The sequence below is a fragment of the Scyliorhinus canicula genome, chromosome 9 (genome assembly GCF_902713615.1).
Source record: "Scyliorhinus canicula chromosome 9, sScyCan1.1, whole genome shotgun sequence".
Lineage (NCBI taxonomy): Eukaryota > Metazoa > Chordata > Chondrichthyes > Carcharhiniformes > Scyliorhinidae > Scyliorhinus > Scyliorhinus canicula.
Window position 1 is genome coordinate 154,081,729 of NC_052154.1, and position 60,948 is coordinate 154,142,676.

A 60,948-nucleotide genomic window follows, 5' to 3' on the forward strand; every position below is an offset into this window, starting at 1 on the left:
TGAGGAGGCACTGGAAGACAAACAAAAATCTGGGGAGCACCATCATTTTCACGGTCTGTACCCTGTCCGCCAGCGACAGCGGGAGCATATCCCATCTTTTAAAGTCCCCCTCCATTTGCTCCACCAGCCGGGTCAGGTTGAGCCTGTGTTAATGCCTCCCATTTCCAAGCCACCTGTATTCCCAGGTAGCGAAAGTTCCTCTCTACCATCCTGAGTGGCAGCTCCTTCAGTCTCCTCTCCTGCCCCCTTGCCTAGATCACGAACAATTCACTTTTTCCCATGTTCAATCTGTACCCTGAGAACCTGCCAAATTCCCCCAAGATCTGCATAACTTCCCCCATCCGCTCCACTGGGTCCAAGATGTACAAGAGCAGATCATCCGCTTACAACATAACCCGGTGCTCCACCCCCTCCCCTGAACCAGCCCCTGCCACTTCCTTGATGCTCTCAGTGCCATGGCCGACGGCTCTATAGCCAGAGTGAACAGCAACGGGGAGAGGGGGCACCCCTGCCTCGTCCCTTAGTGTAGCTTAAAGTACCCCGACCTCAGCCGGTTCGTGCACACACTCGCTACCGGCGCCTGGTACAGCAATCGCACCCAGTCAATAAAGCCCTCACCAAATCCAAACCTTCCCAGTGTCTCCCAAAGATACTCCCACTCCACGCGATCAAAATCCTTCTCCGCGTCCATCGCAACCACCACCTCCGCCTCCACTCATTCTGAGGGCATCATAATTACATTCAAAAGCCTCCGAACATTAGCATTGAGCTGTCTAACCTTAACAAATCTGGTTTCAACCCCCCCTATCACTCCCGGGACACAGTCTTCTATCCTAGTGGCCAAAATCTTAGCCAGCAGCTTGGCATCCACGTTCAAAAGCGAGAATGGCCTATATGACCCACATTGCTCCGGGTCCTTTTCTCGTTTAAGGATGAGCAAAATCGAGGCCTGCAACATCGTTGGGGGGAGGATTCCCCTCTCTTTAGCCTCATTAAAGGTCCTCATCAGCAGTGGGCACAACACCTCTGAGAACTTCTTATAGAATTCTACCGGGTAACCGTCCGGCCCCGGAGCCTTGCCCGACTGCATGCCCTCCAGTCCTTTAACAATTTCCTCTGCCTCAATCAGGGTCCCCAGCCCCTCCACCAGGTCCTCCTCCACCCTCGGGAACCTCAACTGATCTAGGAATCGCCTCATCCCTTCTATACCAGGCGGGGGTTCCGACTCATATAATTTGCTACAAAATTCTTTAAAAACGTCGGTCACCCCACCCTGGGTCCAATACCATGTCGCCCTCTCTACCTTACTCCCCCAATCTCCCCGGCCGCTTCTCTCATCCTGAGCTGGTGCGCCAACATCCTGCTCGGTTTTTCCCCATATTCATAGACCGCCCCCCTTGCCCTCCTCAACTGCTCCACCGCCCTCCCCGTGGTCAACAACTCAAACTCTGCGTGTAGTTTCCGACGCTCCCTCAGGAGCCCAGCATCCGGGGTCTCCGCATATCTCCTATGCACTCGAAGTATCTCCTCCACTAATCTCTCTGCTCATTCCACCTTTTCTCTATGGGACCGAATCGAAATTAGTTCCCCTCTTAAAACTGCCTCCCAAACTACAGCTGCTGATACCTCACCCATATCATTTGTATCCAGGTAATTCTGAATGGACTTATACACCCGCCCGCAGACCGCTTCGTCCGCTAACAACCCCACATCCAGGCTCCACAGCAGGCGCTGTCCTCTCTCCTCACCCAACCGCAAATCCACCCAATGCGGGGCATGATCAGAGACTGCAATCGCCGAATGTTCCGTCCCTGCCACCTTAGGAATTAGCGCCCTTCTTAGAACATAAAAATCAATGCGGAAGTAAACTTTATGGACATGAGAAAAAAACGAAAACTCCTTCACCCTCGGCCGTTCGAATCTCCATGGGTCTACCCCCCCCATCTGCTCCATAAATCCGCTCAACTCCTTCGCTGGCCTTCTTCCAATCCTGGATTTTGACCGGTCCAGATCGGGATCAATGACCATGTTAAATTCCCCCCCATGATCAAGCCATGAGAATCTAGGTCCGGGATCTTGCCTCACACCCGTCTCATAAATCCCACATCGTCCCAGTTCGGAGCGTACTGGGGGTTTAATATTGGCTAGAAACTTAACTGGGCCAGCCATATAAATATAGAGTTAGAAGCTGGGAATTCTGTGGTAATTAACTCAGTTCCCGACTCCCCAAAGCCTGTCCACCATCTGCAATGCACAAGTCAGGAGCATGAAAAAATGCACTCCACTTGCCTGGACCCAGTGCAGCTCCAACAATACTCGAGAAGCTCAACAACATCCAGGCCCGGTTGATTGGCACCTGATCCACCATCATAAAAAATTACTCACTGTACCCCTGTAGCATAAAGGCAGCTGTGTGCACAATTTACAAGACACACTGCAGCAACTCACTAAGGCTCCATCAAGCACACTTTCCAAACCCATGACCTCTACAATCTAGAGGTACAGGGCAGAAGGTGCATAGGAACATCACCACCTGCACGTTCCCCTTCAAGTCACTCAACATCCTGTCTTCGAACTATTGCTGTTCCTTCCCTGTTGCTGGGTGAAATTCTTGGAACTCCTTCCCTAACTGTGGGCACATCTACATCAGATAAACTGTAATGGTTCAAGACGGCAGCTCACCACCACCTTCTCAAGGGCTATTAAGTATATAGGCAACAGTTGCTGGCCCTGCCATGTGACACCCATAAGCCAAAAACAAACTAAAAAACATTTTAAACACCTCCACCTTTCCCCACTCTGTTGACATTCTTCTGAAACACGATTTATTTGACAAAGGCTTTGGCCTGAATATCTCCTTCTTTTGTTCTGTGTCAATTTTTGTATCTGATTGCAGTCCTGCAAAGCACCTTTAGACATTTCACGATCTTAAAGGAGATAGAAATGTGAGTTTTTAAAAATATTATTCAAATTACTAGCAAAAAACAGGCCATCTGCCCTAACTTGTCCATGTTTATGTTCCACAGGAGCCCTCTCACACCCCTCTTCATCTGTCCTTCCACGCCTTTCTCTCTCACGCATTTATCTAGTTTTTAATTTTTTTAAAATAAATTTAGAGTACCCAATTATTTTTTCCAATTAAGGGGCAATTTAGCATGGCCAATCTACCTATCCTCCACGGGTGAGATTCCCCGCAAATGCGGAGAATCGTAAAGGCTGCCGTGGGACAGGCCCTGACCACGGCAGCCTTCACGCCCACTTCCGGGGCCGATTCTCTCCCCCGGGCGGGGCTAGGAGCGCGGCCCCGTGCGTCACGGCGGCGCGTCCTTGACGACGGTCATCAAGGCATGCGCAGTTGGCATCTTTTCCCTCTTTTCCCTCCGCCGCCCCGCAAGACGTGGCGGCTTGATCTTGCAGGGCGGCAGAGGGAAAAGAGTGCGTCCGTTATGGACACACGGCCTGCGATGGTGGGCACCGATTGCAGGCCTATGCCCCCCTTGGCACGGCCGTGGTACTGCCGTGCCAATCGGGCCCCCAGATGCCCCAAACGGCCATCTGGCGCCCGTTTCACGACGGCAGTGAGCAGGTGTGTTTGCTGCCGTGTTGAAATGGGCGTGAAGGCCCGGCCGCTCGGCCTCGGAGAATCGCCGCTCGCCATAAAAAACGGCGAGCGGCGATTCGTGGCATGGGGGGGGGGGGGGGGGGAGAGAATAGCGGGAGGGCGTGAAAAATGTCGGGAGGCCCTCCCACTATTCTCCCACCCGGCGTGGGGGGCGGAGAATTGCGCCCCACATCTTTTGGGTTGTGGGGGGGAAACCCACGCAGACACGGGAAGACTGTGCAAACTCCACACGGACAGTGACCCAGGGCCGGGATTCGAACCCAGGTCCTCAGCACCGTAGGCAGCAATGCTAACCACTAGTTTTTAAATATTAGCCTTCTGATAAAGTACCTAAAGTAAAAAATAAGATGATCCCTTTGCCAATCTTCTTTTAGCCAAGCTCGTTCGATTCCGGCTTGGGTCACTGTCTGTGCGGAGTCTGCACGTTCCCCCATCCCCCCCCGTGTGTGCGTAGGTTTCCTCTGGGTGCACCGGTTTCCTCCCACAGTCCAAAGATGTGCATGTTAGGTGGATTGGCCATGATAAATTGCCCTTAGCGTCCAAACTTGCCCTTAGTGTTGGGTGGGGTTACTGGGTTATAGGGATAGGGTGGAGGTATTGACCTCGGGTAGGGTGCTCTTTCCAAGAGCCGGTGCAGACTCGATGGGCCGAGTGGCCTGCTTCTGCACTGTAAATTCTATGATAATCTATGATTAATCTCGGACAAAGGTTGGGCACAACATCGTGGACCGAAGGGCCTGTTCTGTGCTGTATTTTTTCCATGTTCTATTACCCAGCGAGACAGAGGTTAATTCAACTTTGCATTTCTGACACTGGAATACAAAAGACTTGCGGCTGCAGTGAAAAGTGCACTGCAACAACATTGTGCACCCACAGTGTGTACCCAGTAACTGCAACAACATTGCGTACCCACAGTGTGTACCCAGTAACTGCAACATGTACCCACAGTGTGTACCCAGTAACTGCAACAACATTGTGCATCCACAGTGTGTACCCAGTAACTGCAACAACATTGTGCACCCACAGTGTGTACCCCAGTAACTGAAACAACATTGTGCACCCACAGTGTGTACCCAGTAACTGCAACAACATTGTGCACCCACAGTGTGTACCCAGTAACTGCAACAACATTGTGCACCCACAGTGTGTACCCAGTAACTGCAACAACATTGTGCACCCACACTGTGTACCCAGTAACTGCAACAACATTGTGCATCCACAGTGTGTACCCAGTAACTGCAACAACATTGTGCACCCACAGTGTGTACCCCAGTAACTGAAACAACATTGTGCACCCACAGTGTGTACCCGGTAACTGCAACAACATTGTGCACCCACAGTGTGTACCCAGTAACTGCAACAACATTGTGCACCCACAGTGTGTACCCCAGTAACTGAAACAACATTGTGCACCCACAGTGTGTACCCAGTAACTGCAACAACATTGTGCACCCACAGTGTGTACCCAGTAACTGCAACAACATTGTGCACCCACAGCGTGTACCCAGTAACTGCAACAACATTGTGCACCCACAGTGCGTACCCAGTAACTGCAACAACATTACGCACCCACAGTGTGTACCCAGTAACTGCAACAACATTGTGCACCCACAATGTGTACCCAGTAACTGCAACAACATTGTGCACCCACAGTGTGTACCCAGTAACTGCAACAACATTGTGCACCCATAGTGTGTACCCAGTAACTGGAACAACATTGTGCACCCACAGCGTGTACCCATTAACTGCAACAACATTGTGCACCAACAGTGCGTACCCAGTAACTGCAACAACATTGTGCACCCACAGTGCGTACCCAGTAACTGCAACAACATTATGCACACACAGTGTGTACCCAGTAACTGCAACAACATTGTGCACCCACAGTGTGTACCCATAAACTGCAACAACATTGTGCACCCACAGTGTGTACCCAGTAACTGCAACAACATTACGCACCCACAGTGTGTACCCAGTATCTGCAACAACATTGCGCACCCACAGTATGTACCCAGTAACTGCAACAACGCTGTGCACCCACAGTGTGTACCCAGTAACTGCAACAACATTGTGCACCCACAGTGTGTACCCAGTAACTGCAACATTGTGCACCCACAGTGTACCCAGTAACTGCAACAACGCTGTGCACCCACAGTGTGTACCCAGTAACTGCAACAACATTGTGCACCCACAGTGTGTACCCAGTAACTGCAACAACATTGCGCACCCACAGTATGTACCCAGTAACTGCAACAACGCTGGGCACCCACAGTGTGTACCAGTAACTGCAACAACATTGTGCACCCACAGTGTGTACCCAGTAACTGCAACAACATTGTGCATCCAGTGTGTACCCAGTAACTGCAACAACATTGTGCACCCACAGTGTGTACCCAGTAACTGAAACAACATTACGCACCCACAGCGTGTACCCAGTAACTGCAACAACATTGTGCACCCACAGCGTGTACCCAGTAACTGCAACAACATTGTGCATCCAGTGTGTACCCAGTAACTGCAACAACATTGTACACCCACAGTGTGTACCCAGTAACTGCAACAACATTGTGCATCCAGTGTGTACCCAGTAACTGCAACAACATTGGGCACCCACAGTGTGTACCCAGTAACTGCAACAACATTACGCACCCACAGCGTGTACCCAGTAACTGCAACAACATTGTGCACCCACAGTGTGTTCCCAGTAACTGCAACAACGCTGTGCACCCACTGTGTGTACCCAGTATCTGCAACAACATTGCGCACCCACAGTATGTACCCAGTAACTGCAACAACGCTGTGTACCCACAGTGTGTACCCAGTAACTGCAACAACGCTGTGCACCCAGTGTGTACCCAGTAACTGCAACATTGTGCACCCACAGTGTGTACCCAGTAACTGCAACAGCATTGTGCACCCACAGTGTGTACCCAGTAACTGCAACAACATTGTGCACCCACAGTGTGTACCCAGTAACTGCAACAACATTGTGCACCCACAGTGTGTACCCCAGTAACTGAAACAACATTGTGCACCCACAGTGTGTACCCAGTAACTGCAACAACATTGTGCACCCACAGTGTGTACCCAGTAACTGCAACAACATTGTGCACCCACAGTGTGTACCCAAGTAACTGAAACAACATTGTGCACCCACAGTGTGTACCCAGTAACTGCAACAACATTGTGCACCCACAGTGTGTACCCAGTAACTGCAACATTGTGCATCCACAGCGTGTACCCAGTCACTGCAACAACATTGTGCACCCACAGTGTGTACCCAGTAACTGCAACAACATTACGCACCCACAGTGTGTACCCAGTAACTGGAACAACATTGTGCACCCACAGCGTGTACCCAGTAACTGCAACAACATTGTGCACCCACAGTGCGTACCCAGTAACTGCAACAACATTACGCACCCACAGTGTGTACCCAGTAACTGCAACAACATTGTGCACCCACAATGTGTACCCAGTAACTGCAACAACATTGTGCACCCACAGTGTGTACCCAGTAACTGCAACAACATTGTGCACCCATAGTGTGTACCTAGTAACTGCAACAACATTACGCACCCACAGTGTGTACCCAGTAACTGGAACAACATTGTGCACCCACAGCGTGTACCCAGTAACTGCAACATGTACCCACAGTGTGTACCCAGTAACTGCAACAACATTGTGCACCCACAATGTGTACCCAGTAACTGCAACAACATTGTGCACCCACAGTGTGTACTCAGTATCTGCAGCAACATTGTGCACCCACAGTGTTTACCCAGTATCTGCAACAACATTGCGCACCCACAGTATGTACGCAGTAACTGCAACAACGCTGTGCACCCACAGTGTGTACCCAGTAACTGCAACAACATTGTGCACCCACAGTGTGAACCCAGTAACTGCAACATGTACCCACAGTGTGTACCCAGTAACTGCAACAACATTGTGCACCCACAGTGTGTACCCAGTAACTGCAACAACATTGTGCATCCAGTGTGTACCCAGTAACTGCAACAACATTGTGCACCCACAGTGTGTACCCAGTAACTGCAACAACATTACGCACCCACAGCGTGTACCCAGTAACTGCAACAACATTGTGCACCCACAGTGTGTACCCAGTAACTGCAACAACGCTGTGCACCCAGTGTGTACCCAGTATCTGCAACAACATTGCGCACCCACAGTATGTACCCAGTAACTGCAACAACGCTGTGTACCCACAGTGTGTACCCATTAACTGCAATAACGCTGTGCACCCAGTGTGTACCCAGTAACTGCAACATTGTGCACCCACACTGTGTACCGAGTAACTGCAACAGCATTGTGCACCCACAGTGTGTACCCAGTAACTGCAACAACATTGCGCACTCACAGTGTGTACCCAGTAACTGCAACAACATTGTGCTCCCACAGTGTGTACCCAGTAACTGCAACAACGTTGTGCACCCACAGTGCGTACCCAGTAACTGCAACAACATTGTGCACCCACAGTGTGTACCCAGTAACTGCAACAACATTGTGCACCCACAGTGTGTACCCAGTAACTGCAACAACATTGTGCACCCACAGTGTGTACCCAGTAACTGCAACAACATTATGCATCCACAGTGTGTACTCAGTAACTGCAACAACATTGTGCACCCACAGTATGTACCCAGTAACTGCAACAACGCTGTGCACCCAGTGTGTACCTCAGTAACTGCAACAACATTGTGCACCCACAGTGTGTACCCAGTAACTGCAACAACATTGTGCACCCACAGTATGTACCCAGTAACTGCAACAACATTGTGCACCCATAGTGTGTACCCAGTAACTGCAACAACATTGTGCACCCACAGTGTGTACCCAGTAACTGCAACAACATTGTGCACCCACAGTGCGTACCCAGTAACTGCAACAACATTGTGCACCCACAGTGTGTACCCAGTAACTGCAACAACATTGTGCATCCAGTGTGTACCCAGTAACTGCAACAACATTGTGCACCCACAGTGTGTACCCAGTAACTGCAACAACATTGTGCACCCACAGTGCGTACCCAGTAACTGCAACAACATTGTGCACCCACAGTGTGTACCCAGTAACTGCAACAACATTGTGCACCCACAGTGTGTACTCAGTATCTGCAGCAACATTGTGCACCCACAGTGTTTACCCAGTATCTGCAACAACATTGCGCACCCACAGTATGTACGCAGTAACTGCAACAACGCTGTGCACCCACAGTGTGTACCCAGTAACTGCAACAACATTGTGCACCCACAGTGTGAACCCAGTAACTGCAACATGTACCCACAGTGTGTACCCAGTAACTGCAACAACATTGTGCACCCACAGTGTGTACCCAGTAACTGCAACAACATTGTGCATCCAGTGTGTACCCAGTAACTGCAACAACATTGTGCACCCACAGTGTGTACCCAGTAACTGCAACAACATTACGCACCCACAGTGTGTACCCAGTAACTGCAACAACATTGTGCACCCACAGTGTGTACCCAGTAACTGCAACAACGCTGTGCACCCAGTGTGTACCCAGTATCTGCAACAACATTGCGCACCCACAGTATGTACCCAGTAACTGCAACAACGCTGTGTACCCACAGTGTGTACCCATTAACTGCAATAACGCTGTGCACCCAGTGTGTACCCAGTAACTGCAACATTGTGCACCCACAGTGTGTACCGAGTAACTGCAACAGCATTGTGCACCCACAGTGTGTACCCAGTAACTGCAACAACATTGCGCACTCACAGTGTGTACCCAGTAACTGCAACAACATTGTGCACCCACAGTGTGTACCCAGTAACTGCAACAACGTTGTGCACCCACAGTGCGTACCCAGTAACTGCAACAACATTGTGCACCCACAGTGTGTACCCAGTAACTGCAACAACATTGTGCACCCACAGTGTGTACCCAGTAACTGCAACAACATTGTGCACCCATAGTGTGTACCCAGTAACTGCAACAACATTATGCATCCACAGTGTGTACTCAGTAACTGCAACAACATTGTGCACCCACAGTATGTACCCAGTAACTGCAACAACGCTGTGCACCCAGTGTGTACCTCAGTAACTGCAACAACATTGTGCACCCACAGTGTGTACCCAGTAACTGCAACAACATTGTGCACCCACAGTATGTACCCAGTAATTGCAACAACATTGTGCACCCATAGTGTGTACCCAGTAACTGCAACAACATTGTGCACCCACAGTGTGTACCCAGTAACTGCAACAACATTGTGCACCCACAGTGTGTACCCAGTAACTGCAACAACATTGTGCACCCATAGCGTGTACCCAGTAACTGCAACAATATTGTGCACCCATTGTATGTAACCAGTAACTGCAACAACATTATGCACTCATTGTGTGTTCCCAGTAACTGCAGCATCATGGACCAATACTGTGGACCCAGTAACCACAGAATCATGCACCAATAGTGTGTACCCAGTGTCATGTGAGAGTACCTTTAAGAAATGGGTGTTTAAGAAATGTACCTTTAAGAAATGGGTGTTTATCAGTGATGTCAGAGTGTCGGTGGAGCTGGGCTGTCTGTCAGCTTTTTACTTTCGTTTTAGGCTGTTTGCTGCAGGGTATGTTTTAGTTTTATGCTCAGAGTTGGATAGCTCCAGTCATGGCCAGAAGGGGTATTAGTCTCTCTGTCTGTAATCAAAAAACTGTAAATCAATCCTTTGGTGATTTAAAACTATTAACTGCTCTCAGCAGTGACTTTAACCTGATGTGCTTCTGTTAAAAGTTCTTTATTAAGTCTTATGGATGCTAAAAGGACAGCTTAAGGATTACTTAGTATTGTATTCTTTGGGGGTTGTATTTGAATTAATGGTTGGTAAGATGTTCACTGTATGTTTTAAAAAGGTTAACTTAAGTTCATAGAATAAACATTGTTTTGCTTTAAAAAATACTTTTCCATTTCTGCTGTCCACACTTTTGTAATGGACCATGTGCTCCCCATACCACAATCTATTAAAAGTTGTGGGTCAGGTGAACTACATGATACACGTTGTGGTTCTCTAAACCCTGGCCCATAACAAATTGGGGGCTCGAGGGAGATAAAACTCTATCTATTGGATTGGCTTAGTGAACTTAAAGACAGTGAGGGGGGATTGTGGTTGCATTTCAGGTGTGGTATTTTAGTTTAAGTAGGGAGTGTGTTGTGGACAATGGCTGTTTCAGAGGCTCTGAAATTTTTGGGGGTGGAGACGATCACACGCAGTACCTTACGGACAGAGACTAAAAGCAGACTTTTAGATTTGGCAAAAACATTGCAGTTAATATTACCTGACAAAATGCGTAAAGTTGAGGTAATTATGGTGGTGGCTAAGCATTTAAAGTTGCCTGAGATACAGTCTGACTCATTAGAAATGGCAAAGATCCAGTTGCAGATTAAGCAACCCGAACATGAAAAAGAATTAAAGCAGCTTGAATATGCAATGAGAGAAAAAGAAAAAGGGAGATACAGATCAGGGAAAAAGAAAAGGAGAGAGAAGAAAGAAACAAAGAAAGAGATAGAGAGGAAAAGGAAAGAGATAGAGAGCAAATGAAAAAAAAAGTTTGAACTTCAGAAAATGGCTTTGAAACATGACAATCAGTTAAAATTGGCAGACGTAAAGGGAAACGTGCAGTTGGAGAATAGTGATGAGGATAATAAGAAAGAGCGTCATAGTCGAAGGCTTGGTGGGGATCTATTTAAATATGTCCAAGCATTGCCAAGGTTTGATGAGGAGGTGGAAGCCTTTTTCATTTCATTTGAGAAGGTAGCTAAACAAATTAAATGGCCACAGTACATGTGGGTATTACTGATTCAAACAAAGCTGGTAGGCAGGGTTCATGAAGTGTTTGCATCACTACCGGAGGAGGTATCTGGGATGTACGAGGAGGTGAAAAAATCCATCTTAGCTGCACATGAACTAGTGCCTGTAGCCTACAGACAAAGATTTAGAAATTTAAGGAAAGAATTTGGTCAAACATACATGGAGTTTGAAAGGCTCAAACAGAGTAATTTTGATAGGTGGATAAGGGCTTTGAAAATAGGCCAAATGTATGAAGCTCTTAGAGAAATTATGCTTTTGGAGGAGTTTAAAAATTCAATTCCTGATGTAGTGAGAACTCGTGTGGAAGAGCAGAGGGTTAAAACTGTGAGATTAGCAGCAGAAATGGCAGGTGATTATGAATTAGTTCAGAAATCAAAGCTTAGTTTCCGACATCAGTTTCATCCTGTGAGGGATAGAAACTGGGACATGAGAAATACTCAAGTGGTAACGGTAAAGGTGATCTGATGGGAGATAATAAGGAGGGTGTACCTCAGATTAAACAAGAAATCCAGGAGGGTGGAAGAGAAATTAAAAGTTTCAAATGTTTTCACTGCAATAAACTAGGCCATGTAAAGTCAGTGTTGGTGGTTGAAGAAAAGCACTGGAAAGGCTGATGGGGTAAAACAGGTTCAGACAGTGGGGTTTGTTAAAGTAGTAAAGGAAAGCCCAAGTGGAGCGAAGGAGGTGCAAAAAAGCAGCCTAACCAAGCGGTGATTCATAAAAAGGAGCCAGATCTCTTTAAAGAATTTACTTGTGTGTGTAAAGTTTACTCATGTGTATCAGGAGGAGCAGGTAAAGTAGTCACAATTTTAAGAGATAAGGGAGCTAGTCAACCATTAATGGTAGGAGATGAGGAGTTATGTAGAGTGGGAAGAATATTGGCAGAAAAGGAGGTAATATGTGGAATTCAGGGTGAGAGGAGTAGTGTTCCATTATATAAGGTAAGGTTGGAAAGTCCAGTGAAGAATAGTAAAGTGATCGTAGGAGTAATAGAGAAACTATCTTGCCCAGGAATACAGCTTATCTTAGTTAATGATATAGCTGGGTCACAGGTGAGAGTGATGCCTACTGTGGTGGATAAGCCAGTGGAAAATCAGACAACTGAAGTGTTGAAGGACAAATATCCTGGGATTTTTCCAGATTGTGTAGGAACAAGGTCACAAAGTCACAGGTTAAGACAAGAGGAGAAATCAAAGCGTGAAGATGACGTTGAAGTGCAATTATCAGAAACAATTTTTGATCAGATGATTGAAAAAGAACAAGAACAGGTGGAGGACGACCCGGATATTTTTAGTTCAGGAAAATTGGTGGAGTTACAACAGAGAGATGTAGAAATAAAACGGATGTATCAGAAAGCAGACACGGAAGAGGAATCTGAGTGTATACCAGAGTGTTATTACCGTAAAAGTAATGTCTTGATGAGAAAATGGAGACCTGTACATATGCAGGCGGATGAAAAATGTGCAGAAATTCATCAAGTAGTATTGCCGGTAGGGTATAGAAAGGAGGTCTGGCAAGTTGCACACGAGGTACCAGTGGGAGTTCATTTGGGAATAAGGAAAACTCAAGCTAAAATTCAAAAACATTTTTATTGGCCTGGACTACATAAAGATGTAGTTAAATTTTGTCAATCATATCACACATGTCAAGTGATAGGGAAACCTCAAGCAGTGATAAATCCAGCGCCCTTAATACCCATTCCAGCATTTAAGGAACTTTTCACAAGGGTCTTAATTGATTGCGTAGGACCGCTTCCTAAAACAAAAAGTGGGAATCAATATCTTTTAACGATAATGGATGTGTCTACTAGGTTTCCAGAGGCCATTCCAGTATGTAATATTACAGCTAAAAAGATTGTGGAGGAGTTACTTAAATTCTTTACTCGGTATGGACTACCCACAGAAATACAATCAGATCAAGGATCAAATTTTACCTCAAGGTTATTCAAAGAAGTTATGGATAGCTTAGGAATAAAACAATTTAAATCAACTGTGTACCATCCAGAATCGCAGGGAGCGTTAGAAAGGTGGCATCAGACATTAGACAATCTTGAGGGATTATTGTCAAGATTATCCAAAGGATTGGGATAAAGGAATTCCATTCGTACTGTTTGCAATTAGGGGTGCACCTAATGAGTCAACCAAATTCAGTCCTTTTGAACTAATTTTTGGTCATGAGATAAGAGGACCACTTAAATTGATTAAGGAAAAATTGGTAAGAAATCAGAAATTACATTATTGGATTACTTGTCAAATTTTAGGGAACGATTAAATAGAGTAGGTGAATTGGCTAGACAACATTTAGAAGTTGCACAATGTTCATAGTTTTGCCAGTGGAGATAAAGTTTTAGTATTGTTACCAGTGGTAGGTGAACCTTTAAAGGCAAGGTTTTGTGGACCGTATCAGATTGAAAGGAAATTAAGTGAGGTGAATTATGTGGTACAAACACCAGATAGGAGGAAGACTCACCGAGTGTGTCATGTGAATATGCTTAAAAGGTACTTTAAAAGGAAGGAGAGAAAAAAAAGGTTTTAATGATTCTAACTCAAAGTGACAAACCAAATCCAGATGACTGTGAATTTGACATACCTCAAATTAAATTGGAAAACGAGGATGTTCTTAAAAATTGGGATAATTTTTGAGTTACCTTCCAGAGGAAAAACAAACTGACCTGGAAGAGTTATTGATATCACGTGGGCAAGTTTGTGGAGATAAATTGGGAAGTACTAAAATGGCTATACATGATGTAGATGTGGGAAATGCTGTTCCAATCAAACAACATCCATACAGACTTAACCCTTTAAAATTGGCACAGGTTAACAGAGAGATTGAGAGTATGCTTAAAAATGGCATAATTGAAGTGGGTTGCAGCCAATGGAGCTCACCCATAGTGATGGTACCAAAACCGGACAATACCCAATCGTTGTGTGTGGTCTATAGAAAGGTTAATGCAGTTACAAGAACAGACTCTTATCCTATCCCACGTTTGGAGGATTGCATTGAGAAAGTGGGACAATCAGCTTTTATTTCCAAACTACATTTACTTAAAGCTTACTGGCAGGTACCTTTATCTGAAAGGGTGAAGGAGATTTCAGCTTTTGTGACTTGAGGTGGTATATACCAATTCAAAGTTATGCCATTTGGCATGAAAAACGCCCCAGCCACATTTCAACGGTTAACTAACAAAGTTGTTTCAGGATTACCCAATTGTGCGGTATACATCGACGATATGGTCATTTTCAGCCAGACATGGAAAGAACATTTGAAACATCTGATGGAATTATTCGATCGACTTCAGGTGGCGGGTTTGGTGATAAACCTAGCCAAATGTAAATTTAGAAAAGCCCAAGTCACTTTCCTTGAGGAGTTTCCGATACCCTCAACACGAAGGGAAATAATGTGATTTCTTGGCATGAGTGGATTTGATCGAACATTTGTGAAAACTGTTTGCAGCCTGGTTGCTCCACTGATGGACTTGCTGAAGAAACGCCAAAACTTTCAGTGGACAGTTGACTTTCAACAGACATTTGACTGCCTGAAAGCTGTGATAACGAATGCTCCTGTGTTGGAGAATTACAAGGGACTCTATGATCAGATTGAACTGAAGTATCTGACTTTAAAGAGAAATGCCGAGGCGTAGAGCAATGGATGGATCATGCAAAGACCTTCTTGTTCAAAGAGACTGTCAATCGCAAAGGATTTCAGTCAGAGGAAGAAGAACGAAAAAAAATGGACTATATTATTATACCTGTCTGTATGTATTGTTTGTTTGAAACGAAAAAGTATATTTACTGAGTGCATTTCTTAAAGGATAGTGAAAAAGTGAAAAATGAAACCATCTTAAAGTTGATGGGTTTGTTTTTCTTGGGGGGAGGTGTCATGTGAGAGTACGTTTCGAAATGGGTGTTTAAGAAATGCACCTTTAAGAAATGGGTGTTTATCAGTGATGTCAGACTGTGGGTGAAGCTGGGCTGTCTATCAGCATTTTACTTTCGTTTTAGGCTGTTTGCTGCAGGGTGTGTTTTAGTTTTGGTTTCAGACCTGGATAGCTGCAGTCACAGCCAGAGGGGTATTAGTCTCTCTGTCTGTAATCTAAAAACTGTAAATCAATCCTTTGGTGATTTAAAACTAATAACTGCTCTCGTTAGTGACATTAACCTGATGTGCTTCTGTTAAAAGTTCTTTTTTAAGTCTTATGGTTGTTAAAAGGACAGCTTAAGGATTGCTTGGTGTTGTATTCTTTGGGGGTTGCATTTGAATTAATGGTTGGCAAGATGTTCACTGTATGTTTTTAAAAAGGTTAAGTTGAGTTCATAGAATAAAAATTGTTTTGCTTTTAAAAATACTTTTCCATTTCTGCTGTACCACACCTGTAGAGTGGGCTGTGTGCTCCCCAGACCACAATCTATTAAAAGTTGTGGGTCAGGTGGACTCCATGATACACTTTGAGGTTCTCTAAACCCTGGTCCATAACACCAGTAACTGCAACAACATTGTGCACACATGTGAATCTAGCAACAGCAAATTTGTGCACCAATAATGTGTACCCAGTAACAGCAACAGTGTGCACCAATAGTGTGTACCCAGTAACAGCAACAACAACGTCCACCCATAATGTGTGCCCAATAACTGCGACATTGTGCACTAATAGTGTGTACCCAGTAACTGCACCATTGTGTACCCATAGGGTATACCCAGTAATACTAACAACATTGTGCACCAATAGTATAAGTAACTGCAACAATTTAATGCACCCATAGGATGTACCCAGTAATAGTAACAACATCGGGCACCAATAGAGTGTACCCAGTAACTGCAACAATATCATCCACCCATAGGGTGTACCCAGTAATAGCAACACCTTGCACCCATAGTGTGCACCCAGTAACAACAACTTGCACATAGTGTGCAGCTAGTAACACCTTGCACCTACAATGTGCACCCAGTAACATCTTGCACCCACAGTGTGCACCCAGTAAAACCTTGCATCTATAATGTGCATCCAGTAACACCTTGCACCTTTCATGTGCAGCCAGTTAACACCTTGCACCTCTCATGTGCACCCAGTAACACCTTGCACCTATAATGTGCAGTCAGTAACACCTTGCACCTACAATGTGCACCCAGTAACATCTTTCACCCATAGTGTGCACCCAGTAACACCTTGCACCTATAATGTGCATCCAGTAACACTTTGCACCTTTCATGTGCAGCCAGTAACACCTTGCACCTCTCATGTGCACCCAGTAACACCTTGCACCTATAATGTGCAGCCAGTAACACCTTGCACCTATAATGTGCATAGTAACATGTTGATCCATAATGTGCACATAGTAACATGTTGCACCTATACTGTACACACAATAACACCGTGCCCCTATAGTATGCACGAAGTAACACCTTGCACCTATAGTGTGCACCCAGTGACACCTTGCATCTATATGATGCACCCAGTAACAACTTGCACAAATAGTGTGAACCCAGCAACATCTTGCACAAAGTGTGAGCACCCAATAACAGTAACACCTTGCACCTGTAGTGTGCATTCAGTAAAAACAATTGCAACATCTTGCACAAAGTGTAAGCACCCAATAACAGCAACATCTTGCACAAATAGTGTGCACCCAGTAACAGCAACAACTTGGACAAATAGTGTGCACCCAGTAATTCTCGCACAAATAGTTTGAACCCAGTAACACCTTGCACCTATAATGTGTACCCAGTAACACCTTGCCCCTATAGTATGCACCAAGTAACACTTTGCACCTATAGTGTATACCCAGTCACACCTTGCACCTGTAGTATGCACCCAGTAACAACTTGCACAAATAGTGTGAACCCAGCAACATCTTGCACAAATAGTGAGCACCCAGTAACAGTAACACCTTGCACCTGTCATGTGCACCCAGCAAAAACAATAACTTGCACCTATCGTAACCACTTGGACAAATAGTGTGCACCCAGTAAAAGCAACAACTTGCACAAATAGTGTGCACCCAGTAACATCTTGAACAAATAGTGTGCACTCAGTAACAACAACAACTTGCACCTCGTGTTTCTAGTTTTAACAACAATCGGCAACTATTGGGTGTTCACAGTAACAACAACTTCGAGGGGCCAGCACGGTGGCGCAGTGGTTAACACTGCTGCCTCACGGTGCCGAGGTCCCAGGTTCAATCCCGGCTCTGGTTCACTGTCTGTGTGGAATTTTCACATTCTCCGTGAGCTTGCATGGGTTTTGCCCCCACAACCCAAAGATGTGCAGAATAGGTGGATTGGCCACGCTAAATTGCCCCTTAATTGGAAAAAAATAATTGGGCACTCTAAATTTATAAAAATAAAGAAACAACTTTGTGCTTCTAGATCAGGGGTGGGCAAACTTTTCCATGCAAGGGCCACATTCAGAAATTCACAATTTTAAAGGGCCGCATAGTATATTAAGTAAAATAATTAATATTTTAAATAGCCAAAATAAAAGGTCTTTAAAGAAAAAAAAGCACATTTATTTGAAAAACAAAGTAACTCAGTAAGTAACAGAACAATGTCAATGAGAATGATGCATCTGACTGCAGTCATTTACCAGTTTGTTGAAATCAGGTGTCAAGTTGCTTGTGCTGATCCTTAACACTGACAGAAGCACAGCCTGGCCGAGTCAACGATAAAAACGCGCGTAGTGGGGTGGATGAGTGGGGCTGCCTTATTGGTCGGTTTAGTTGGGTGTGCGACCAATAGGAGTCCAGGTTACAAACAATAATAAGGCTTATTGTTTGTAACCTGGACTCATTCAATAAGCGCATTTACTTCAGCGGCTTTTCCTCGGCGGCTTTTCAAAAATGCCGGTTATGATTCCGGGCACCTCATTGGCAAGCCGCATAAAAACCTTTGTCGGGCCGCATGCGGCCCGCGGGCCGTAGTTTGCCCACCCCTGTTCTAGATGGTCCCCTGCAACAACTTGCAACTAGACGCTGTCCCCAGTAGCAGTTTATGCTGATAGATGGCCCCCAGTAATAACAACTTGTGTAGATATTCAGTCCCCAGTAATAACAGAAACTTGCACTGATAGATGGTTCCCAGTATTAGCAGCATCTTGCACTTATAGATGGTTCCCAGTATTAGCAGCAACTTGTGCCGATGGGCAGTCCCCAGTATTCAAAGCAACTTGCACTTATAGGTGGTCCCCAGTATTAGCAGCAACTTACACTTATAGGGCAGCACGGTAGCACTGCTGCTTCACAGCACCAGGGTCCCTGGTTCGATTCTTGGCTTGGTCACTGTCTGTTCGGAGTCTGCATGTTCTCCCTATGTCTGCTTGGGTTTCTTCCGGGTGCTCCGGTTTCCTCCCACAAGTCCCGAAAGACATGCTGTTAGGTGAATTCGACATTCTGAATTCTCCCTCTGTGTACCCAAACAGGCGCCAGAATGTGGCAACTAGGGGCTTTTCACAGTAACTTCATTGCACTGTTAATGTAAGCCTACTTGTGACAATAAATATTATTATTATCAAAGATGGTTCCCACTATTAGCAACAACTTGCACTTATAGGTGGTCCCCAGTATTAGCAGCAACTTGCACTCAAGATGGTCCCCAGTAATTGAGGTATCTGCAGTTAGAGATAGTCCCCAGTATTAGCAGCAACTTGCAATTATAGATATCCCCAGTAAAAGCACCAACTTGCCTTCAGAGATGGTCCCCAGTAATTGCAGTAACAGTACCCAGAGATGGTCCCCAGTAATTGCAGTAACTGCACTGAAAGATGGTCCCCAGTAATAGCAGCAATTGCACTTACAGATGGTCCCCAGTAGTAGCAGAAACTGCATTTATAATCCCCAGCATTAGCAGCAACTTGCACTTAGATATCCCCAGCAAAAGCACCAACTTGCATTCAGATGGTCCCCAGTAATAGCAGCAACTGCACTTATAGATGGTCCCCGGTAATTGCAGTAACTGCACTTACATAGTCCCCAGTAATAGCAGCAACTGCACTTATAGATAGTCCCCAGTAGTAGCAGAAACTGCACTTATAGTCCCCAGTATTAGCAGCAACGTGCACTTATAGTCTCCAGTAATAGCAGCAACTTGCACTTATAAATAGTTCCCAATATTAGCAGCAACATGCACTTATAGATAGTCCACAGTATTAGCAGCAACTTGCATTTATAGATGGTTCCTAGTAATAGCAGCAACATGCACTTATCAATGGTGCCGAATTATTACAACTTTCACCTATAAATTGTCCCCTGCAATAAGAACAACTTACACCTTTACGATGCCCACCGTAACAACAACGTGAGAGGGCAAAGGTTGAGTTGAATCCCCGCCCTGTCTACTCCCGTAGGCATGCGCAGTGCCGGCTGTCGGTGTACGCATGCTCAAATGAGTAGGCCGGAGGTTTTGGCGGGATTTTCGAGAACGACATTGTGTCGGGTTGCATTAGATACAGTGACTTGGGAAGTGGCAGATTGGAGATCTGGAGCCGGTATCAAACAATAGTGGTAACTAACAGGACAAATTGTAGCGGTGAAAAGTTATTCTCTCCTTTCTTGTTTTATATAACATCCTGACTTCTTTAAAAAAATGACTTGTATAGTTCCTGTTTCTAACCGTGTGCTGTAAAGTTGATGTCTAGCTTGGGTTCTGCTACTACCTCCAAGTGCAACCCCGCTGTTGGTTGAAACTATTTCACAAAATAGATCATTCCGTTCAAATGTTGCAAACTAATCCTTTTGATCACATTCACAGGGCTGTCTGGATGGGATAGTTTCTTAGATTATATCTAATTCCTTATTTAAACACGAAACGTTTAATGCAGGAGTTGGTACGTGTTAAATATATTTATATATATTTGTTTGAACTGCTACCTTTTTATATGTTACTCCCTTCTACAATGTCTGAGGAACATTGAACAGGAGGAGGTCATTCAACCCTTCAAGCCCCGCTCCATCATTCAGTGAAATTATGAATGATCTGTATCCTAACTCCATCTACCCTCCTTGATTCCCAAACCCTTAGTACTCTTATCCAGCAACAACCTATCAATTTTAGATTTTAAATTGATCCCCTGCATCGTTACCCTTTGGAGGCAATAGAGTTCCAGATTTCTTCTACTTTTTGTGTGGAGAAGTACATCCTGACATGATCCTCAAATGGCCTGATTCTAATTTTTAAATTCTGCTTGTGTTCCAGACACTCCCACCAGAGGAAATAGTCCCTTATCTAATCCAGTTATAATTTTAAACACATTGGTTAGATGAAAGAATGATGAGAAGTGATGTTCCATAAGCATCAGTGCTGGGACCCCTGCTGTTCACAATTTACATAAATGATTTGGCAATCAAATATAGTTGCAAAGTGAAAAATGAAATGAAAATCGCTTATTGTCACAAGTAGGCTTCAAATGAAGTTACTGTGAAAAGCCCCTAGTCGCCACATTCCGGCGCCTGTTCGGGGAGGCTGGTACGGTAATTGAACCGTGCTGCTGGCCTGCCTTGGTCTGCTTTCAAAGCCAGTGATTTAGCCCTGTGCTAAACCAGCAGAATGGATGTGTAATTGGCAAATGAACTTCAATATAAGTTGGGTGGGGTGCTCTTTCCAGACACGATGGGCCGGGTGACTTCCTTCTGTAAATTCTACTGTAAATTCTATGAATATCGACAAGTATGAGATAGTACTTTTTGGGAGGACAGAAATAAGGAAGACACCTTAGAAAACAAGTGTTTAAATGGACTGGAGGAATAAAGGAATCTGGGTGTACTGATTCACAGATCACTAAAAGTACACCACAGGTTTACAAGGCCATAAAATATCAAGCCAAGCTAGTAAAATATATATTGAAGCACTTTAGAAAGGTGCAGAAAAGATTTGCTAGAATGATACCAGAACTGAGAGGTTACACCTATCAGAAAAGAGAAGCTGGGGGTTACCTGATGGAGGTCTTTGAAATTATGAAATGGTTTGATAGGGTGGATGTCGAGGAGACATTTTCACGTGCTTGAGACCAGAACCAAGGCCCATAAATGCAAGATAATGCTCAATAAAGAAACATCTTTACCCAGAATATGGTGAGAATGTGAATCTATGAGGAGTAGTTGAACGTAGAACATACAGTGCAGAAGGAGGCCATTCGGCCCATCGAGTCTGCACCGACCCACTTGAGCCCTCACTTCCACCCTATCCCCGTAACCCAATAACCCAGAGAAAACCCACGCAGACATAGGAGAAGGTGCAGACTCTGCACAAACAGTGACCCAGCAGGCAATCGAACCTGGGACCCTGCCGCTGTGAAGCCACAGTGCTATCCACTTGTGCTACCGTGCTGCCCAGTTGAGATGAATAGCATTGAGGGGAATGTCAATAAACACATCAGGGAGAAAGGAATGAATGGTTATGCTGATGGAGGCAACACAAAGAGAGGTGGGAGAAGGCTCATGTGTAGTGTTAACTGTGGCATGGACCAGTTAGAATGGGCTATTTCATAGCTGTACATTCTGTATAATCTGTGCACAGCTAGTTCCAATAACAGCAGTGAGGTGAATGACAAAACAATCTGATTTTGGCCAAGAACTATAAATATTGGCCAGAAGACTGGGCAAAATCTCCTCTGAATAGTGCACTGGAGTCTATTGTATCCACCAGAGAGGGCAGGAAAGGCTTTGGCTTAATATCATATTCAAAAGAATAATGGAGAAGGCACATTGAAAGGCCATGGAAATAAGATTCGAGTAGATAATTCTGCTAGAAAATTAGCAGTGACACTAGCTCAATGGCCCGAATGGTTCAATTTTGAACTGCAGCATTGGTTTTATAGTTTGTCAAATAAATCAATTAACACCGAAGGGTCAAATTAAAGGGGTAACCCATATAGGGAAATTGCAACCAAAGACAATCAGAATGTAAATTTGACAAAGGTCAAAGCAAAATGTGATTATGGAGGTAGGTAGATAAAGCACCGCAGCCCCAGGGTCCCCTCTGGAAAGGGTTTAGAATGACATTATTTGGGTAGCGATAGGTTTGTTTTTATGGGGGCGGGGGTGGGAATCATCTATTTAGGGAATTATTTCTCCAGTTTTTGCTCTACCGAATCATCGAATTGTTCCGGCACAGAAGGAGGCCATTTGATCCATCATGTCTGCACTGGCTTCCTGAATGAGCAACTCACCTATTGCCATTCTCCCGCCTTATCCCCATAACCCTGCACGTTCTTCTTTTGCAGTGAAATTCCATCGTGAGTGCTTCAGTTGAACCTGCCTTCAACAAACTATCAGGCAGTGCATTCCAAACCCTAACAGAAACATAGATGCCACATGAGCCAATCAAGTGGGCTAAAACATTATCTGCTTATTTCCATTTTGCTGTTTGTGGGAGGTTGCTGTGTACCAATTGGCTGCTAAATTTCCTACATTACAGCAGTGTTTGTGCTTCAAAAGTACTAAATTGTCGTTAAAATGCATTGGGACTTTCTGAAAGACTGGAAATAATAGTCTTTGTTAATCTTCCAGTAATATGAATCCAAAGCAATTGAAGAAAAAGCAAAAAGCTCATTGCACTTCCCATGTGACATCATTATCATGGATCAAAGAGGAAGCTGAGGAACATTTGGTGAGCTGTGTTTATATTTTTCTTGAATGGTTAGAAACATGCTTCAGTGACCAATGATCATTGCTCCTGCATCAGGTTAATGCTGAACGTAAAAACCTGCAGCTATTAGCAGAGGAGAGATGGTGGTGCAGTCATAATGTAATTGAATTAATAATCCAAGAGACCCAGGCTAATACTCTGGGACATGGGTTCAAATCCGTGCCACCATGGCAGTTAGTGGAACTTAAATTCAATTATTAAAAATCTGGAACTGAAAACTTGTCGTCAGTTGAATTTTAAAAAGCTATCTGGTTCACTAATGTGCTTCAGGGAAAGGAATCTGCCATCCTTACCTGGTCTAGCCTGCATCTGACTCCAGAACCACATCAATGTGGTGATTTTAACTGCCCTCCCGAAATTGCCTAGTAAACCACTGAGTTCAAGGGCCATTAAGGATGGGCAAGAAATGCTGGCCTTGCCAGTGACGCCCTCATCTCATGAAAGGACAAATTTATAAAAATGGAAATCCCTAACGTTAAATATCAAGCAAATTAAAAAGCCGTTGGCCTGGATTGGGCAGTTGCAACGGCAATGAAACTGTGGTGTTTGGTCTCATACTCTCTGAATCTGACAGTAACTTCCGGGGCGGGATTCTCCGTGCCCGCGCCGAGTCGGAGAATCAGCGGGGGCGCGTGCTAAACTCCCGCCGAGTCTCGTCAGCATGGTTCCAACCTGGTACCACCCGGCGGGAGCTCAGACCCACGGCTGCAGTGGACATCCTGGTGGGGGGGGGGGGGGATCTGACTCTGGGGGGGGGGGTGGGGGGGGGGGCTCCACGGGATCCAGGCCCGAGATCAGGGGCTTCTGATTGGTGGGCGGCTGCTATCCGGAGGGGGTCTACATCCTTCCGTGCGGCCCGCTGTAAGGTCCCCGACATGTTGCTCCACACGGGTGTGGAGATGGCAACCATATTCCGGCACAGAGACGGTCGTCACGCGCATGCGCGGACCCGCGCCGGCTGAGCAGGGCCGCCTATCAGCGCCGGAGCAGCATGCAGCACTCCGGCGCCATGTTAGCCCCCTGAAGACCGATGAATTGCTGGGCCGGGAGGCCCGTCATTGACACCGGCGTCAACACTTGGCCGGGATTTCGGAGAATCCCAGCCCCTGAGTCTGCGCATACTCAGTTAAATGTCGAAACCTAAAAGTTACCATTAGTGATCCCCCGCTGCTTCAAAGGATGTGCTATTCACAGATGAAAATTATGTAAAGGTACTTTGGACATGCGAGTCCTTTAATACCAATAGTAATTTCTGGGATATGGCTATTTCAAAGGATTAAAATCAGGGCCGGGCAGAGCATCAATGGGCCTCCTGGCCCAGCAATCCACCGTTCTTCAGGGGGCAAGCACGGCACCAGAGTGCTGCGCGCTGCTCCGGCGCCGAAAGGCGGCTCTGCATGGCCTGCATAGGTCCGGGCGACAGCGGTCTCTGCACCAGTGCGGAGCAACATATCGGAGACGTAACAGCGGGCCCGCGCGGAAGGAGGTAGGCCCCTCCAGTTCGCGGCCACCCGCCAATCAGAACCCCCGCTCGCGGGCCTGGACCCCGTGGAGGCCCCCTCTGGAGTCAGATTCCCCCCTGCCTCCTCACCAGGAAATCTACTGCGGCTGCGGGTCTGACCTCCCACCGGGTGGTACCAGGTTGGAACAACGCTGGCGGGAGTGCGCCAGTCACCCGCGGAGAATCGCCGCAGGGTCCTCTTTCAGTGGCCCCCAACCGGCGGGCGTGACTGCCGCCGATTCTCCGGTAGCTGGAGAATCACAGGCCGGGGTCGGAGCGGCGTGGTGGGAATTTCCCGCGTCCCCGGCAATTGTCCGACCCGGCGCGAGCTTGGAGAATTCCGTCCCAGATGTAGATTAAAACAAGAAGGTTGAAGCATTGTGGAATTATATGTATATATGCACATGGTGTACAGTTGAAGATATGTGCGGTTATTAATTATGTCTTGCTGACTCTTCTCCATCCAATAAAGCAATCCTTGCATGCCATGCTCTTTCATTTCTTTCACAGAATCCAAATTTTGAATCCTTGGAACAAATTGTACATGAGGTACCAAAACCCCTGGAATCTGAGGAGCTTGTCCAGGACCAAAGCACAGAAAAGAAGAACAGAAAATCCAATCGTTGCAAAAGAAGCAGAAACTCAAAGAAAGTTCAGATTACACCTCCCAATGAAAGGAATGAACCTTTCGAGAGGCTCGTGAATCTTCCAATTGAAGAGGTCACCGTCGGCAACAGAGAAAGCTTATCAAAGAAGAAGCACAAGAAAAACAAAAAGAATAAAAAGTATAAAAATAAAGAAAAATGCAGCCAAAAGAAAGAATTGCAAAAGTCAGAGAAGCTTTGGGAGCAGTGGGCTCCCCAGCCTCTACCTGTATCCATTGCCTCAGCGAAAGCTAAAAGGAAAAAATGCCTTCTGAGTGACAGTCCTTCTGTCAAAGTTAGTGATGAAAATCTTATAGAAACAAAGCACAAGGAACAGCGACATGAAGACAAAGCTCTTAAAGCAGTCAACAAACTCCGTGTGAAAAGTAAAATGGTCTACAAGTACTTGTGCCTCCCAACTTCTCAGAAAAGCGTTTGCAGTCCCGCAGATGAAAAAGAAATGCAGCAGGGTGAAGCGACATGTACAGATTGGGAAGAAACTTCATGTACAGAGATTATAGCCCAGGACACTTTGAGGAATGGGAGGCCAGCTGACAGTCTTCACTGTGGAATTCGTAATCCCTTTCGTCAGTCCTGTGCTGATACTTCCAGACCAAAGGCATCATTTGATATGTCATTGCTCAGACAGCTGAGGTGTTTAACATCCCCTCATAGCCATCCGACTGAAGTCTATGGAAATAGAGGGCTCGCTTATCTCAAGACCAGCAAAGATGCCCAGGTGGTGAAAAGAAGTCCTGAATTCACTGAGGATGATGGCAATAGCCAAGACCTCTTTATTACACAAAAGAAGTTCTTGCCCTTTGCACAACCTGACAATAACAGCGGTTACTCAGTGGAGGAGATAGTTGATGAACATTGCGACAAGCAGCTGAGATCCCCAGATGCAAGGCACTTGCGATTCAGCTCACCACCTCCCACAGACATGTCTGATTTATTCCGCTCTGGATTAAAGTCACCCAAAAGCAGATCTTCGGAGAAAGGAACACAAACATCTGACTTCTTCGGCTCGCCAGCATTCGCTACATCTCTTCGCTTCTATCAAAAAGTGAAAGAGGAGCTGTGCTCCGAAGAGCCAGTTGACCTTAGTCTTCCTACCAGAGTAAGAGCCAAGAACAGCACTCATTTAAAAAATATACCTGACTCGCCACATGCTCAAAAAAATAGCATCACTCCACCTCGTCAACATACTCCATTGCATCTCTCTACCCCGGAAGGTCGCAGTACTTGCCAACTGCTGCCACTATTTGCATATTCAGATAGGAAGAAACACAGCAGAAGATACGATGATGGGAAATTTGTGCAGACAATTCTAAATGAGTCTTATTTTTTTAAGGTCAAAGGGCAGGGGAAACCCAAAGACCCCAGGATGCCACTGTTAAAAAAAAAAAGAGACAAGAGAACTGAAAAACAATGTGATTGGTCATAGCCGGAATCCACAGGGTCATCAATAATTGACAAATATATGATATGCTTTGTCACAAAGAGTCTGAACGTTTCTTTTACTTCTTTGAGTTCATTCAGGCTGTGCAACTCTTGGAGCTTTTCTTTGTTCATTCATGGGATGGGGGTTTCGCTGGCTAAGTGAGAATTTATTGCCCATCCTTAATTACCCTTGAGAAGATGGTGGTGAGTTGCCTTCGTGAACTGCTCCAGTTGTGTGTTGTAGGAACACCCACAGTGCAGGAAGATTTGGTGCAGGTTTCTTTCAGTCTCACCTTTAGAGCTGGCCGGTAGATAGAGCCTGGTGGCATCACCTGGATTACAAACCATGAGCTGACAACAGGCATCTATCCATGGTGACAATACATAGAGGAAACTAATCTGCCAGACATTGACTCGCAGTTGCGCACCAATTTACATTTACGTAGGGATGTCAGAAGGCTGTAATCAGATTCATGAGAAATTAATTGTGACAATGAGACTTCATCTTATAATCATCAACTAAAGTAACGGCCTTTAATTAATTTTCTGACACTTGTTTACATAGAGTGTGGAATTTCCACAGTTAAACGCTTTACATTTATTTGAATGTTCCAGTATTTTTTTTTGCTGTTTTTGAAACTATTCTGGATATTATACTGATTGTCGGCCATGGTTGGTCAATGTGATATACTGATAGTGATATGGACAGTCAGATTCACATATTGTTCGAATGTTATAAGACAGCTCACATTGGTATTCCAATTGTACAGTAGCTAGCTGGGGCTCGTTGTTAAAATTTAGTGTAATTTAAATGTGTTGGCTGCATTTTGTTTTCAAGAAAATAGCAGCGTGATTGGGGGAGGCAATGCTCACTGGGTCGCACTGTCCCCTCTGAGTTAGAAGGTCTCAAGCCCCACTCCAGAGACTTGAACACCAAAGAAAGGCGGACCCTCCCGCGCTTTACTGAAGGGAGTGTTGCAATGTTGGAGGTGCCGTCTTTCAAATGTATATTTAAACGGAGGCCCTGTCTGCCCTCTAAATGGGTGTGTAAAAGCACAATTTCAACAAAGCACAGGGAATTCCCCCTGGTGTCCTGGGTCAATATTTATCCCGCAGCCAAAATCACTAAAACAGATGATTTATTAATTTATCTCATTGCAGTTTGTGAGAGCTTGCTGCAGTTAAATTGGCTATTTTGCTTTCTACATTACAATGGTGACTGCATTTCCAAAGTACTTTAATGGCTGTAAAGTGCTTTGGGATATTTTGAGGCTGTGAATGATGTTATATAGAATCACAGAAGGAAGCCAATCGGCCCTTCAATTCTGCACCTGCGCATCGAAAGGGCGCTTTACCCATGTCCACTCCGCCCTATCCCCATTACCCCATAGCCTAACCTTGTATATCACTGGACATTAAGGATCAATTTACCACGGCCAATCCACCTAACCCGCACATCTTTGGATGTCTTTCTGTCTTATTAATTATGCAGGCGGCTGAGGTCAAAGTGGTGCCTTTTATAATTTCTAAGTTATTTGTGTACCACTTTTAGATAAATTTAATTCCATTCGAATAATTGATTTTCTTTTCTCGGACCCTCTGGAGTGTGACTTGAACACACACCTATCTGATGTACATGTGAGAGCACATGTATGCATAAAGCTAGACGGTGTACATTTTCAACAAAAATGCAAAGCAACAACAATGCAATTTTGAAATTACATCCAGAAATGTGAGTTGCACAAAAGTATCAATTTTTCATCCAGCTGATCAGCTGTCAATTAAAAATCATATCCAGTTCAAACTATAGTGCCACATCTTTTAGGATTGCAAATAATTGCATGTGACAAAACATTTTCTAACCACTTAAATATATCTGTAATGTATCCAATTGATTAAATGTGAAGGAATCCAAAGTAGCAATGAGAATACCTAGTTATATCAAACTTACCATTCATCAATCAACAAGATGACGCAAAGTCAATCAGATCATTGTAGCAATTCCTTTATCTTGACTTGTGAGCCAATTTAGAACAATGTGATTCTCCAAAGGGCCTTTAACAAAAGTAATAGGAGCAGGAATAGACAATATAACACCAGAAGCCTGCCCCACTTCTCTGAGGATTTCAAAGATTCTCAGGCCTCTGACTAAAGAAATTGTTCCACATCTCATCTGAAATGATCGATCCCTCATCCCAAGAAAATGCCCCCAGTTTTTTACTCCAACCAGGAGAAACAGCCACTCGGCCTCAATCTCATCAATCCCTCTGAACATTTTACACGTTTTAATGAGATCACTGCTCATCGTTCTCAACTGCAGAATATATAGATAGACCCACTTTGGTTCCGTAGCTATCCCTTGACCCTTGCTTCAAATGCCGTCTGTTCTCTCTCTCTCTCTCTCTCTCTCTCATTTCCTCCCATCCTTTATTTCTCTTGTTTTACTGATGTGCTGTTAATTATTGATCGAGCATCCATTTCGATCTTTGTTTTGTTTCTCTGCCCTTTCAAGATATTCGGCTGTATGTTTGGTGTGTGTCAGGTAACATTTTGCCAAACCTTTGAGATGGGTTTATTTTGCAGAAGATATTGATGAACAAAGTCTCCTCCCCCCCCGCAACTTTACTATATTTTTTGAATAATGTTGTACAGAAGTTGTGGCATTATGGCCTATAGTGCAAGTGTTTATATTCCACAGTTAGATTTAACTTCTAAATGACCAGATTTTTTGAAACTGATAGCTTTTTCAAAATGTTTTATCTTGCCTAAAACTGTAAAATAATACAATATATATTCACTATTAACATCTGAGTAGTGTTTAAATGTTATCGTATTCAACATACGATTTTCTGATTAGTTCAATTTATAAATGCAGTATACGTTGATTTTATATCTTTGAAAACTTTGAATTAAAAAAAATCAGGCTAATTCCAAAACTGATATTAGGATGACACAATGTGTTTTTGACAATATTCATTTAATTATGATTACACAGAATTTATAACACTTTCTGACCAGCTTCTAAGCTGGAGTTTATGTTCCACACAAGTTCCTCCCATCAATCTTCATCTCACCCTATCAACCTTTCCCTCTCCCTCATGTTAATCCCATTTCCCCTTAAATATATCTACTATTGTATCAACTCTACTCCCTGTGGCAGTGATTCTCATCCACATTGGGTAAAGGCGCTTCTGTTGAATTCCCTATTGGATTTATGACTAACTACCTTTATTTATTTGTTTATGATTCTGGTCTCTCCCACAAGTTGAAAGCAGGCGGTGGCGTAGTGGTATTGTCACTGACCAGGGTGGTATTCTGGGGCTCCGGGTTGGAATTGAATCCAATAAATATCTAGATTGTCGTAAAAAATTCAGCTGGTTCACTAATGTCCTTTAGAGAAGGAAAACTGCCATACTTCCCTGGTCTGGCCGACATGTAACTCCAGATCAACAACAATGTGGTTGACTCTTAAATGCCCTTTGAAATGGCTCAGCAAGCCACTCAGTTATATCAAACCACTACAAATCAATAAAAAGGAAAGAAACTGAACCAACCATTTGTCATTGGCATAGGCACTGGAAACGACAAAGGTAAACCCAGCCCTGTCGACTGTGCAAAACCCTCTTTACTAACCTCTGGGACTTGAGCCAAAATTGGGAGGGCTGTCTCACAGACAAATCAAGCAACAGCCTGACATAGTCATAACCATGGAAGCATACCTTACAGATAATATCCCATACACCACTATCACCATCCTTGAGGTGGTGACACAGTAGTATACAACCGGGAGGGAGTTGCCCTAGGAGCCCTCAAAATCGACTCCAAACCACATGAAGTCTCATGGCTTCAGGTATGTGCTTCAAACATGGGCAAGGAAACCTTCTGCTGATCATCACATGCCGTACACTGTCTGCAGATGAGTCAGTACTCCTCCATGTTGAATACCACTTGGAGAAAGCACTGAGGGTGGCAAGGGCACCAAATGTACTCAGGGTGGAGGATTTCAATGTTTATCACCAAGAGTGTCTTGGTTGCACCACTATTGACCAAGCTGGCCGAGTCCTAAAGGATATAACTGCTAGATTAGGATTGCGACAGGGTGAGGGAACCAACAAGCGGGAAAAACACACTAGAACTCAACCTCACCAACCTGCCTTCTGCAGATGCATCTGTCCAAGGCAGTATCATAGGAGTGACTAGTGTACAGTCCTTGTGGAGATTAAGTCCTGTCTTCAAATTGAGGATACCCTCCATTGTGTTAATGGCACTACCACTGTGCTAAATGGGATTGATACAGAACAGATCTAGCAACTCCCAAAACTGAGCATCCATGAGGTGATGTCGGCCATCAGCAGCAGCAGAATTGTACTCAGCCACAATCTGTAATATTGTTGCCTGGCATATCCCCCACTCTACCTTTACCACCAAAAAAGGGGATCAACCCTCATTCAATGAAGGGTGGAGGAGGGCATTCCAGGAGCAGCACTTGACATACTGTAAATTAGGTGACAACCTGGTGCAACTACAACAAAGGGCTACTTGCATGCCAAACAGCATAAGCAGCAATTGATCGACAGAGTTAAGTGATCCTACAGCCAATGGATCAGGCCAAAGCTCTTCAGTCCAGTGACTTCCAGTCGTGAATGGTGGCGGACAATTAAGCAACTCACTGGAGGAGGAGGCCCCACAAATATCTCCATCCTCAGTGATGAAGGAGTCTAGCCGATCCGAGGAAAAGACAAGGCTGAAGCATCAGCAATAATCTTCAGCCAGAAGTGCTGAGTGGATGATGCATCTCAGTCTCCTCCAGAGGTCCCCAGCATTACAGATGTCAGTCTTCAGACAACTCAATTCACCCCACGTGATATTAAGAGACGTCTGGAGGCACGGATACTGCAAAGGCTATGGGCCCTGACAATTTTCCAACAATAGTACTGAGGACTTGTGCTCCAGAATTTGCCATGCCCTTAGTCAAGCTGTTCCAGTACAGCTACAACACTGGCATCTACCCATTAATATGGAACATTGCTCAGGTATGCTATCAAGCAGCGTTTACTTAGCAATAACCAGTTCACTGATGCTCAGTTTGGGTTCCCCAAAGTCCACCACCTAAAAGGCAAGAGTTAGCAGTGTAATAGAAAACTCTCCACTTGCCTGGATGAGTGCAGTTCCAAGAACATTCAATCTCAACGCCATCCATGACGAAGTAGCCCATTTGATTCACACCTCTTCCACGAACATTCACTCCCTCCACCACCGATGCATAGTAGCAGCAGTGTGTACCATCTACAAGATGCACGGCAGGAACTCACCACGGCTCCTTAGACAGCACCTCCCAAACCCATGACCAAAACCATCTAGAAGGATAAGGGGAGCAGATACCTGGGAACACTACCATCGGAAGGTTCCCCTCCAAATCACTCACCATCCTGACTTGGAAATATATTGTCGTTCTTTCAATGTCCATGGATCAAAATCCTGAAACTCCCTCCCTAACTGTACTGTGGGTGTACCTACACCACATGGACTGCAGCGGTTCAAAAGGCAAGCATACCACCACCTTCTCAAGGGCAATTGGGGAGGGGCAACAAAAAACGGTGAAGCCCACATCCCGTAAAAATGATTTTTTTAAAAAGCGTATAAATCCCTTTTATACTTTGAAGGTCTACATCAGGTTGCCAATTTAGTCTTCCCTTCTTCTGAAGAAAAGTACACCAGCCAATTCAGTCTCTTCTTGATCTCTCTAGGAAGTAGTAACAACTTGTATTCATGTAGCATCTAAATTCTCAAATTGTGCAGAATGAAAGTGTCACAATATTGAAAATATGCAGGTCTTGTGGTAAGTGCAACATTCCACGTGATGTATTTTTGTTACAGATGCAAAAGAATTATTTTTACAGCTAGATTCTTCTGACCTGGAGCCTGAAATGCATAGATGGTTACAATTGCTCTCTCATTGTTCCCAGCTAGTTACGGACAACTGCAATTGGATTTGGCCTGAGGGAATGCTCCAGCTGTGATCTTTAAAGGGACAAGATTAAAGGTTAACATCTGAACATCGCAACCCTATTCCAGATATCTGTGAGCAAAAACACAAGACAGCTACTTATTATCCTTGATTATTCACCACCTCCTGCAACTAATTGGATCCGGTCAGGGCTTTTTATCCATTGTGGATAATCATCACCCTCTTGGTGGATTTGGTTGCAAGAGAGAAACAATTCAGGTATTGTAGATTTAAAGTATTTAATCACTGTCAAAGAAGAACAGGTTAATTAATTCAAAAATTAATTAAATTCCCATTTATCAAGCTATTACTTTACTGGCCTAAAGATTAAAATACCTTCAGAGCAGAAATGTGATGAAGTATTTTAATTATAAAATACCCCAGGCTATTGATATGAACATTTTTAAAAATTCATTCACATAATATGGGCATCGCTAGCGAGGCCAGAATTTATTACCCATCCCTAATTGCCCTTGAGAAGGTGGTGGCTCACCACTTTCTGAAATGCAACTGAGTGGCTTGCTAGGCCATTTCCCAGGGTAGTTAAGAGTCAACCACATTGACTTCCGGTAGCGGCCATGTCCGACTAGGTCGCATACATGGCAGCTCCCTCCGGAATCGGGATTTCAGGCCTTTAAACAGGGCGGCATCGGCACTTGGAAGGTGAATACCGGCGTGGGAAAGGACGCTGGAGAGGTTCCCCTCACTGCTGTATGGAGGGAACCAGGAGCGGGGCTGTTAAACGACCGATTGCGGGGAAGAGAGCGGAGCGGGTCCAGGAGGACAAAATGGCGGCCGGCGAGGACCATGAAGCGTGGGCCCAGTGGCCGAGAGAGCAGCAAGACTTTCTGAGGAGCTGCTTCGCAGAGCTGAAGACTGAGATGCTGGACCCTATGAAGGCCTCCATGGAAAAGATGGTGGAGGTTCAGAAGGTACAGGATAAGGCGATCAAAGAGGTGGAGAGGAAGGTATCTGAGAATGAGGACGCTCTCCTGGGCCTGGCGGTCAGGGTGGAGGCACGCGAGGCCCGACACAAGAGGTGACAGGAGAGACTGGATGACCTCGAATATAGGTCTCGGAGTCACAACCTGCGGATCCTGGACCTCCCTGAAGGTGTGGAGGGGGCGGAAGCCAGCACGTATGTGACTACAATGCTGGGGACGCTGATGGGTGCAGGGGCCTTCCCGCGGCCTTTGGAACTGGATGGGGCGCATAGAGTCCTCGTGAGGAAACCGAGGGTGAACGAACCACTGAGGGCGATGGTGATAAGGTTCCACAGCTTTACAGACAGGGAGCGTGTCCTGCATTGGGCAAAGAAGGAGCAGAGCAGTAAGTGGGAGAACGGCGAGATTCGCATGTACCAGGACTTGGGAGCTGAACTGGCGAGGAGGCGTGCGGGTTTCAACCAGGCTAAGGCGGTCCTCCACAGCAAAGGGGTGAATTTTGAGCTCCTGCACCCGGCGAGACTTTGGGTAAGGTACCAGGACAGGTACCATTATTTTGATACGCCGGATGAGGCGTGGACATTCAATAAGCACGAGAAGCTGGACTTGAACTAAGGGGCACCTGCACGCGGATGAAACGCGCTGGCGGAGATGTGTAACCGGGTGTTGGCCTGGTGTAAGTTTGTTAGTAGTGTGGTGAATGTATAAGCACTAGTAATTCACCAGTATACTGTGTTGCATTATGCCATGCCATTAACCCTGTGGGCTCCATCTATGGGCCACTGTGTGGCTTCACCCACAGGGGGAGATGTGGAGCATGTATGGGCTCCGCCCCTTATAGGAAGTATAAGAGCAGCTGACCTGCGGGATCGCCTTCAGTAATGTACCAGTCACAGGCAGGAAAAGTTGTAAGCTGATTAAAACCACTGTTTACTTCGACTCGAGTCTCCGAGTGAATTGATGGTCGCATCAAGTAGAATTTAAGTTTGGTTGCTTTTCTTTTCCTGTTTTTTATTTCAGGGGGCGGGGTAAGGCCCGGGTTGTGTTGTCCGGTGCACGGGAAGGATCCGTACGGCACTTGCCCTCTTACCCTGTGGGGTTGGGGGCCCAAAGGAGGAGACAACAGTACGGTTGGAGATAGAGGCGGGTGCGGCCGGGGTCAGCATGGGTCAGCTGACTTAGGGAAGTGCAATGGGGGGGAAATCAGTGATAAGCGGGTGCTTGGCATGGGGGGGTTGGCATTGGGGGGCTGGGTGGGGGGGGAAGGGGTGCTGCTTTGTTGACTGAAGGGGAGCCAACTGTTGGGGATAGATGGAGGGCTGGAGCGTGTGGGGGGTGCGGGAACGTGGCTGGCCTAAAAAGGGAGATGGCTAGTCGGCAGGGAGGTGGGGGGGAGGTCAACCCATCCATCCAGGCTGATCACGTGGAATGTGAGGTGCCTGAGCGGGCCGGTCAAGAGGTCCCGCGTGTTCTCGCATTTACAGGGGTTGAAGGCGGACGTGGCAATGCTGCAGGAGACACACTTAAAGCTTGCTGACCAAACAAGGTTAAGGAGGGGATGGGTGGGCCAGGTGTTCCACTCGGGGCTAGACTCAAAGACCAGAAGGGTGGCAATTCTGCTTAGTAAACAGGTGGCATTTGAGGCAGGGAGCATCGTGGCGGACAAGGTGGAGCAGGTACATAATGGTGAGTGGCAAGCTACAGGGGGCCCCGGTGGTGTTGGTGAACATGCATGCCCCGAACTGGGATAATGCGGAATTCATGAGGCACATGTTGGGTAAAATCCCAGACTTGGAGTCATAACTTGATCATGGGGGGGGGGTATTTCAATACGGTCTTGGATCCGGTGCTAGAGCGGTCTAAGTCCAGGTCGGGAAAAGGACCGGCAGCGGCCAGGACCCTGTGGGAGTTCATGGATCAGATGGGGGTGCGTGGACCTGTGGAGATTTGCGCGGCCAACGGCGAAGGAGTTCTCCTTTTTCTCTCACGTCCATAAAGTTGACTCGCGGATTGACTTTTTTGTGTTGAGCAGGGCGTTAATCCCGAAGGTGGGGGCAGCACGGTGGCACAGTGGTTAGCATTGCTGCCTACGACGCTGAGGACCTGGGTTCGAATCCCGGCCCTGGGTCACTGTCCGTGTGGAGTTTGCACATTCTCCCCGTGTCTGCGTGGGTTTCACCCCCACAACCCAAAGATGTGCAGGATAGGTAGATTGGCCACGCTAAATTGCCCCTTAATTGGAAAAAATAATTGGGTACTCTAAATTTATTTTTTTTTAAAATCCCGAAAGTGGAGGGGGTTGTGTATTCGGCCATTGTGGTCTCGGACCATGCCCCGCACTGGGTGGACCTGCGACTGGGGGCGGAGTGGGGGCATCGCCCTCTCTGGAGACTGGATGTAGGGCTGCTGGGGGATGAAGAGGTGTGTGGGTGGATAAGGAGGAGCATTCAGAACTATGTGATAACGAATGACACGGGAGGTAACAGCGGCAGCGGTTCGGGAAGCTATGAAGGCGGTCATCAGGGGGGAGTTAATCTCTATTAGGTCCCACAGAGAAGAGGGAGAGGGCGTAGAGGGAGAGGTTGGTGGGGGAGATACTTAGGGTAGACAGGAAGTACACGGAGGCCCCCGAGGGGGGGGCTGCTAAAAGAGCGCCGGAGATTACAGGCGGAGTTTGATTTGCTGACCACGGAGAAGGCGGAGGCGCAGTTGAGGAAACTGAAAGGGGCAGTCTACGAGTATGGGGAGAAAGCAAGTAGGATGCTGGCGCACCAACTTCACATGAGAGAAGTGGCCAGGGAGATCGGGGGAGTGAGGGATAAGGAGGGTAATGCAGTGTTGAGCCCAGAGAGGATCAATGAAGTCTTCAAGGAATTTTATGGGAAGCTGTACGAGCCAGAACCCCCGAGGGGAGGTGAACGGATGAAGCAATTTATGGATCGATTGAGGTTCCCAAGGGTGGATGAGGATTGGGTGCAGGGACTGGGGGCCCTGATTGAGTTGGAGGAGATAGTTAAAGGCCTAGCAAGTATGCAGTCGGGCAAGGCCCCGGGTCCGGACGGCTTCCCTGTAGAATTTTATAAGAAGTTCTCAGAACTACTGAGCCCACACCTGCTAAGAACCTTTAACGAGGCAAAGGAGAGAGGAACCCCCCCACCCCCCCGACGATGTCGCAGGTATTGATCTCGCTCATTTTGAAGAGGGAGAAGGATCCGCTTCATTGTGGGTCTTACAGGCCGATATCGCTCCTGAATGTAGATACCAAATGGTTGGCAAAAATTCTGGCTACCAGAATAGAGGACTGCGTCCCGGGAGTGATCGAGGAGAACCAGATGGGTTTCGTTAAGGGCTGGCAAGTGAATACACATGTGAGGAGGCTCCTGAATATTATTATGATGCCCCCAGAGGGAGGGGATGCAGAGAAGGCTTTTGACAGGGTGGAGTGGGCGTACCTGTGGGAAGTGTTAGGTAGATTTGGATTCGGGGAGGGATTCATAGGGTGGGTCAAGCTACTGTATCAGGCCTCCGTAACGAGTGTGTCCATGAACCGGCTGAGGTCGGAGTATTTCAGGCTGTATCGAGGGACGAGGCAGGGGTGCCCCCTATCCCCGTTACTATTTGCCCTGGCAATTGAGCTGTTGGCCATAGCGCTGAGGACTTCGAGGAACTGGAGGGGGCTGGTCCGAGGGGGGGAGGAACACCGGGTTTCCCTCTACGCAGATGACCTGCTGTTGTATATTTCGGACCCGCTAGAGGGGGTGGGGGAGGTAATGCGGATCCTGGGAGACCTTTGGAGCTTCTCTGGGTACAAGTTGAACGTGGGGAAAAGTGAGCTGTTTGTATTTCCACGCCAGGGGCCAGGAGGAGAGACTGGGGGAGCTCCCGCTCAAGACAGTGGAGAGGAGCTTTCATTATTTAGGTATACAGGTGGCTAGGAACTGGGATGCCTGGCACAGGCTCAACTTATCTCGGCTTGTAGAGCAGATGGAGGGAGACTTCAAAAGGTGGGACATGCTCCCGCTTTCACTGGCGGCAAGAGTGCAGACTGTGAAGATGATGGTTTTTCCCAGATTCCTGTTCGTCTTTCAGTGCCTCCCCATTTTCATCCCCAAATCCTTCTTCAAGCGGGTGAACAGGATTATCACGGGATTTGTGGGCAAACAAGACCCCGTGGGTCAAAAGACTGTTCTTGGAGCGTAGCAGTGGGGTGGAGGGGTGCTGGCAATGCCAAACTTCTGTAGCTACTATTGGGCGGCTAATGTGGGCATGATTAGGAAATGGGTAATGGAGGAGGGGGCGGCGTGGGAGCGGCTAGAGCCGGCGTCATGCAAAGGCACTAGCCTAGGGGCACTAGTAACGGCACTGCTGCCATTCTCGCTGGCACGATACACCACAAGCCTGGTGGTGATGGTAGCACTGAGGATGTGGGGTCAGTGGAGGAGGCACAGGAATGTGGAGGGGGCTTCAGTTTGGACCCCGATACGGAACAACCATAGATTTGCTCCGGGCAAAATAGACGGGGGGGTTCCAATGGTAGTATAGGGCAGGCATTAGAAGGATAGGAGGCCTGTTTATAGATCCCTAGCTTGAAGGCACTGGAGGAGAAGTTCAGCCTGCCCCTGGGAAATGCTTTCAGATACCTCCAGGTCCGGGACTTTCTCAAAAAACAGGTGGGGATATTTCCACGGCTAACCCCTCGAAGGATACAGGGTAGTGTCTGGTATCTGGGTAGGAGAGGGGAAGATGTCAGACATATACCAGGAGCTGCAGAAGGTGGAGGAAGCCCCAGTGGAGGAGCTGAAGGGCAAGTGGGAGGAGGAGCTAGGCGAGGTGCTAGATGAAGGCCTGTGGGCTGATGCTTTGGGCAGGGTGAATTCCTCCTCTTCATGTGCCAGGCTCAGTTTAATTCAGTTTAAGGTGGTGCACCGGGCTCACATGACGACGGCGCGAATGAACAAGTTCTTTGGGGTGGAGGACAGGTGCGCGAGATGTGCAGGGAGTCCAACGGACCATGTCCATATGTACTAGGCATGCCTGGTGTTTAAAGAATTCTGGCAGGGCTTTGCGAGGGTTATGTCCAGGATTTTGGACACGGGGGTGAAGCCGAGTCCAACAATAGCGATCTTTGGGGTGTCGGAGGATCCGGGAGTGCAGGAAGCAAAAGAGGCCGAAGTGTTGGCCTTTGCCTCCCTGGTAGCCCGGAGACGGATCTTGCTAATGTGGAGGGACTCGAAACCCCCGAGCGTGGAGACCTGGGTTAGTGATATGGCGGGGTTGCTCAGCCTGGAGTGAATAAAGTTTGCCTTGAGAGGGTCCTCCAGGCGGTGGCAACCTTTCCTTGACTTTCTTGGGGAGCGGTAAAATGTCAGCAGCAGCAGCAACTGGGGGGGGAGGGGTGTTTGGGGGAGTTCAGGTGGGGGGGAATTGTCTATTTAATGTATATTTGAGTTTTGTATAATGATAACTGCCACCTAGTTTTGTTAAATGTTTTTCATTTATTTTTCTGTTATGTAAAAATTCTGGTTGATAAAAGCTTTAATAAAAACAATTTAAGAAAAAAGAGTCAACCACATTGGTGTGGGTCTCGACCCATGTCTCTGCTAGACTGGGGAAAGAAGCCATTTTTCCCTCCCTAAAGGTAATTAGTTTTGTTTTTATGACAATCCAATAGTTTCATGGTTGACCATCACTGAGGCTAGCGTTCGATTCTCGGTTCATTTCATTAACTGAATTTAAATTCCAGCTGCTCTGATGGGCTTTGAACTCGTGTCTCTGGATCATTGAAATTAGAGAATGGTTATAACACAGAAGGAAGCTATTTAGGCCATAATGCCCATAGCAGTTCTCCACAAGAGCATTGCAGCTACTCTCACTCGCCTGCCCTTTACCCATAGCCCTGCAATTTCTTTTCTCTTCAGGCGCTTATCCAATTTTCTTTTGAAAGTCACAATTGAATCTGCCTTCACCACACTCAGTGCATTCAAGATCCTAACCACTCACTGTGTACAAGGCTTTTTCTTCATATTGCCTTTGTTACTTTGCCAATCACCTTAAATCTGTGCCCTCTGGTTCTCGACCCTTCCACCAACTGGAACAATTGCTCTCTATCAACTCTGTCCGAGCCCTCATGATTCTTACCATCTATCTGGAATTTCCTTTCAGCGTTCCTTTCTCTCAGACAAACAACCCCATCTTCTCTGATCTATCTACGTATTCGGGGGACCTAATGGAGGTATTTAAAATTATGAAAGGTTTTGACAGAGTGGATAGTGAGAGAATGATTCCTCTTGCTGGGGAAGAACATAGCTGGTGGCAGTCAATATAATAGTTACCTAGACATTCGATAGGGAATTGAGGCAAAACGTCTTTACCCAAAGTTGTGTGAATGTGGTACTTGCGACTACAGGAAAAAGAACCGTATTCTTTTGATGCATTTAAGGGGAAGCTAAGTAAACATATTACGGAGCTGGGAAGAGACGGTTATGATGATATATTTGTATCAGGAAAAATGGGAGGAGACTCGAGGGAAGCATAAACCAAGTCATGCCCCGGTTAAACCGAATGGCCTGATCTGAGCCGTACATCCTGTATAATCCCCCATCCATGGAACTATTCTCGTAAATCGTCACCCTTCTCGAGTGCCATCACATTCTTCCTAACATGTTCCCAGAATTGGACGCAATACTCCATTTGAGGCCAAACCGGTGTTTTATCAAAAATTATCAACAAAATCTTTACAGTGCATAAGGAGGCCGTTCGGCCCATTGAGTCTGCACTGGCTTGCTGAAAAGGCATTTTAACTAGTCCCACTCCCCAGCCTTATCCCCGTAACCTTAGGCATTCTTTATTTTCTGATAGCAATTCAATTCCCTTTTGACTACCTCAATTGAGCCTGTCTCCATCACCTCAGGAAGTTCGCTCCGATTCCAACCACCCTTTGGGTGAAAAATATTTTCCTCACATCACTTGTACTCCTTTTGGGCATTTTTTGAACGTGCCCTCCAGTTCTTGATGTTCCCCTGAGAGGGAACAGTATTTTTTTTTTACTATTTAACCTGTCCATACCCCCAAGATCTTGAATGCATCTATAAAGTGACCCAACCTCTCCAGTCTATCTTCATCGCGACAGGTAATCGAGGAAACTCCCTTGCTTTTTGTTTTCTGCTTCTATTGATAAAGCCCAGGATCCTGTATGCCTTTTAACAGCTTTCTCGATCCGCTCTGTCACCTGCAATGATTTCTGCACATAAATCCCCAAATATCTCTTTTTCTGAACCCTATTTAGTTGTATAATTGATATCATCTCTCCTTGTTCTTCAAAATATATCAACTTGATGGAATTTGTACCCCATAGCAAAAATGCCAAAATTATTATCTGCAACGTGAACTGGTACTTACTTTCTGCACTTTAAAAAAAATAAATTTAGAGTACCCAATTTATTTTTTCCAATTAAAGGGCAATTTAGTGCAGCCAATCCACCTAACCTGCACATCTTTGGGTAGTGGGGCAAACATGGAGAGAATGTGCAAACTGCATGGACAGTGACCCAGAGCCAGGATCGACCTGGGACCTCGGTGCCGTGAGGCAGCAATGCTAACCACTGTGCCGCCGTGCTGCCCTACTTTCTGCACTTTTAAATAAAATTGTGTCTATTTAACATCTTGCGGTACCTCAGTGCCCCAATGTGCTTTGGAGTCAATTAAATACATTTACAATTTAGTCACTTGCAGTGTAGGAAATATAGCAGCCAATTTTTTCAGTGCAGTTTCCCACAAACAGTAATGTGATAATCACCAGATGATCTGTTTCTGGAAGATAAATATTGGACAGAATACTTGGGAGAACTCCTTGGATAGACACAGACCCACTCAGGATTTAAAGGGGTCATTCTCCCCGTATGGTTGTACAGAATAAGTGAGCCCCCATCCAGTCAGAGAAATGGTACTCATATTTTAAAAATAAATTGGAAATAATGATATTGCCCAGCAGAGTTTGACTTTAAAAGGAAAAAAAATACTTGATACTCTCAGCTGGAGTAACTGTTTCCTGCCTGAACATCCCTCCTCAGTAAGGGTACGCTGGCCTCAAAATGGAAGCAGCACCGAATCACCTGAATGATAGCCGAGGCACAAAAAGTTAAATCATGACAGGTTGATTGGTCAGGCTGGTATTGTCAGGTGTAGATGACGTAATGGTTTAATTGAAGTGTTCAGGATGAATAGATGTTAAACATTGTTTCCTTTGGTGTGTCCAGGACAAGATGGTGTCCCCTTTATCAACCTACTAGTTAGATCCTCAAAAAAACTCCCAATGAGTTTGCTCCTCATAAAACTATGTTGACTTTGTCTGATTCTACTATGATTTTCTAGGTCCATTGTTAAAGCTTCCTTCACAAAAGATTCCAGCACCTTCCCGTGACTGGTATCAGGCTAACTGGCTTGCAGTGCCCTGCTTTCTCTCCCTCCTTGAATAGCAGTGTTACATTTACGAACTTCATGTCCGCTGGGACTGTTCTGAAGTCTATGAAAGTTTTGAAAATCATAATCAGCACATCCACCATCTGAGCAGCTACCTTTTTTTAGAACCTAGCGTGTAGACCATCAAGTCCTGGTGATGTCAGCTTTTAATCCCTTAAATTTCACCAATATTTTTTCTGCTGATATAAATCACCTTAATTTTCTCAATCTCATTAGCCTTGTGGTTATCCTCTACTTTTTGTATGTAATTTGTGTTTTCGGCTGTGAAGACAGTTAGACCATGTTCAACATCACAAACCAGTTCCACAACAGGGATTGATGATTTAAAAAAAAATTTATAGTACCAATTCATTTTTCCCAATTAATGGGCAATTTAGTATGGCCAATCCACCTACCCTGCACATCTTTGGGTTGTGGGGGCTAAACCCACGCAAACACGGGGCGAATGTGCTAACTCCACACGGACAGTGACCCAGGGCCGGGATCGAACCTGGGACCTCGGCGCCGTGAGGCAGCAGGGCTAACCAAGAGATTAATTATTATTTCTGGGCAAGAGTAATAAGTCATAGCACAAAGACAGGTAAATGAGGTTAAGATAAAGATCCTCAAATCTTCTAATTGAATAATGGACTCAAGGGAATAAGAGGCCACGTTTTCTATTTATAGAGCAGAGCAATGGGACTGACTAGATTGCGCCATGGAGAGCCAGCATAGATTTTATGGGCCAAGTGGTCTCCTTCTGTGCTGTCAATGACTGTGTCATGGCTGATCTGTATCTCAACTCCATTTACCTGCCTTTGCCTCATATTACTTGACATTCTTTTCACATCAGGTGCATTTTACACCTAGCTTACTGAAGTGGAATCTGCAATCCCTTGTCGGTTTTCCTCCATCTTCATTGGAGAGAAAAAAAGGATAAAAATATTCAACCCTCCAGACAATCGGGCAATGGAGACAAGAGACATTTACTTCCAACTAGTTTTATTAAAATAAATCAAACTGCATGAAACAGGATCAAATGTCTGCTTTCAAGCTGTACAGGTACAAGGAATTGTTTCTTACCAGTAACATAACAGTCAGTTATAATGAAGGTTTACTGCAACTTTCTTGAAACAGAAAAGACTGTTACTTTCTTATCTGTTCCAGTTCCGATTCACTGGGAACCTCGATTGACTGCTAAATGTGGCTCCCTCTGCTTGGAAGCCAATAAGTACTTGCATTCATAAGGCATTCCAGGATATCCCAAAGTGCATTATAATTAATTAAGTACTTTTTGAAGTGCAGTCCTTGTTTGGAAAGTTGGAAATGTGGCAGTAATGCATGCACAGCAAGATCCCACATGCATCAATTGATGATGAACAGAATATTTAATGATGTTAGTCGGGGAATAAATATTGGCTAGGACACCTGTGGAGACATCTTTTGCTGTTTTTTCAAACAGTGCCATGGGATATTTTATATCCACCCAGGGAGCACACAAGGCCTTGGTTTAATGCACAAGGGCAGTACCTCCAACAATTTAGCATTTCCCCCAGCACAGTGCTGAAGTGTCAGTTAACATTATGGGACTTGAACCTACAACCGTCTGACTCAGGTGATTGTGCTACCCACTGAGCCATGGTTGGGTAGTAATTGAATACAGAGCTATTCAATGTTCAAATGCAGACCCAAGTGAAGCCATATACACAACCATTCTACAACACTTGCTGTTTAAAATGTCAGAAGCCCCAAAGATAAACCATTGATGGAAATTAATTTCCATGGCCAAGTTGCGCCTGACAATGTGGCAACAGAGTTCGAAGTGACCTTGATTGACACATTTCTTTGAGATAGGTATCTATATTGGACGGTGTGAATGAGACTGCCTGTTACACTCCTCGATAAGCACTCACTTGTCATTGAAGCCAATGGAACTGAATATTAGGCAGTGGGTGAAACATGTGATGAGGCCAAGGTAAATCTCTAACACTGGGTGTTGAACAACCGAGTTAACTAAAGTGACATCAATTTCCCACATTGTAAAGATTCCCACCGAAAATATGCACTCGGGCGCTAAACGCTTCAAAGCCAATGGAAATAAAAACTCGTTAATAAAACAGAACTTCACTCGAGAGGCTGATGCTATCAGTTCACTGACAATGACACACTTGATAGCTTTCAAACACAAACTAGTTATGCCTGAAAAGTTTAATCCCCACCCAGTTCCACAAGTGAAAGAATACGTACACTGGGATGGTGATGGGAAGCAGCAGGCTGTAGAAACACAAGCTGGCCATACTGGTACAGCCCTGTGGAAAATCCTCATCAAATGTAGCGGAGTATAGCAGCCCAGCTAAAGAGAACAAGGGGACCAGCACCGTGAGTGTTGACAGGTGGATAGTCATGGTCACACGGGTTTGCTAAATAAACTCCCTCTCCTAACAAAAATTAAATCACAATCTCCCAGATCCCACCCCCCACTGCTTCCATCAGCTATGCCAGGAGCAATGTGACCCTTTCACTGCTGCCAACTTTCTTCTTCCTTGGGACTGTCTTCACTCTTCCGAATTAACTTCGCATCCTGAGGGATCATATTGGGAATTCCATCGATGACAGGATAGGCTATTCCCAACTCGTCATTGATCAGCTGATTGGAGGATTCCTCGTACCTGGAGAGGCAAAAGATGGGAGAGTTTTAAAAGAAAATGTGAGCTCATTTGGGAAAACCTGGACTGTGCCGCTTAAGTCCAGATGAAAATTATGAAGAGCTGAAAATAAACACGGATCAACAGTGCATTTCATGTCACCAGCCTATGATTCTCAAACTATTTCAAATGGGGAGAACAAACGTGCATTTACACAGTGGCCTTTAGAAGCTCAAGGAGCCTCAAGGTATAACATGATAATGAGAAAATTATGTGTAAATTTTAAATTGACATTAGTTGAGGGTCATATATTGCCAGGACATTAGGGAGAACCAGCCTGCCCTTCTTCACAATAGTGATCCTGGGATATTTTCTGTCCATTTGAGATAGCCTCGGTTTAATGTCTCACCGAACAGAAAAGCACTTCCAATACTGCAGCACTAGGAATGTCAGACTGAATTATGGGTTTGAGCCAATGGAGTGGGGCTTGAATCCACAACCTTCTGATTCAGAGGCAAAACAAATATTGGAGGAAACTAATTATTTTCAAAAAAATACCAGTTTTATTATTAGCCTCATCAACCTATCATACATAAAAGGTGTTGGAAGAATTGATCGGCTCATTGGCTGTAAGTAACCCATCTTCTGTTTCAGATGCCGATTGACCTGATGTGTATTTCCATACTTCCCGTGAATGAGGCAGAGCTCCATGGTCATCACTTGGGCTTAGACACTTCACCCAGGAAACTTTTATTTATGTGCGTGCCTTGATAGCAAATGATAAGAGGAGGCATCACAATCAAGGCATCTCTTACTTAAGGAACAGGATTAGATTTTTGCCACCTTCCTTCTGTAACTAGAGGACACAGAGGCCAATTGGATAACATTCCCAAGTGCTAAGGTAAGATCAACATAGAATGGCAATCGAACCAGAAGCCTTTCTGGCCTCTGCCTACACTATCTGCATGCACATTATGGCTATACTGTCAGCAGGCAGAAGACAGAGTCCTATTCCTTCCCACCTCCCCCATCCATAGAATCTACAGTGCAAGAGGAGGCCAATCGGCCCATCGAGTCTGCATTGACCCTCCAAATGAGCACCCTACCTTGGCACACTCCCCTGCCCTATCCCCGTACCCCCACCTAACCTGCACATCTTTGGACAATGAGGTGCAATTTAGCATGGCAAATGCACTGAGCCTGCACATCTTTAGACTGTGGGAAGAAATCGGAGCACCCAGAGGAAATCCACACAAACGGGGAGAACGTACAAATTCCATACAGTCACCCAGGACAGAATCAAACCCATGTCCCTAGTGCTGTGAGGCAGCAGTGCTAACCATTGTGCCATCCTTTGATCTGAATCCTCTGCTCAACAGCAAGAACAAAATCAAGACATTTCTTCCAGTCTAATAACGGCTAAACAGAAGCCTCTGACTTGGGCCTTCAGTCGAGCCTGATGCTAGCCTTTGGTTGCACAGCATTCTCACATCAGAATCAAAAAGCCATGTGTTTGAGTCTGATGCCTGATATTTGAGCCAATAATCCAACCTGACTACAGAACAGAAGGATGGCCCCGCCGCCAGAGGGGCGGGTGATATAATAAGACAAAGTCAGCATGGATTTACGAGAGGGAAATCATGCTTGACAAATCTACTAGAATTCTTTGAAGATGTAACTAGTCGAGTTGACCAGGGAGAACTGGTGGATGCGACTTAGACTTTCAAGAAGGCTTGAGACCAGGTCTCAAATAGCAGATTATTATGTAAAGTTAAAGCACATGTGATTGTGGATAGTGTCTCGAAATGGATAGAAAGCTGGTTAGCAGACAAAAAGCTGGAATAAAGTCAGCAGAGTCGGTGCAGACCCGATGGGTCGAATGGCCCCCTTCTGCACTGTAAATTCTATGATAGTCTATGATTAATCTAGGACAAAGGTTCGGCACAACATCGTGGGCCGAAGGGCCTGTTCTGTGCTGTATTTTCTATGTTCTTATAAGTGGGACTTTTTCCGATTGGCAGGCAATGACTATTGGGGTACGGCTTGGATCTGTGCCAGGATCCCAACTGTTCACATTGCATATTAATGATTTTGAAGAGGGAACTAAATGTATTATCTCCAAATTTGCAGATGATACAAAGTTGGTTGGGAGGGTGAACTGTGAGGAGGATGCAGAGATGCTTCAGTGGGGTTTGGACTGGTTGAGCGAATGGACATTTGCATGGAAGGTGCAGTATAATGTGGCTAAATGTGAGGTTATCCGCTTAGGTAACAAATACAGGAAGGCAGATTATTATTTGAATGAGTGTAAATTGATAGGTGGATACTCAGAGAGACCTTGGTGTCCTCATGCATAAGCCACTGAAAGTAACTGTGCAGGCACAGCAGGCAGTAAAGGCGGCAAATTGTATATTGGCGTTGATAGTGAGAAGACTGGAGTATAGGAATAAGGATGTTTTACAGCAATTATATAGGACATTGGTGAGGCAACAGCTGGAGTCTTGTGTGCAGTTTTGGTGTCCTTATCTGAGGAAGGATGATCTTGCTATGGAGTGCAGCGACAGTTCACCAGTCTGATTCGTGGGATGATCTCGGTCATATGAGGAGAGACTAAATTGGTTAGGATTATATTCATTGGAGTTTAGAAGAGTTTGAGGGGATCTCGTGGAAATTTATAAAATTCTAACAGGATTAGACAGGGTGGATTCAGAAAGAATGTTCCCGATAGTGGGGCAATCCAGAACTAAGGGTCATAATTTGAGGATAAGGGGTAAACCTTTTAGGAGTGAGGTGGGGAGAAAGGTCTTCACCCAGAGAGTGGGGAACCCATGTAATTCACTACCACAGAAAGTAATTGAGGGCAAAACATTGTGTAATTTCAAGAAGGAATTAGATATAGTTCTTTGGGCTAAATGAATCAAGGGATGGGGGATGGGGGGGGGGGGGTGCGGCACAGGCGAGAATGTGGGATCAGGGTACTGAACTGGATGGTCAGCCATCATCATAATGAATGGCAGAGCAGGCTCAAGGGCCAAATGGCTCCCTTCAGCTTCTATTTTCCAATATGGCAACTTCACTTACTCCGAACTTATCCACCTTCCTCACACTGCACATTGGCCCCAAGATTCTCTCAATGACCACCTGAGCCACTTCTCCACTTTCCAAATCCTGCCTTGAGACTAGGTCAAACCCCATACCGAGAGCTCTTCAGTGCCATTTATCGAACCCCTCAGTCCCCAATCACTTTAACTGCAACCCCCCCAAAAAAAAAATTATAGTTCTGAAGAGGACATGCAGCATTCAGGCCATCGAGTCTGTACTGGATGTTTTGAACAGCAATCTATTTACTTGCAGCAACCTGCGCCCCAATTTCCCATCACCACAATCTATCCTAGCCCCAGATTCCCTCCCCTCCGGTGTCTGACCTTCCCCCGAGGACGAACCTGAGCTGTTTCCGGGATAGGGGACACACTAAGTAGGGGAGGAGGCTGGGGTCGAGAGCGGCCTCCCTACCCCCGGTCCCCTGCTCTCCGGTCAGCCTGGCCCGGCTGGAATGCAGCAGGCGGCGCCAAGTAACTCCCCGGATCCCGGTCCCACAAACAGCCCGAATCATTCCGGCCTGAGGATCCCAACTCACCCTCTGACACTTCCGCTTCCGCATCCGGGCTAGAGCGCCAGCCCCGCCCACTCTCCCTTTAACTCCCGCTTAAAGGGATAGGCACATCACATCGAATACACATTTACCACCAGAAACTAACCCGACACTGCCGAGCCGAACTAAGAGAAAATGCCAAGCTGCAGAAAAATCTAGTCTGACAACATCCAACCCTCCATTCAATTGGAAGTATTGGAAAGAATTGTCTTCAATCCCTGTCGAATTCTGTTCTCTGACTCCATCCCTCTTCCTGGCCAATGCAACTGTTCCCAAACTCATAGAACTATAGAATCCCTGTCATGCAGAAGGAGGTAATCTAAGTCTACACTGAGCCTCTGGAACAGCACCGTAACTGGCCTGCCCTATACCCGTAACATCACCTAACTTATACATCTTTGGACACTAAGGAGCAATTTAGCCTCTGTTGGTACAGAGGCGAGGGAATATGGTCTCTCCAGCGCAAAGTTCAGTGCTTGTACTATTTGGGTCTTTTTTGTAGAAATGTGCTGTGAACTGTTTTAATAATCAGAGTATCCACACACCCCTCCCCCTACCCGTACATTGGTATTGAGGAGAGAGTACCCTGTTTCTCCCAACACAAAATAAGTGTGTAATGAACTCCAATTGGAGTATGAGCTCCCTCAATGATAGCTCATTGAGGGGGCCCATATAATCACCTGTGTAGGCTTTGTGAGCAGTCTTAAGTTGACTGGACTGCTAGCAGCACTGTTTGTAGCTGCTCCTGTAATATCGTTATTGTAAATAAATATTGGTGTGGTGACGGAACTCCTGCCTCCCGTGGATTACTACAAAGTGTTTGTATCGTTTGGCCTTGTATATATTTTTTACTGTTTTAATAAAAAGATAGGGACAATCCAACTAACTTGGAGATCTTTAGTCTGTGGGTGGAAAGGGGAGCACCTGGAGGAAATCAGAGCAGACACTGGGAGAAGGTGCAAACTCCACATAGTCACCCAAGGACAGAATTGAACCCTGGATTCCAGCATTTTCTTTTTGGTTTCAGAATCGAACCCTGGTCCCTGGCGCTGTGAGGCAGCAGTGCTAACCATTGTGCCACCGTGCTGCCCTCAGTACCAGTTTTGACCCGAGAATTAGTCTCCTACGCCCAGCTCGGTAATGTCTCTGTCCCTGCCTTAGCTCATCTAATACTGAATCGCTGATCAATGCTATTTTAACCTCTGGATTTCACTGTTCCACACACTCCTGCACTCCTTCCTCCTATAAGATGGTTCTTGAAATCTATCTCTTTGATCAAACCTTTGATCATCTGTTTAATAAGATGTGTGTCAGCCTTCGCCCTGGGGCGAGCACTTTCATCTCGTGAGTTGTAAAGCTGTGGGTTCAACTCGCATCCCAGGACTTGAGTGCAACAATCTAGACTGAACACTCCAGTGCAGTGCCGAGGGAGTGCTGCACTATCAGCAGTGCCTCCTTTTGGATGAGGCATCAAACCGAGGCCCTGTCAGCCCACTCAGATCAATGCAAAAAATCCAATGGCTGTGTTTCTGTTGTGTTCGGTGTTCGATGTCCAGCATGGAATCTACCAAATGACTTGTGACTTGTCCAAACCAGAATCTTTATTAAATTACACATGGTAAGATCTTTCAGAGAGCAAGTTATCATGGTGGCACAATGGTTAGCACAGTTGCATATCAACTCCAGGGTCCCAGGTTCGATTCCTGGCTTGGATCACTGTGTGTGTGGAATTTACACGTTCTCCCCATGTCTGTGTGGGTTTCCTCCCAAAGGATGAGCGGGTTAGGTGGATTGGCCATGCTAAATTGTCCTTAGGTTAGGTGGGGTTACTGAGGTACAGGGACAGGGTGGAGATGTGGGCTTAAGTAAGGTGCTTTTCCAAGAGCTGGTGTAGAGTCGATGGGCTGAATGGCCTCCTGCACTGTAAATTCTATGATTCTATGATCACCTCGTTTGTGAAATACTCATTGGGCTCAAACGTAAACTCCAGAGTGAAGCTGCATGGTTTCTCATGCTCTGTCCATTTAACATTCACGTCTTGCAGATGTTTTAATACAGGCTTGCCATGCACCTGTATCATGCCACTGAGCACATGCACATTCTTGAAGACTGTTAACTAGAATTGTGGAATGCTCGCTGATTGTTCCGTCTCTTTGTCTGATTTGTGGTCCTGTGCCTGGATTTCTTTTGAATCCACACTCTAATACCTTGTAGGGATCTGTAGTATTCAGCTGGGAAACACAGTCGCTCAACTAAGTTCAGGGCCTCACACGCAGCTGCTCCTAGGATAGATTTACATTTTGTGTTCACAATGGAGAATGGCACAATATGCCTTTTATTGTGCACCCAAGCCTCTAGGACACATTCCCCAACTGTTTTGAAACTCATTTCCACTGTAGTCAACCAGGGAACATGGCCGGGTTATGACTTTCGGCGTCACCCGCAAACCATGCAGATCATGCCAGCTGAGGAGGTTTACCTTCGCTCCCGTGTCAAGTTTGCACTTTACCATTGCATCGTTTAACATCACTGAATGGTCCATCTGCTTTCCATAGTATCAGCTGAGCTGTAACTGTCATTCCAATTGGTCATCCAAAGGTCCGTCTCGTCGTTCGTCGGACCCACCGTGTCTTTGTTCGAGATTAAACCCATGAAGAATAATTCATCAAGGGTCATCTCATAACTGCCTTTATCGACCGCATCTGGTCGGGTGATCTATCATGGCCCCCTGTAGGACACACAACACTGTTTCACAAAATGACCAACACGGCCGCACTTGAAACAAATTCTTTCAAAGCCCGGACATTGCTGTTAGCCATGTCGATTGCCACACTTTTGGCACAAGATGGCCACCCGCATCGAGACCACGCTTCTTCTGATGTTGCATATCGGTGCTCTCAAAATGGCCATGCACATGGAGACCACGTTTCTTTCCAAACTGCGTCACAGCGCAGACGCTGGCCTCTTCCTCCGAGTTAGTGCTAAAATTGTTTGAGCTGAATGCGCTGTTTTGCTGTGCAGCCACTTCGTTTGCAAGACACATCTTAATGTGGCTTTTTGATTGAAGCCTTTCTCTCTGGGTACGCGTACTAACTATGTCATGTTCACATGCTTCATTATTTTTCATAGAACAATACCGAGCTAAGTATGTAAACACTTCATTGTAGCTCTTGATTTGCTCTTCACGGCCGCAGGTGAAGGTATTATTTGATTTTGGTGCCTGAAGACCTGCTGCCATGAGCAGCAATGCAATAAGCCTGTTGTCAGGCTGTGCCTGCAGACTGCCTAATGCTACCATGTAGAAGCGGAATTGTTGCTTAAAAGCACGCCAATGTTTTTCAACATTACGCATGAACTGAAGCTGGTGGGGTCCCTTTATACCGTCCATCTCTACCTCCATCCTTCTATTGTGCCGAGTCATCACGGGTTACAGTTCACCAGATCGGTCTTTCCGCCAAATTCTTAACTTTGTCACTGCAGCCGTTACCTTCAAATGTTCAGCACTCTGCTACCTTGTTGTGTTCAGTGTTCGACGTCTGGCAAGGAATCTATTAAACAACTTGTGACTTGTCCAAACCAGGATCTTTATTAAATCACACGTGGTAAGATAGCAATATGTTAGAGAGCAAGTTATCATGGAGTTTCTTTGTACTCCCCTGGAACTACCCCTAAGCACGACTGTCCTCTTGTGAAAAAATCGCTTATTGTCACAAGTAGGCTTCAAATGAAGCTACTGTGAAAAGCCCCTCGTCACCACATTCCGGCGCCTATTCGGGGAGGCTGGTACGGGAATTGAACCCGCGCTGCTGCCTGCCTTGGTCTGCTTTAAAAGCCAGCTATTTAGCCCTGTGCTAAACCAGCCCCTGTACGTCTTATAACCATCTATCGATCACCGGATGTGCCCGCACTTATATCTGAGTGCCTTATCCTGTGACCCCTGTCTCGAGACCGCATGGTGTGTCTGCACCGCCACCTGCTTGTTGGAGGTCGCACCGTCAGCCATCCCCACAATACTGCTTCCAGGCATATCACCACATTTTCAGGAAGAATAATGGAGTTCTCCCCAATGTCCTCATCAATATTTATCCATCAACCAGCATCACACAAGCAGGTTATCTGATTGTTATCACATTGATGTTTGTGGGATTTTGCTGTGCACAAATTAACTGCTGATATTCTTACATTATAACACACATCACACTTCACTGGCTGTAACAGAGTTACAGGACCACTAATTAGTTTTAACAACAAGAAAAAAAACATGTATTAAACATGAAAAATTGGGTTATGTTACAATACTCCTTTACTCCCCCCTTAGCTTAACAAATAAACACCGTTTTTAAGATTAACATGGATTATAAAGTACATCTTAAATTACAATGGTCTTAGTAACACAATATCACTTTTAGCAAACAAATTGGCTGTGGTCAAATACACATTCAGTTCTGAATCCAAGTTAGTGTCTGTGGATTCCTCCTCAGAATTCCCCCAGATGATTGTCACATGAGAGTTTCGAAACTCCACTCCCAAAACTGGTTTTAAAACCCTCTTTCACAATAATGCTTTCCATTAGTGGTTTGCATTCTAAAATCCAATCCAGGTTTCCCAAATGACTCTTTTGAACACAGCTTCAGCTCTAGTTTAAACAGTGGATCCAGGTTTTACATCAGCCCCTTTTTGATTTCTTTGTCTTGACTGATGCACAACTATTCACAATTGATTTAACTCTCGATTCCCAGACTATTAAGGTCTGCTTTCCCACTTTAAATCTAATTACTGCAATTATGTATTTAACTCAGAACACTTTCTCTTCTTCCTTGGATTTTTCTGAATAATATCTTGGTCTCTGTTCTCTTAACTTCAGTCATCTCAAGACATTCTTTCTGTCCCAATTCCTTGGTTATCTGGACAGTAACTGGTTCTTTGGAAAACCTGCCTTTTGGAATCTCCCCTCCTGTGCAGCCTTTCTTCTGGCAGAGTTGAGAGGTGTTCAATCAAAGCAACGAGCTATCCTTCTCTCGGCTTTTATTTACAGTTCACGCTGCAACCCTCTACAAACACAATAAAAGCACAGAGTCACCTGAAACCAACCCCCACACATAGAAACACCTTTGTCCAGCATGAATCTAACTATAAATTTTACCCTTTCAGGCAAAGGAACATTAAATTAATTCACTTAAAAATATACCTCATTTCTAATGTTTAGCAATACAAATGAATCCCTTTGTTTTCCTTAATCATGGGCAGAATTTTCCGGTCCTCCATCTGGAGGGATTGTTTGCTCCCGCCGAAGGTGACCCTCCCACAGGGGGTTCCCGGCAGCAGGGCGAGGGAGACACATGGGCTAGTGGCCAATTGCAAGCCACCTTTGCCACTGCAAAACACATCTAGGGAAGGTGTCGGAAATCATCAAGGCCCATGTTTCTGCATCCCCTTCAGTGCCTTCTATTAATAAAATAGCAACCTGAACTTCATGCCGAACTCTCAGTCTTACCAACATTTGATATAGGTTTAGCATAGTTTCCCTACTTTTCAATTCCAGCCTGTTAGGGATAAACCACAGTGACTGTTTCATGGCCACGTTAACCCATTGATGCGTTTAGTGATTGTTGAATTTGTACTTTGTTTCCAGATCCGTTTGCTCCTCTGCCCCACTTAGATTCTTATTTTCGAAGTATTATGCAGTCCTTCTCATTTTTCTTGCAAAAATGTAATACCTCAGGTTTATCCACGGTGAAATAAATTTGGCAATTATAGGCCGATTCTGCAAGTTTAATGAATATCTTCTTGCCAGTTGTTGCAGTCCCCCTCAGAATTGACTTCACACCCACACCCACGTCTGCAATTGGTGTTGTCTGCAAATTTAGAAATCGTATTTTTGGTTCCTTAAGCAGGAATATTTAGCCCAACTTTGCTCCTGGTACCTTGTGGAACCTCACAATGATTACTCAAGATGATATTCGGAAAACGTATGGTGGGTCTTCGGTAACCAGAGGCTATTACTCCAGCGCTTTTGCCAGGGAACCACATTGCTTATTCTAAACGTTATTGACTGAGGACCTTTGTGACTGTTGGATAGAAATGTTGGCTAGAGCTGAGTCTGCTGCAATAAACTTTTCCTTGGGTTCCATTTTCAAGGACCATAAGGAGAGGTTGAATAAACTCGGTTTGTTCTCACTGGAACGAGAGGTTGAGGGGCGACCTGATAGAGGTCTACAAAATTATGAGGAGCATAGACAGAATGGATAGTCAGAAGCAGGGACAATAGTGATGTTCAAGGGACATCTTGACAAATACGTGAATAGGATAGGAATAGAGGGATACGGACCTCGGAAGTGTGGAAGATTTTAGTTTAGTTGGGCAGTATGGTTGGCGCAGGCTTGGAGGGCTGAAGGGCCTGTTCCTGTGCTGTACTTTTCTTTGTTCTTTGCTCTTTGTAATTGTCACAGTACGCTCTGCTGATACACTGACATTCATGATGAGGGGGGGAAAAGTATCTCAGTTAGAGCCATAGCTCTCGGGAGTGAAATGAGGAAACATTTCTACACACAAAGGGGGAAATAAATTTGACATTCTCTTCTGCAACAGCAACTAATTCCGGATCTATTGTTGATTTTAAATTGGCGGTTGACATATTTTTGTTAACCAAAGGTTTTGAGGGAGAAAGGCAGGCATGTGGAGGTAGGTCACGGAGCAGCCATGATCTTATTAAATGGTGGAGCAGGCTCAATGGGCAGAATGGCCTCCTCTTGTTCTTTTGTTCCACAACTGCTACCATAAAGGTGAGAGAGCTACCTGCTGAGCTGTGGCTGCTATCTGAGCTGTTATAATTACTCCGTTCCATAGTAAGAACCTCTTGTGAATGTGGTGCTGTGGGAGGACTGAGCCTGTAATTTAAATTGGATTCAGCTGCTCTGACTTGCTGCGTCCCCTCTGCCCCAGGACCTGGCAGTCACAGTGAGCAGCTGCAGACATAGCGAGTGGGAACAGATTGAACAAGTGCCGGCTGGAAGATTATCTAAAACAGCTGGAGACTGTGGGGGAGGGGTCCTGTCAAGCTGATTCTGATCAATTTAAGTCCCCACTAGAGATATTTGAGCACATCAACTAGGCCGACATTCACAGCCATGGATTCAGTCCTCCTACTACTGAAGGAGCACTGCAATGACTGAGGGTCAGCACTGAGGGAGCATTGCCCCTCTGAGGGTCAGCACTGAGGGAGTACTGCACAGTCAGAAGGTCAGAACTGAGGGAGCGCTGCACCATCCGAGGGCCAGCAGTTAGGGAGCCCTGAACCGTCTGAGGAAGCACTACATTGTCCGAGGGTCAGTGTAAATGGAGCACTGCACCATCTGAGGGTCTGCACTGGGGAAGCGCTGCACTGTCAGAGGGTCAGCACAAAATGAGTACTGCACCATCTGAGGGTCAGTACTGAGGGAGTGCAGTACTGTCAGAGGGACAGTACTGAGGGAGTGCTGCACTGTCAGAGGGTCAGTACTGAGAGAGCGCTGCACTGTCAGAGGGTCAGTACTGAGGGAGTGCTGCACTGTCAGAGAGTCAGTACTGAGGGAATGCTGTACTGTCAGATGGACAGTACTGAGGGAGTGCAGTACTGTCAGAGGGACAGTACTGAGGGAATGCAGTACTGTCAGAGGGTCAGTACTGAGGGAGTGCAGTACTGTCAGAGGGACAGTACTGAGGGAGTGCAGTACTGTCAGAGAGTCAGTACTGAGGGAATGCTGTAGTGTCGGAGGGACGGTACTGAGGGAGTGATGCATGGTACAAAGGTCAATACTGAGGGAGTGCTGCAACATACGAGGGTCAGTACCAAGGGAGTGCTGCACCGTCAGAAGGACAATGCTGAGGGGGTGATGCACTTTCAGAGGACAGTACAGAGAGAGTGCTGCACATTCAAGAGTGTCAGTACTGAGGGAGAGAGTGTCAGTACTGAGGGAGTGCTGCACTGTCTGAGGATCAGTACTGAGGGAGTGCTGCACTGTCTGAGGATCAGTACTGAGGGAGTGCTGCACTGTCTGAAGTCAGTGCTGAGAGAGTGCTGCACTGTCTGAGGTCAGTACTAAGAGAGCGCTGCACTGTCAGAGGGTCAGCACTGTGGGAGTGCTATACTATCAGAGTGTCAGTACTGAGGGAGTGCTGCACTGTCTGAGGGTCAGTACTGAGGGAGTGCTGTGCTGTCTGAGGGTCAGTACTGAGGGAGTGCTGCACGGTCTGAGGGTCAGTACTGAGGGAGCGTTGCACTGTCAGAGAGTCAGTACTGAGGGAGCGCTGCACTGTCAGAGGGTCAGTACTGAGGGAGTGCTGCACTGTCAGAGGGTCAGTACTGAGGGAGCGCTGCACTGTCTGAGGGTCAGTACTGAGAGAGCGCTGCACTGTTGGAGTACACTACTGAGGGACCGCTGCACTGTTGGAGGACAGTACTGAGGGAGTGCTGCACTGTTGGAGGACAGTACTGAGGGAGTGCTGCACTGTTGGAGGACAGTACTGAGGCACTGCTGCACTTTTGGAGGACAGTACTGAGAGAGCGCTGCACTGTTGGAGGATAGTACTGAGAGAGCGCTGCACTGTTGGAGGATAGTACTGAGAGAGCACTGCACTGTTGGAGGACAGTACTGAGAGAGCACTGCACTGTTGGAGGACAGTACTGAGAGAGCACTGCACTGTTGGAGGATAGTACTGAGAGAGCACTGCACTGTTGGAGGACAGTACTGAGGGACCTCTGCACTGTTGGAGGACAGTACTGAGGGAATGCTGCACTGTTGGAGGACAGTACTGAGGGAATGCTGCACTGTTGGAGGATAGTACTGAGAGAGCACTGCACTGTTGGAGGACAGTACTGAGGGACCTCTGCACTGTTGGAGGACAGTACTGAGAGAGTGCTGCACTGTCGGAGGACAGTACTGAGGGAGTGCTGCACTGTTGGAGGACAGTACTGAGGGAGTGCTGCACTGTTGGAGGACAGTACTGAGGGAATGCTGCACTGTCAGAGGGTCAGTACTGAGGGAGTGCAGTACTGTCAGAGGGTCAGTACTGAGGGAGCGCTGCACTGTCAGAGGGTCAGTACTGAGGGAGCGCTGCGCTGTCAGAGGGTCAGTACTGAGGGAGTGCTGCACTGTTGGAGGACAGTACTGAGGGAGTGCTGCACTGTCAGAGGGTCAGTACTGAGAGAGCGCTGCTCTGTTGGAGGACAGTACTGAGGGAGTGCTGCACTGGCAGAGGGTCAGTACTGAGGGAGTGCTGCACTGTTAGAGGGTCAGTACTGAGGGAGCGCTGCACTGTCAGAGGGTCAGTACTGAGGGAGTGCTGCACTGTCAGAGGGTCAGTACTGAGGGAGCGCTGCACTGTCAGAGGGTCAGTACTGAGGGAGTGCTGCACTGTTGGAGGTCAGTACTGAGGGAGTGCTGCATTGTCAGAGGGTCAGTACTGAGGGAGTGCTACACTGTTGGAGGGTCAGTACTGAGGGAGTGCTGCACTGTCAGAGGGACAGTAGTAAGGGAGTGCTGCACTGTCAGGTCAGTACTGACGGAGTGTTGCACTGTTGGAGGACAGTACTGAGGGAGCGCTGCATTGTCAGTGGGTCAGTACTGAGGGAGTGCTGCACTGTCAGAGGGTCAGTACTGAGGGAGTGCTGCACTGTCAGAGGGTCAGTACTGAGGGAGTGCTGCACTGTCAGAGGGTCAGTACTGAGGGAGTGCTGCACTGTCAGAGTGTGCTGCTATCAGAACATTATGAGGCTGCCTTGTCCTACATTCTGATCCCATTCAAAGGGACTGTCTTTATCACATGAACTTTCTTCTCTTCATTTGTTTCGATGACTCTGGCAGATCACTGCACCCCATCTTTCTCTAACTGGGCGGTCAGGGCATTTTGAATATAATCCCTCCTTTAAAGAGAAACCAGGTATACCTGGGTTTGCTATTTGTGCTGAATAAAAACGTGCTCCAGAAATGTACCCATTAATTTATTTTTATTCACTCAGGATGTGAGTGCCTCTGGCTAGGTCAGCATTTGTTGCCCATCCCTAATTGCCCTTGAGACAGTGATGCTCAGCTGTGTTCTTGAATGGCTGTGGTCCGTGTGGTGTAGATACACCAACAGTGCTGTTAGGAATGGAGTTCTAGAATTATGTTCCAGCGACAGTGTAGGAATGGCGATATATTTCTAAGTCAGGATGGTGAGTGAGTTGGAAGGGAATTTGCAAGTAGCAATGTTCCCATATGTCAGCTGCTCTTGCTCCACAAGGTGGCAGCTATCGTGGGTCTGACACACATTTAAAAGAGCTCACTGTCACCGTGGGAGATCAAAGGTGGGTGCAGGAGTACTGGGGTCTGCTGCAATATTCAGATGAGCCTGTGTGAAATGTGCAAACAGCTACTGCTTTTTATACCAAAGCTGAAATAGACTGGTAAACGTAAAATAGTGGTAAACATTAGAAATAAGGTATAGTTTTAAGCTTAATGTTTCCGTGCCTGGAAGTGACCTGTAATTAAATCCAGGCTGGACAAAGGTGTGGGCGTTTGTTTCAATTCCAACTGGGATTCTATTAAATTGAGCTATGGCATGAAGAATAAATATAGTTTCTTAGCAACTAGATGCCCTTGTAAGGAAATAAAGAGCTTTCCTTTGTCCTTTAGTTTTAGCTGGAAGCTACAACAGTTGGTGACAGGCAGCTAGACTGGGAATATCTCTCTCAGCTTTCCTAGAAGAAAAGCCATATGATGCAGTAATGCTTAAGAAAGCTAGTGCCAGAAATGTAAAGGACAGCTACTTAAGGAAACTAGAGAAACTAAGAGGAGTTTCTAGGGACCCTGAAGTTAAAGGAACAAAGCAGAACTGGGAGCAGAAAGGGATACTGTTCATTTTAAGTTGCATGACTACAAAACAGCTGACTCGTGAGAAGTCAGAAAAATGTCTGAATTGGTTCTGAGGTTTGTGATATCAAACTACAGTTTGTGAGATGTTAATTTAAATAATTGTGGAACAATAAGTGGCTGGATATCGGAGTTTGTGTGTGTAAAATCAGTCACGACACAGAAATCCTAAAAGGGGTTGGTGTAAAATCTGAAGTGGATTCGCTTTTAGAAGCTAACGGAAGCACAATTCAAAAGAGTCCTTTGGAAAATGTGTAGTGCATTTTGGAATGCAAACCGCTAATGGAAAGCATGATTATGAGAGAAGGGTTTGAAGCATGTTTTGGGAGTGGAGTATGGAAACTCAAATATGACAATCATTTGGGGGGATTCTAAGGAAGAAATCCACAAACACTAACTTGGTTTCAGAGCGGAGTGTGTATTTGACCACAGCTAATCGGTGTGCCTTTAAAAAGGGACATTGTGTGTCATTGAGACCATTGTAGCTTCAAATGTACTTTACCATCTGTGTTAACCTTAAAATCTATGTGTAATTATTAAGCTAAGGGCAGGGTGGCAGCAGGAATATTGTATTCTCATCCAATTTTTCTTAATTTAATATATTTTCTGTCGTGAATACTCATCTAAGGTCCTGTGACTCTGTTCCTCTGCATTTGATTACAAAAAAAGCAAAAGTTATGGTCCTTTGAGCCAGGGCTTCATTCTGGGACCTTCCCATCCAATTGTAACATCAACTGGAGTCATAACAATGGCTGCTGCTGACTTTTTACACAACATCAAGAGGGAGCGGGTCTCGTTTCTGACTACAGCAAGGATCCATTTGCAGAGACGGTCGGTGGATTTCTAGCTAACATTTTGTCCATGTGATCTCTGGATTTGGTTTTGATTGCCTGAAAAATACTTTTCACTGTACCTTGGTACTCGTGACAACAAACAAAATCCAATCCAAAGAGTGGAAGAGGATTTTTTCCTTCTTTGACCCACGGGGCTGATCTTTGTTTATCACGTCTCCCAGGAAATGATTATTGGAGGGGGGTTGGGGGGGGGGGGGGGGGGGGCGGGGGCGGGGGGGGGGGGGGGGTGCTAGGGAGTGGTGGGGTGGGGGGGGGGGTAGGATGTCTCCAGCAATGATCAGATTCCAGTCATCATAGTGCAGGACAGACTGAATGAACTGGCCTGTTTCTGCTTGTCAATTTTGTATGTTCCTAAAATAGGGAATAGACAGAACACGGCATCACTTTCCTAAGATCAGTGTAATTGTTCTGAATGGAATAAGCCAGTGCACCATGGCGCTGATAAGTTTGGAATGCTGCCTTCCAATCAGATTGTTGCACAGACATGTCAGACTAATAACACTAACTCACCATATGGTGGTGCCAACAACTTAGAAACTGAGGCTGTAAAAGCACTTCAGGATAAGCAGAGCCCAGAGCTCATGGTTGCCGAATATTCTCCCGCGCACGCCTTTAACACAGTAAAACATATCTCTCCTTCACAGGAGTGTTAGCAATCAAAATATGACACCGACATGTTGATGGCTAAGGAATATCTTGAAATAGGGATGAGAGGTCGAGGCCAGGAGATGTTTAGGGAGGAAATTCTAGAGTTTGAAGTCGCAGGCAGCTGAAGGCACGGCCGCCAATGGTGAAGGGAT

General features: G+C 45.9%; 3 protein-coding genes across 3 annotated transcripts; 1 reads left to right on the top strand and 2 right to left on the bottom strand.

Annotated features, from left to right (window-relative positions):
- Window positions 1-19,897: 19,897 nt before the first annotated feature.
- On the top strand, window positions 19,898-26,811 carry LOC119971013. Its single transcript, XM_038806129.1, has 3 exons — window positions 19,898-19,970; window positions 22,974-23,073; window positions 25,124-26,811. The coding sequence occupies exons 2-3, from the start codon at window positions 22,978-22,980 to the stop codon at window positions 26,702-26,704; spliced, it is 1,677 nt and encodes a 558-aa protein (XP_038662057.1). The 5' UTR covers window positions 19,898-19,970; window positions 22,974-22,977; the 3' UTR covers window positions 26,705-26,811.
- Window positions 26,812-43,093: 16,282 nt separating this feature from the next.
- LOC119971807 (phosphatidylinositol N-acetylglucosaminyltransferase subunit Y-like) lies at window positions 43,094-44,574 on the bottom strand. Its single transcript, XM_038807979.1, has one exon. It carries the CDS (start codon window positions 44,511-44,513, stop codon window positions 44,298-44,300), a length of 216 nt encoding a protein of 71 aa, XP_038663907.1. The 5' UTR covers window positions 44,514-44,574; the 3' UTR covers window positions 43,094-44,297.
- Window positions 43,094-48,384, bottom strand: LOC119971806 (protein preY, mitochondrial-like). Its single transcript, XM_038807978.1, has 2 exons — window positions 48,197-48,384; window positions 43,094-44,777 (listed from the first exon to the last, which is right to left on the bottom strand). The coding sequence occupies exons 1-2, from the start codon at window positions 48,364-48,366 to the stop codon at window positions 44,627-44,629; spliced, it is 321 nt and encodes a 106-aa protein (XP_038663906.1). The 5' UTR covers window positions 48,367-48,384; the 3' UTR covers window positions 43,094-44,626.
- Window positions 48,385-60,948: the final 12,564 nt, after the last annotated feature.

Bases quoted from the DNA above. Each gene is read 5' to 3' on its own strand.
- LOC119971806 (XM_038807978.1), bottom strand. From the start codon at position 48,366: ATGATTCGGGCTGTTTGTGGGACCGGGATCCGGGGAGTTACTTGGCGC. The intron at 44,778-48,196 runs GTTCGTCCTCGG...TTGCCTCTCCAG, and splicing joins CTATCCCGGAAACAGCTCAG to GTACGAGGAATCCTCCAATC.
- LOC119971807 (XM_038807979.1), bottom strand. From the start codon at position 44,513: ATGACTATCCACCTGTCAACACTCACGGTGCTGGTCCCCTTGTTCTCT.
- LOC119971013 (XM_038806129.1), top strand. From the start codon at position 22,978: ATGAATCCAAAGCAATTGAAGAAAAAGCAAAAAGCTCATTGCACTTCC. The intron at 23,074-25,123 runs GTGAGCTGTGTT...TTTCTTTCACAG, and splicing joins AGGAAGCTGAGGAACATTTG to AATCCAAATTTTGAATCCTT.